Genomic DNA, 63,363 nt, shown 5'->3' with positions numbered 1-63,363 from the left:
ATCAAAGAAGGAATGAAGAACACAGCATGGGGTATAGGGGAAAGAAGAACACGGAGCACGGGGGGGGGGGGGGAGAGAAGCACACAAGAAAGCAAGAAGCTCCCAAAAATGATAGCATCAAAAACAGGGGCAGAGATGCATACAAGGTTAAGAACAACACTGAGTGTGAGCTGGGTGAGAGAAACACAGCATTGGGGTAGGAATTTGGGGCGAGCCCATAGAGGTGAGCAGGAAAGCTAAAAACACACATGCACCCTCATGGAGTGCTTAACCCAAAAGGAAAAAAAGTTTGCTAAAAGTGATCAGTGGAAGGATAGCAGCCAGCCAAAAGAGAGATGGTAATCAGGCTACGCTCCAAGGGAGGGACGGATACAAGATGGACAAGCTGGGACAATGAAAGGCATTAAAATAGAAGCAAGCAAATGGAACTGACAATAAAGGCAACCAAAGGTAAGCAATGGCTGGCTGTAAGCCCATATAAGTTCTTGAACTGTCTGCCAAGCTTGTCCTACAAGTATCCTTCACACAGTATAAGACAGGTCAACCAGCAACGTTTAAACTTGCTGATTAACAAATTACATACACATTTTTGCCAGGTAACAGGCACCCTGGAGAGAAGGCTTGTTTCCTCTGTAGCTGTCCGTCCCTCCTCTCACTTCACACCTTTGGAGACCCCCTCTTTCCTTTGCCGCCTGAGGCTACTAAAGGTCAGGGACAACTGTTCAGGCTGTTTTTAACAAAGAAATATGGGATCAGTTTTGGTAAAATTAAGAAAGCGTGGGAATTGGGGGGCCATATTATCAAGAAAGGGCGATACATTATCGCCGCTTTTATCGGCAGGAAACTGCTGCTAAAGCGGCGAAAATGGGCTTGATAATATGCCCTTGTGAATTCCCATAGCAGCCCAGGTTAACACCAGAACCTGCTGGACTTAGGAAAAGTATGATTTACTATTCCAACACCAGTCTACGTAGAGTAGGGAAGGTGTTAGAACAGTAAATCATACTATTCCTTAGGTTAGAGCGCCATCCAGCACAAGCCATTGTAACCACTTGCGTTGTAAAAACTGCATTGTAAAGGCATTGCAATGTAATGCCCGCGTAGTAATGGATGCTTCCCCCCTAGTGCATGTCCATCTCTGCATTAATTTTAAGGTGGCCATCTCTCTGCTGATTACATGGATATCACTGGTAATTACAGAACGTCTGAACTGGTTGACAGCCAATTGCCTCGCTGGACATATCCTGGGACTTGTTTGGGAGCAGGATTAAGTTTTTATGTGTGAAGTGACCTAAGAGTGGCGTATTGGCAGAACCACAGCCAATCCTAGCACACTGAACATCATTTCGAAGTGCTGATTGGCTTTGGCATCAGCAGGTGCATCTATGGTGTATAAACACTGCCCTTGCTCCAACTGGACTCCGTTTGTGAATGACACAAGGTGCGCCAAGCGTGGACCAGGCACTAAACTTAGGGTGACCAGATCTTGAGAACCAAAAACTGGGACATTTTGCAAAAATAGAAGGACTGCAATTTTACATCAACAGTGCTGCACCGAATGAAAACTCTTTGGGCCATATGTATCAAGCACTAATTCGTTCGCAAACACCGAAATTCGCAGAATTAGTGCAAAATGGTATGTATCAAGGAAATCTGCGTGCAAAATAAGGAATCACAAAATTTGCGATTCCTTATTTTGCGATTGCATTTAAGGAATCGCAAATTTTGCGATTCCTTAAATGCAATGTATGAAGCATAAAAAAATGCAACTTGGCCTTAAGGAATCGCAAATTACCACCAACTTCAGAAGAAGCACTGAGAAAATAAATAAAATGACATTTCTAAAACCAGCTGAATACCTGTTAATTAAATTGCTTCCTTTTAACAGCGGCTAACTAGCACAGCTTTAGACCACCCAATAAGTGCTTCTTCTTGGTTTCAGTCGACCCCCTCTGAAAACCGGGACATGAGCCAAACTTGCCAAAATCTGCCAGGACAGCTGGTGAAAATCTGGGACTGTCCACCCTAACTAAACTGGAGAAGAGCCATGTAGCCAGTTGAGTCCTGTGGGGCCGCCCCTCGGCTACACACATTCTACACGCAGGAGGGAGGCACATTGTGGCAGCAGCATGGAGAAGAGCTGGTCTTGGGTGATGAGTGGGATTAATGGTTGGACTCATCATGGCGTCCTTGTAGCGCCTGGACTGGCGATGCAGGCTCTTCTAGCTGCTGCATGGGATGCTGCCAACGGTTGTGGGGCTCATGCCCGTGGGTGATGGACTTATTACCTTATGAGGCAGTAACCCACCGAGGCAGTGCTTCTCAGCCCATGGCATGTGGATCCCTTTGAGTCGAACACACCTTATCAGTGGGTCTGTGGGTGCTAAGAAAATCAAATGTTAGCAGATTAATGAAGCAAAAATCCATAAAAAGTAACATACAAAATGTAAAGTTTTAAAACACTCTGTAAATGTGAAGGAATTTGAAACTGGAAGCTAAAAAATCAGTTATTATCTTATATTGATTTGTGGGAGCAGCACACGTACAGCAAACCAAATGTACAATAGACGATTGGAGTTCTCAATTGAAGCATCGCTGGAATGTGTCAACAAAAAAGAGCATTCATCAGGAGAAAAAAAAAAGAGACAAAATGATGTTCTAAAGTGTAGCATATTGCTTCCTCTTTTAGAAATAAAACTACATTTTGAAATGTTTCAAACTGCATGTTAACATTTGTTTTCGTATTTTTTGTTAGTGAATTAAATGAAAGATTTAATAATTTGTGTATTTGCTTGGTGTATAATTTTGTCTGTATTTTTCTGTATTGGTTTTAGGTTTAAATAATAGAAATTGCTTAGTTGGCTGTCGGCTTCCAGTAGTAATGAGAAAGGTTAGGCACCTCTGTTCTAAGGCATATACAAGAGCAGTGTTAACCTGGAACTCCTATTCCCGCTGACCTCCCTGCTTGATCCAATGGTCTCAGAATGCTGTAGGGAAAGGGAGCAGCACCATATGTCCAGGGCCGGACTGGCCATAGCTGGCACTGGGCATTTCCCTGGTGGGCTGTCAGGGTGGGGGCTGTTTTGGGGCCCCTGGGTGGCTGTTTTTGTTACCGGGGCAGGTTTTTCAGCATAGCTACAATATCCCCCCTGTAACAAAAGCGGCCAAAACTGGCCCTATGCAAGCAGCTCGGAAGCCCACCCCCAGGGGGCCGGCCGAGCAATTTGCCAGGGCCTGTTTGGGTTCCCAGTCCGGCCGTACATATGTCTACGCTTGTAATGGCTCGAATAGCTGTATCCCTTCTCTCTAGGGCAGGGGGGTTGAATGAAAGAGCTAAGAATGGAAGCCCTCTGTGCATCCAGTACAGAGGAGACACTGACAGTGCCTTGAACTGAAGCCACAATGACATCTCCAGGGCAGGAGAGGAACTTCAGAAGACCGCAATTATAAAAGGGGCAGCTAACTCCTTTGGATAATCACACTAAAAGACTGATTTTGTTCTTACTAAATATGTACAGTTTTATTAAATAAAGTTCAAAATAGGAAACACCAGTCATCCTGCCATGGGCCAGAGTCTGTCTGCTACCAGTTGGGGGGACAGTCCTGAGGTTGGGCCCGCAAAGCTTCTTGGGATGGCTCTATGACGTCATCGAAGAGTGGGGCAAGCTTCTCAAAATCCAAACAGCCCCCTGGACTTGGAGTACCCCAGCTCGGCCTTGCTGCTGATGAAGGAGAGGAGTCCCACGTAGGTGTCCATTGGAATCGGCTTCTCCAGCAGCAGCGGGCCATTGGCCCGGCCCGGCAGCGGGTCCACGACATGTTCCGCCTGCACCCGCTCCACCAGCTGCGCCTTGAACTTCTCCAGCTGTGGGCGAGAAGGACACACTTTCAGAGGGCTGTCTCTTCTGGCATACTAGAAATCACTAGATACTGTCATAAGGGATAGGTACAGAGGAGCTGTCTATTACCATAAGAGCTAGGTCAACTGACATAAACCAAAACTGAGTCTAAGGGAATAAATATACAACATTTGTGATTCTAATAGAAGGATAATTGTTACTAACCCGGACTTCTTCATATCCACAGTCAAAATATTTGCATCAATTATTTTTAAATAAACACCATTTATTGGCTGATCTTAAAATACAATAAAAAGATTCAGTTGGATTCAAGTATACAGCTGTACTGTATTTGCATCTGAAGAATAACAACACAGCACCATATTTTCTTATACAATATTTTCCCCAGGGGAAATGGCCTCAAACCCAAAAGAGCATAGTAAAATAGCAAGACTAGGAGGAACAACTTATGAGATATTTTGCCAATAAATATTTGTCTATATTTTCCCGCTATGTGTTTTTTTCAGTCCATGTTTTCACATTCTACCAGGGTGTGATGGCTTGTGTTTTATGCTGAAAGAGAGGACAGCCCGCTGGTTTTCATGTAGAGGGGACATGGATGTCTCTTGGGGTAGGGGTTGTCACCAGGGCAGTGCTTAACTTGAGCCAGAGGTTTCCAGTGCTCGGCACTTATTTGTCAACACCTGCACTTATGACAGTCTGCCACATGGTGGTGCTGTTTGTCTAAATTAGAGATGCCCACAACAATAGCAGTTTATTAATTCAATATATATTAAAAATGACTAATAACTGCTATCCAAGCCATTCTTATAGCTTTGGAGGCCTGGAATTTTCTGACTTCCCACACCTATAAGGTGTGATAGTTAGTTACTGCCTTTGTATAGTCATTGGCTGTGCTGGCAAGGGTAATGTGTGGTGCAAGCTGCAGTGGCCTCCTAATGTTAGCAGTTAGCAGTTTGTGTAAGCACGACAGCTGCCCCAGCAAAGAGGCGTCCCTAATGAGGGCCCTAGCCAGGGCCCTAATGAGGGCCCAGGACTTATTTTCATGCAAATTAAGCACTGCACAAGGCCGGAAACCAAAAGAAGTCCTAGCAAAAATGCGCAAACCGGCATAGTTGCTTTTGTCAACTTGGTCTAACTCGCTCTTTCCATTCATCTATTCTACTCCGATCTCACTGTATTTCCCTCTCTCTTTTATGAAGCTCCGCTGCACTTACTGCACTCAACCTTGGGGAGCTGGGGAAATGGCAGAGGTGCCAGCAGGAGTACAGAAACTCCAAAAATGGTCCTCCAGTGGTTTTATCCCCATGGAATAAAGCGAATCCAGTCCTAGGTGTTACAGACCTGCCAACTCACACGGTGCCACCGTTGGACACCTGATATCAGCTCCCATCACCCGGTGAGGAGCCGATATCACACGGTGGCCGGGAAAACCAGCTGAAAACTACTGTAAATAGTGGATTCAAGCTCATTTTCGAGGTTTTGAAATGCCAACATCCATTAACGGGTGTGAAAACACTCCAGGACATCGGCACCAGCCTCAGCAAGCTTTTTGTTTTTGGGAGGAGGAGGAGGAGGAAGAGGAGGAGGGGGGTCGGGGTGGAGGCATAAGTGCTATTTAGGTACTTCTCACATGAGGCCCCGTCCCCTCCTAAACCCCGCCTGCACCTCACCTGACGAGATTTTTGTTCATGTTGGCAGGTATGGTCTTACTAATTATAGCTCTAAAGGTGCAGGGGCCACTTGTCTTTTACGGTGTAGGAGATATCAAAGTGGTACAAAAGGGGGTGGTGATGGACGGAGCATCTGGACCAATCAAACACTCACACCCAGTCAACAGATCTGGGTTTAATCCATCACCGTTCTTTAGCCCACTCTTCCACCCCAGTTCAGACAGGAGATATCAAACTCATCCCAATTCACCTGTCATTACCTGGCACATGTGGGCCACCGTTTCGTCTCTCGCGGCTGCCGGGTGATCTGCAAGCGTGACGTATGGGAGGTCCCTCGCCCACGGGTTCCAGCGTGAGAGGAAGGATGGCTGGCGTAGTTTGTCCCACTGGATACGCATTGCCTGTCCCTCGCGCCTACAGTGGGTAGAAAGCAAGATAGACCAGACAGATAGACCAGACATTGTAAGCCGGAGCGAGGGATGGTGAAAGAGAGGGAGCAGTGGTGTAGGGAGGAGAGATGGAAAGACTGCATTAACCAATCAGAAGAAATCTGCTCCTATAATTTCTATCACACAATGAAATACCTTTTCCCATTCAACAGACACATGCGAAGGGAGCAAAACAAAATGCCTCTCCTCATTGCACAAACAAGAATTAAAACCCTTCTATTGGATACAAGTCGTTGACGGGCCGCTCCAAAAACAGGATCCAGTTTGGGATCAAGAACTGCCAGGTGGATCAAACTGCCGTGTCCACCAACCCAGAAAATCCCTATCTTGGTAGATGGTACACAGATAGGTTTGATAGCTCAAGAGAATAATCGGTCAACTATGCTTAACAAGCATTTGCAATGCAATAGGTCTCGCATTTGTGAGACTTTAAGCTATTGCCATTGTAAATGACAATGCCTTTTATTTATCTGTTTTGATATTTTTTATTTTTTTTTAACGTTTTCAATATATTTACTGAACCAACGTTATTCTTATACAGAATACATCTATTGCGATAATCAATAGGCAGAAGAAGATGAAAGTGATTACAAGTAGATATAGTTCTACCATGGTGCTAGAAACAGTGTGTATATATATATATATATATATATATATATTTTTTTTTAATTTTATTTCAAAAACCTTTATTGAGTCATGAAGCACGGTACATCAATGCAATAAAGTCAAGTTGGTATACATAGTATTGTGGAGCAAAATAGTGGCATCTTCCCATGCATAGCAATGTGGAGCAATAATCGTTTTCTGTTTTGATAATTAACACATAAATAAAAGGCATTGTCATTCACAATGCCAATTGCTGCAACTCTTGTAAATGAGGGACCTATTTCATTTCAAAGAGGCGGCCGCCATTGTCCCGGGCTGCTTTGAGAGTTAAAGTATGCATGGTGCGCTGGAAGTTGCAGGAAAGCATGTCGTGCCTGCAGTAGAAGAAACTCATTAAAGAAAATAGTGCTTACAGACTAAATAAGACATACTATGTAACAACAGAAGTAAAAGGGCCAGTCCTCATGGGAGGTTACAAATGGGTCACCAAGGTAATCCCTCGGTGGTGGAATCTTTGACTAATGTTTGACTACAAGACGGCACCTCCCACCTGAACCGCATGCCCCTAGAAAAATAATACCAGTGAAAATCCACTGAAGACAGAATCAAGACAGGTGAGCGCATTAGGCCTCATGTTTGTACATGCTGTGTGTGCACAATAAAGAAGCAGGGACAAAACAATAAAATATAGCCCGGACGAAGGCCCCAGACCTACGTAGGCTCCTTGTGAGGGCCAAAACATGTTGGCACGGTAACAGGGGTAAACTGAACGATTGAATTCAGTAAAACCCAAAATTCATATTTTATCCATACCCCACGTACCCTCCAAATAAAGCACTGTTTGGGTATACCTTGAGGTATTTTTAACAAATCACTCATCTGGATCTCTGCCTATCCAGTTCTACTTTATCTAAGAACTCCCATTCCATCTATGGTTGAGTCCGCCCGGGTAGTATCATCTTAACAGGGTGTGGATAGGTGCCAATGATGAAGCATGTCACAATAAGTGAGTGAGGCGTCTACTCCTATATCTTTTGATACCCCCATCCTAGAGGCTAGGGCAGAGGGAGAATACAACATCCTGACCCAGTAAGAAGCCCTGAGTTCCTCAGGAGAATTTTTGAGGCAGCAGTTGCTTATATGAGATAGCAGAGGTTACAAATGAAGTCAAGGTGGTACTAAGGAGGGATTAACAAGCCTACTAACGAATCAGAAGCCAGCATTTACAAAGGACAATGACACAAGCCAATGAAAAATTTGGGCAGAGAGTGGGCGGAGCTTCAACTCCATACTCAAATACAGCATGCCTCGCAGAGTAGCGCATACGCTGCCCAGGCTCGACATAAAAAGGAGAAAAGCAAACCTCACAGGTATATCTTTATCATACATGTATGAATACGCATGTGCATTTGAAAAGGACATTTTACGTGACAGAGACTCACAGGTTTTTATGCTAAGAATGTTGCACACTGAATTCTCTTAAAAGGTGCACACCAATATTGGTTGTATATACATTGTGTTCCTTAGCCATTGCCTCGTGGAGGTTCTAGATAATATCGGTGACATCGTATGATATATCATTAAAGCAAGAGACAGGACAACAATTTGAACCATTCTTCAACAAAATACTATTGGGAATAAAAATGGACATTATATTTGTCATTAATTGGATTCACAAAACAGTTCAATGGTTGGTTTTATCTCCATGCACTATAGCCCTTATCTAAATAGACTGTGTCCTAGTTCTTAGCCGTGTCTTATTAACCCAAAGCAACAAGGATTAACTGATCAATACACTCACACCTACACATAGCTTGGAAATTGCAGGTGTGTAGGTCTAACCGTCTGAGGTCAGTCCTTCCATTCCTTTCACATCTCATGAGAGAGGCAGGACCTCCCTTGAGAGGTTCTTCTAAGTTTTAGGCTTGGGGTGTCGCACTCATTGAGCTAAAAAGATGCACCGCAGATGAATGCGGACCTGCTCGCCGCCTTCTGGCGTAGTCCGTGCGCACCCACAGCATCCCAGGAAACCCCAAGACCTTTCGCCTCTGGTCCAAAAACAAGAGCTTATGAAGCAAATCAAAACCACCCCTCCTACCTGAGATAAACCACTACTCCCATGTGATTGGCTGACATGTAACTGCAATGATCTCACCTTCAGATTCTAACCTATCAGATCAGCAGTATCAGAGTAAACCCTATGGGGAGCCCCTAGGCAGTTGAAATTTTGGGGCTTCCCAGGCAAATTATCTCCTAATACCCAATGCCCCGGCATTTTTTACAAACTGACAGCTGCAAGAAGATGAACTTTTAAGAGACAAACTGTTATGAGAATCTCATGTCTCTGGTTTATTTACTTTAAGTTGTTAATAGGTAAACTACATTAATACGGTATTTTCTCTATAGAGTCTTTAATGTAAAGGTTTTTGTTCCTTGCAATGGATTCATTTTTTTCTATTTTTTGGAAACAATATTTAAGAAAGCTTAATTAAAATTTTCTTTCAAGATCAAATCAATATTATTTTGATCAGTTGTCGCAGGGACCGTAAAAGGAGTGGGGCCCATAAGCCGGTGCCTACTTTAGCTATTTGGTAATCTGCAACTGCAGAGCAGCGTGCTAATTGCAGTTGGCTGTGAATGCATTTTAAACCAGAGGGATTGACCCATCACTACATCCCGTTTTCAGGTGCTCGCACTAAAGTTGCATCTCGTGCCTTCGCGACAAACACTCGGAACAACTCCAGGATCACACAATGATCTTTGCACTGACCCTCTTAATTTTGTGCATGCTTCTTAAAAGGTACTCCCAAAAGACTGACTAAAGACTGAGTTTTCATAGCTTCGGTGACAGTGCAGGACAATCACAGCTTCTTAACCCAGAAAATAAAAGCTCTCAGCTACTTTCTGTTCCAACACAGAAAACAAATATTCCAGTCACACCCTGGCATGTTCGCATGGTGGGTTACTGCACTCATTTGGGTTAATGCACAAGGATTAAATGTTAATTCTGAGGTTAATGCACAAGGATTAAATGTTAATTCTGAATGCATAAAATTAAATGTTAATTCTTAGGAGCTTCTTCGTGCTATTAGGAAGAGTTCACAGTATGACGATAAAACACCCTAACCGGTGATATATACCATGTAGTCTAAGTGTGGATCACCTCAGAGCAGATCACCTCAGAGCAGATCACCTCAGAGCAGATTGCTACAGAGTGGATCACCCCAGAGCAGATCACCCCAGAGCAGATCACCCCAGAGCAGATCATCTCAGGGTGGATCATCTCAGGGTGGATCATCTCAGGGTGGATCATCTCAGAGCAGATTGCCACAGAGTAGATCACCATAGAGGGTATCATCTCGGAGTAGATCAGGTGAAGCCTGATGCCAGGAGCCTCAAATCTGGAGGAACAGAGTTTCCTAGGCATTGGGACACAGGCCTTTCATTATGGGAGGGACCGCAGCCCCCACTCATTCAGGAAGGACAGCCAGTGACAGTGATCCCAGAGACTAGGCTGATCTTTTTGCAATTATTGATTCTGTCTGGAGGTCCCTGACACTGTCTTTGTCCTCACAACAGAGACACAGCACCCTGGCTTGCAGGCCATTATGTGTAATTCATCTTTTCTGGATCCGCGTACCCTATGGTGGCCTCCAAGTGGCTTCATCCCATAGAACTTGTGTGGTCGTCAGCATGCCCAAAACACCATCCCTGCTCACCAGCTCCCTTGTTGTGGCTACTGCAGAGCAAAACCCTCCACACCGAGCACTGTAGCATCTTCTGTGTCCACCATGATGATCCACCAATAGGCTGCCTGCAGTAATAGTGGCCAAGGGATTGTTCTTAATGCCGGGGGGTACTGCAGCATTGTGCCTAGATCACTGTGCATTGTTCAGTGTGTAACACAAGTATTAGATTGTGTATGTCCCAAACTGTCAGGACCCAGCCACAGTTCTACATACATTTATATATTTATACCTATTGTTGTCTCTCAACCCTTAGACACCTGGACAAACTTCAAAAGAGTCACTTTAAAGGATATACCTTCAGCTCAGCTTAAGCCCAGTGATCTAGGCCTCGCTGGGCCAGCAGACCCCAGAGACAGCGGTGATAAACAATACTCCTGTTTACTACCTACTCATCCGGATGGTGCCAGCACCAGCTAGCAACTCATATAAAGTCATCACAAATCATTACACCCGGCACAACTGAGCTGTTGTTTCCGCTTACTTAAACACCCCCATTCCACTAACGTGCTGACAGATGCTTATGTCTCATTTAAGGTCAGAGGAATACTTTATGAGCTTCGATCACGCCCTTGTACTCTTGACATGAATGGTGGCAACTCTCTGTACACGCCTGCCCAGACTCATGCTGGCCTGGAGGTATGACGGTACAACGCTTACCATTACAACGCGTACCTTTACGACGCAGGTTTAACAACGCAAGTCGTTACAACGACTTGCGTTGGGGGGCGCTGGATAGTGAATAGTTTAATTTACTATTCCAACTCCAGGCCCCATGGATAGTAGGGAAGGTGTTGGATAATAAATTAAACTATCCCCTATCCAAGAGCGCCCTCGAGCGAAAGTCGTTTTAACGACTTTCGTTGTAAATCCTGCGTTGTAACGGCACCGTGTTGTAACGGTTCCGTTGTAAAGGATGTTTCCCTGCTGGCCTCTATAAGGGCATCCACCACTCCACATCACTCCTCTCAAAATGCTGAAGAAATATGACCACATCACCCCCACTCTAATGGAACTGCACCGCCTTCTCTTGTCGGCCTCCGCCATCTTGAAAACCAGCTGCTTTATTTACAAAGCCATCACAGCCATCACCTCTGATTGTCGGGCTAACACGCTCACCATCTCTGGTGGCTCTGGGCACACCCGCAGCAAGGACACCAGCAGACTGGAGATGAAGACGTGCACAAGAGAAAACAAACAGCAGCAGGTCTTCTCCATCTATGCACCTAGGATCTGGAACAAACTCCGGCTCCAATTTAGTATGGTCTGGAGAAATGTGGAAGATTGTGCCTTTGTGAATTACGTGTGTTTATGTGAGTACATTTCGAGCATCCTTCGGTATTCAAGTACTGACTCAACCGTCAGAGGTTGAGTCAGTACTTGAACTTTTGGCGTCCTTCGGTCATTCCTACTGTACCCGGGACGCAGAGACCTTTTGATTTGACTGCAGAGATCATCATACCTCGTATTAAAGCCTTGAAAAAGCCCTCGGCCAATGGGCTACTAGGGTGAAACACGTGTCGGCTGTTTCTTCACTACCCTTGTTACTGTTCCATGTATGTAAACATAAAAAAAAGACTACGCACTTGAAAAATACCGAAGGATGCTTGAAATTTATTCAACATAAACACACGTAATTCAAGAAGGCACAATCTTCCACATTTCTCCAGACTTATCCAGTTATGGCTCTTGGGCGTAGCCATTTCTGAGGACTGTGCCCCCACAGATAATTGGGCCCTGACAACTGTAGCACAAAAGCCCAGATCTCTCCACCCATTCTATTTGCCCCCAATTTAGGATGGAGCTGCAGGCCCCTCACTTGAAAGAGCAGTGCATCACAAGGAACCAAGAGCCCAGAAACTTGGTTAACGGGTCGTTGCCTTCGACCCTGTACAGCACTCCCGCCTTTCGGCTATAAACAGGATAGACAAACGCCCAATAGGAAGATACACACTTACTTGTTCAGAGAGGTGGAGGGATATGTAAAGGGGCCCCAGGTGATGGTGTCGATGAAGTTGAGGGGCACCCGGAAGAGCTGAGAGCTGCTGAGACCCACAAAGTCATACTGGCAGAGCAGCAGCGAGTGCTGCGTCAGCAACACCAGGCGCTCCTGGTCCTGGTTCCAGTGGTCGACCCTAGAGTGGAGGCAAAATCATGAAGAAAGGGCCTTAAACACAATTCACATATTCTCATTGTAGTTCTGTCCTAGCTATGGAAATACGTAAGTCTACTGACGCGGACACATGGCCTTGGCGTAAAAAGACTGGTAATGTGCATCACATATATTTACATGCCTCCTTATGTGGTTACTTGAGCACTCCTATGCCAAACAAGGCCCCATGAGCTGCACAGGTTACAAAAGGACAGTGGTCCAAAGCAGTTTCAGAGATATACAATAATGAAAATAAGCCAAGTCGTGATGAGCTGCTTATACATTTATCCAAGTCCAGCCGGACATGGAATTTATTTACATAATAATAATAATTGAATTGTATAATGTATAAAAAACATTTAGAGAGCACAATCCTGTGCTTCTACCGCAAGACAGAGAAAGTGAAAGATAAAGAATAGTTGTGAGTAGGAGAAGATATCGCAGGCAAGAGAGTAATGAGCAATCTGGGCACTTTTTGATTGATGTTACAAGTGTTTTGCCAGAGTAGTGCATACAGGAATTTGATACACATTGGTTTTACTGTATAACTACTACACAAGGTCGACGTTTCGATCCCGCGCTCAAGGGTACAAGGGGATCATCATCAGGACAGTACAAAATTATTATGCCTGGAAGAAATATATACGCCTTGCTAGGATTAGATTATCCGTGCGCAAGGGAGACGAGGCTCCCTGGATTTGAATCCACAGTTGGTGATATCGCCGTTCGGAAACAAGGGGGATTTTGAACCGCATTCAGTTCAATCGCCTTTCGGGCACAGATATAGTCTGATGAGCGACCAGGAAGTTAGGGCCAACGGTACTAAGATAGATGTAGGATCCGCGGCATGAGGGAGCAATGTCCTCGTCTAGACGGCTGGATGGCAGAGTGTCCACGACCGGGACACTCTGCCATCCAGACTATATCTGTGCCCGAAAGGCGATTGAACTGAATGCGGTTCAAAATCCCCCTTGTTTCCGAACGGCGATATCACCAACTGTGGATTCAAATCCAGGGAGCCTCGTCTCCCTTGCGCACGGATAATCTAATCCTAGCAAGGCGTATATATTTCTTCCAGGCATAATAATTTTGTACTGTCCTGATGATGTTCCCCTTGTACCCTTGAGCGTGGGATCGAAACGTCGACCTTGTGTAGTAGTTATACAGTAAAACCAATGTGTATCAAATTCCTGTATGCACTACTCTGGCAAAACACTTGTAACATCAATCAAAAAGTGCCCAGATTGCTCATTACTCTCTTGCCTGCGATATCTTCTCCTACTCACAACTATTCTTTATCTTTCACTTTCTCTGTCTTGCGGTAGAAGCACAGGATTGTGCTCTCTAAATGTTTTTTATACATTATACAATTCAATTATTATTATGTAAATAAATTCCATGTCCGGCTGGACTTGGATAAATGTATAAGCAGCTCATCACGGCTTGGCTTATTTTCATTATTGTATATCTCTGAAACTGCTTTGGACCACTGTCCTTTTGTAACTAACTCAAACCCTTGGTCCACAGCCATTAATAGGGTCCCCCTTGTTCTGCTTAGAAACCCATGAGCTGCACATGCATGGGGTTTCACTGAACAGACCCTATGGAAGACCCCATGCTTGACTTGGTCCCAGTAACACCCTTTAATGCCTCTTCTCTCAACCAACCCTGTTATGTTCCACTCTGCTGTCTGTCTTTCCGCCAACCTCTACCCTGTCCCTGTCCATCTTGCTTGGCTGCTTCACTGTCTAGCTCTTTGCCACCTCCCACCCTGGTCTAACAGCTGGCCTGCCAACTCACTTGTAATTCTCCCCTTTTTAGGTTTTGACTAGCGATGCATGCGTACGAAGTACGCATGCGCTAGGAAAAAATCTTATGAGCTGTGTTTGGAGTCGGGTCTACGCCCCCTCCTCTCATTGGCTAGCTCCATAAATGGAGCATAGCCATTGGACGAGGGGCCTGTCCGTCAATGCCGGACCAGATTCGGGGGCGTTCCCGAGATTCTTTGGCTTTTGCCGACGTCACGCGACGTCAGCCGAAAGCCCTCGGGAACGCCCCCGAATCTGTTCTAGCATTGACGGCACTCGGCGCCCCTTCCACGAGTCCTAGGCCACCTCTTCCTGCGTCCCGCCGCCTCCGTCCATCCCGCCGCAGTGGGGCCCTGCAGCAGCCTCGCACACCAGCACTACCATGGCGGACGCTCTGCCGGGCTCCCGTGAGCTGAGGGAGCCCGGCGGCATCAGAGGCGGGAGAGCCTTGCAGCACCACCACGCCGCCCGCAGTGAGTAGTGCCTCGGAGTGGACGCGGAGAAGCCTGTGAGCTCACTGGCAGAGGTACACGTCTTACAGTCACTGCAACCTGGCGCTTGTGGTGAGGTGTGCTCCGATGTTTATGTTTCCAGCTCAAGTCACAAACCATAACACGTTTAAATCCTGGTTTCTCCAGTTGGTACCGACCGTGTGATCTTGCGCAAACCACTTTAACTCGCGGTACAAAGCTGCGGATTCCCCAGAACGGTCTAAGCTCCAGTATTAAGCCTTATCTTGGAAGGCTGCATCCTCCTGCACTGAAGCAGCACTGTGGGGGTCCCCCGTACCCAGGGATATCCTCGGTGCTGGCAGAGCTGAAGAAGCGAGGTCCCAGGGTCGGTCCCTCCCGCGCCTCTCCTTGTGCGCCCCTTGCCTCCTCTGTGCACCGCAGCGGCAGCGGGTGGCGAACGAAGGCTCCTCTGAAGGGTGGGCGCGGTGCCCTGGCACCCCTGGGGGAACTGCCGCTGTTCACGGGTCCAGCTGGGAGGGCGATGTGAGTGTGTGGGGTGCCACAGGTGCACCCTTCTCCCCCTGCATGCAGTCTTGCGGAGCTCTCAGCTATGGTACAGGACCGGTGCTTGACACGGATCCTCCCCCTACCTTTAAGTAGGGTGCATCCGCCCTATTCAATTACAGCGCCATTTCCACCCCCCCCCCCCCCCTGCGGCCCCTCCCGGCCCCTTGTGCGCTCTATTGTTTGCTAACAAGCGTCTGATGCAATGTAAGAGCCGCCAGACTCTGCCAAGCTGGGAGGACGTGCCTTATTCATGAGGCGCTAAGGTGGCCAACCTGCAAGTCTTGGCACCTCCCCCAGTGCCCTTGTGTGATGGGCAAGGGGCAACCCTGCTAAAGACAGCTCAGTGTGTTGGGACCCTACTGCAAAGAGTACCGTTAAACTCCATATGTGAAACTCAACCTGTTACCCTTCGGAGGTCGATATAATCAGGCCCACTTGAATTGTGCGGTTCTGCAGCGTTTTCCGCATGATTATAGATTTGCGGCATATGTCACTTAATCCATCATCTTCTGTATCTGCGCATTTTAACCAAAAAATGTGTCTAGCTAAATCGGTTAAAAAGTTATTAAATATGTGGCCACACCTGTTTCCGCGCAATGGAATGCAATCCGCAAAGGTTGACTGGTCATCCTTCAGTTGTTTATGACCATATTTGGTTCTTAAAATGGCACCAATGAGTTAAAATCTTTGCTCGGAAAGTGTTGGCAAGTGTAAAAACACAAAATAACGAGCCAATAACATTAGAAAAATGGTGCCTCATCACACTGCATTATTTGCCTTCTTTTGCCGCATAGTTTGGTCCTCCCTTTCCGCGTCATTCGAGTGGCCTAGGAGATAATACATATCATAATTCAAATCTGGCATGTCATCTTTCCGAGGTCGATAAAAATAGTACTGCAGGTGACACTTGGCATTTAATCCTTCTGAGGCTGATCACGTGAACACCATTCTACTAACTCCCGCCATTGATCACCAGCAATCTATATGACCAATTAAAGGGGTCGGGATCAATAAATGCTCTGTAATAGTATTATGCTTGACTTGTATTTGTCTCGAGGCCTGTATTGACAAGGTTAGCCTCGAGACTTGTATTCACAAAGTTAGCTAGACTTTTCCTGATAGTCACCCAAATTCCAAACTCTGCCCATAAGAAAATCCATTGCGATCTATGCATCTATCTGAAATGAAAAGACTCCCATCTCACCATGAAAAATCCTTTTTCGATACGTCACTAGTTGCCCAGATATATTCTGGAATTTCATTGTAGTGCCATTTGGATGCCCAGTTAATGCCAATGAGCCAGCGACTTCCTGTACACGTGGTTCAATCGATGTATTTTGGGTTCAAGTTTGCGCACAAAAAAAAAATCGTAATAAACATAACGAATTGGATATTATTTACAAAGCGCACTTTCTCTGGACTTCGAAGCGCTACTGCGTAATACTGAAGAAAAATGGCCAAAATTCTGCCCTGAAATGCTTTGGAAAAGGCGGTACCGTGGTGAATATTGTGACAGTGAGGGGAGTGAGCTGGGAGGGGTCGGTGGGTCTGGTGAAGAGCCTGGGTTCAGATGTGGATTGGGTTCAGACGACCCACGAAAGCCCTTCCTTCGCGTCCCTTCTCAATTCACACCATGCAGACGCCGCCCGAGGGCCAGGCCAACCGGATGCCGCCTGCCCCCAAGCACCACGACCTCAAATACACACACCTCAGCGTCGTTTTGTTGTTCTAATGTACTGGACAAGTGCCCCATCCAGACTTCCTGCCGAAGCGCACTCTGACCCCCAGCCGCGCGCTCATCTCCAATAGATCCTTTGCTCACTCAGGCACGCGCAGTCGTCTTTAGCTCTGGTGGCACCAGGTGCGAAAATCTTTTTTGGTGCCCCCATCAATGACTTTCGTCCCCAAGGATTCCCTCACTACCACCCTCCACCAGCGCCCCTCATCTCCCCAAAGCCACCTCTCACACGCATTTTATTGCTTTATAGCACTGCACGTAGCAATGTAGGGTGTCAGAGCACTTTACATCACACACGTTACACAAACATAACGAATAATTCCTGTATAATACATCAGTCTATATGAAATGTTACTTCAGGCAATGAGAATTACAAGGTGTAGGAATCACGTCATCCATATGAGTAGGTGATATATTTTAAGAGTGGCCTGGAGAGCACAAAGTCCCAGCCTGTCCTCTCCCAGCCTGTCCTCTCCCAGCCTGTCCTCTCCCAGCCTGTCCTCTCCCGGCCTGCCCACTCCCAGCCTGCCCTCTCCCAGCCTGTCCCCTCCCTGCCCTTTCCCAGCCTGTCCTCTTCCAGCCTGTCCACTTCCAGCCTGCCCTCTCCCAGCCTGTCCCCTCCATGACCTTTCCCAGCCTGTCCTCTCCCTGCCTGTTGTCGTGCCCCGGTGGCAGTATGCAGCAGGCAAGAGCGTGCACTGCGTCCCCGAAGTAACAGCCCTAAAGCAAGCAAGAAGTACGCCCCCCTCCCACCAATCCCTGTTAGGTAGTGGAAACTGTCCAAACTGGGGTGCAGACAGCCCCTCTCACCTTTCGGCCTGGTACCACTGCACCAGCCGCACTACTTCCCTACTGACCGTTCTCCACTTCAGCCCCGTCTAAATTACAATTCCTGCTTGTGACCCTTTTGCCTGCTTGTGCTTGTTTTCGTGACCCTGTTGCCTGCTTGTGCCTCCGTGTGCCCCTGTTGCCTGCTTGTGCCTCCGTGTGCCCCTGTTGCCTGCTTGTGCCTCCGTTTTCGTGCCCCTGTCGCCTGCTTGTGCCTCAGTTTTCATGCCCCTGTTGCCTGCTTGTGCCTCAGTTTTCGTGCCCCTGTTGCCTGCTTGTACCTCTGTGTGCCCCTGTTGCCTGCTTGTGCCTCCGTGTGCCCCTGTTGCCTGCTTGTGCCTCCGGGTGCCCCTGTTGCCTGCTTGTACCTCTGTGTGCCCCTGTTGCCTGCTTGTGCCTCCGTGTGCCCCTGTTGCCTGCTTGTGCCTCCGTTTTCGTGCCCCTGTTGCCTGCTTGTGCCTCCGTGTGCCCCTGTTGCCTGCTTGTGCCTCCGTGTGCCCCTGTTGCCTGCTTGTGCCTCCGTGTGCCCCTGTTGCCTGCTTGTGCCTCCGTGTGCCCCTGTTGCCTGCTTGTGCTGTGTGGGTGTGTGTGGAAGGCTCTGTGTGGGTGTGTGGAGGGCGCTGTGTGTGTGTGGGGAGCTTTGTGTGGCTGAGTGTGTGGGGGGCTTTGTGTGGCTGTGTGTGTGGGGGGCTCTGTGTGGCTGTGTGTGTGGGGGGCTCTGTGTGGGTGGGTGTGTGGGGGGGCTCTGTGTGTTTGTGTGTGTCATTTGCGAGAGATAAAGCTAGTGGCATTGTAAATGACAATGCCATTTATTTATGTTAAAAAAAACATAAATAAAAATAATGTCAAGAGCAATGCCAATAGCTCTAACTTTAACAAAGGCAAAACCATTGCATTGTAAATGCTTGTTCTAGTTAGTGCCCCGACGCCCTACACACTTTTTCCCACAATCCTCTTTCCTCACCAGTTAACCTCTTCGATGCTCATGACGGCTCCCGGCCGTCATGAGTCACGGTCGGGAGGCGTCATGAGCCACGGTGGGCATGTGCTGATGACGGCCGGGAGCCGCCATGACCACGCCTGCGATTGGAATGCACAACACTGCGGCGGAATTCGCGCCGCAGTGATGAGGCTAAGGGCTACTGTCCAGCCGATCATATGAAAATAAATGAAATACAGTAAAATTGTAGATGCGCATGAATGCCCAAAAGCACCAAGGTGCTAAAGACAGTGCCAGACTAGATAATAGAGCAGACTCTTGTTCCGTAACCTCCAAGGGCTGCATTTCATAAAGAGAAAAGCCCAGTTTTAAGGGCTTTCTTACCCCGTTGGCCGCTGCCGCGATTTCGCGGCAGTGCGGCCGTTTTTAAAAATGGGCGGGTCTGCGTCGGCCATTGAACGTGCGCAGCACCAGCCAGGTAGTGCTCCGAACGTTCAACGGCCAACGGCAGCACTTAACGGGTTAAAAGCCATGTGGTTTCTTCGGCTCATGCAATCAATAAAAACGTTCCTAGGCAATGTGCAATATATCACAATAAAACAAATTGATTTAAAAAAATAGAGATAAAGCAAGAAGAAAAGAGCTCAGTGTGACCAAAAACATTACGATATTAATGAAAATATTTTAATTACAACAAATCAGTATAAAATTCATCTCGAAACAATTTCTATTTAAAAAGATATCAAGTTGATGGCATTGCATAGTATGTTCGTTGTACTAACAATATTTTATTTCTTCATACACAAATGTCCTAAAATTACAATTAAAATCAAGGGTAGCAGAAAATAAAACTTCGACGCGCGTTTCGGCGCCAGTATCTCCTTCGTCAGGAAATGCCACAGGTAAACTTTTTACAGTATTTGACTGTGTTCTGTTGGATAGCGGTGCCGACACTCTGGTAACTTTCACTTTTTCTATATTACCGATTGTATAAATGTTGCTCATATGGCTGTAGATGTTACATAGGATACCTTTATGGGTTAACTTAAATAGCAAGAAGATAAACTCTGAATAGGAATTGAAAGTTGCATGTATGGCGAACCTTCGTAATTTTAAAAACACGTTCCGATAAACGGGTTAAATAAGATGCGTACTGAAGATTGCATGGATGGCAAACCTTCGTAATTTTAAAATGTGTTCCTATTATTACATGAGTAAATGAGGGCGAAATGGTGGTCTGGTGTCGTCCCGAGCGTTGATATCGCTTCTAAATCAATTTGTTTAATTGTGATATATTGCACATTACCGAGGAACGTTATTATCGATTGCATATTTGCCCTGTCCTAGGAATTGTATTTTCAATTTCACAGGGTCCCTTGATACTCACATTAGGTTTCTTTGACTCATAACATGATGGGGGATGGAACTCCATAATTTGGTAGAAGAAGTCTGGTTGTAAATACCAGTGAAACAACGCTCCGATTACTCTAGGACCGGAGTTATGCAAGCCCTTGTATGCAATGCACATGACATTAAATATGATACTTTTTTCACTGGGATCCAGTAAAGCTTAAATAATTCCGCCAATATTGATTGAACTTTGGGGACAGCCAGTATCAATCTCGCTGCTGCATTCTGATCAGTTTTCAGCTTGGTCACAGATGACTCACTGATTTTCAGATAAAGCCCGTTGCAATTGTCGTCATGAGGAAATCAAGGCCGGAACCACTAAATTGTGTGTTGATACAGAGATAGAAGGGAAAAGTATGCAGTGGATCCTGAGGATATTAAAAAATGGAAACTGTATGGTTAACCTGATGATGATCAAAAGCTAGATGTTGGTCCACAATAACACCCAGATTTGTTGCTGAATTGGTAGGTACAGGCAGCAATCCAGCATTTTCTACCACTGTAGGAAGCTGGCTCGGTCTATACTATACCAAAATGAGGTATAGTGTGCACAGAGTCTTAAATAGGTCTTTGGAGATGGGACAGGTTCCAACGTCCTTCAAAGAGGCCCGGTTGATCCCGCTTCTTAAGAAGCCAGGGGCCGATGTTAAAAATTTAAAGAACTATAGGCCCATCTCCCAATTACCCTTTCTAGCTAAAATGATTGAGCAGCATGTTTTGATGCATCTTTCGAAACATCTGGAGACCAACGACCTGTTAGAGCGAAATCAGGCTGGCTTTCGAAAACATCATAGCACGGAGCTGGTGATGGTATCCATTTTGGATGAATTAAGATGCAGAGCTGACAAGAAGATCCCCGGGGCCCTGGTGCTCTTAGATCTCTCTGCCGCGTTTGACACGGTGTGTCATAATTTACTGTTGAAACGTCTGAGAGATCTGGGCATCGGGGGGACCGCTCTAGGCTGGCTAACTTCATTCCTGCAGGGAAGATCGCAGAGGGTCCAGTTGTCAGACCTGGTATGCACATCAGCAGCCATAACCTGTGGAGTTCCGCAGGGGTCTGCCCTTTCACCGCTCCTTTTTAATATATACTTGCAGCCACTGATTTCTGCTCTTAATCAGATGGAGTGTCAGATTTACAACTATGCTGATGACACACATATTATCTTACAAATTGAGGATTCATCTGGAGCCCAAGCCAGGCTGCATAACATCTTAAAGTTCACGAGTAACTGGATGTCCACCAACTCCTTGAAGATCAATCCAGAGAAGACCGAAGTGTTGCCCATTACCATCTCGGGCAACCCGTGTAACTATCGCTTCTGGCCTAAGGAGCTGGGCAGGACCCCAGCACCAGCTAGGGTGGTGAAAAGCCTGGGCATCCACATTGATGGTAATCTATCTATGAAGAATCAATTGCCGTCTGTGGTGGGCACATGCGTTGGCCTCCTTAGGCAACTGTGTAAAATTTCTCAATTGCTGTCCTTTTCTACTTTGAGGACTGTGGTGTCCGCAATGATCTTAGGACGTTTGGACTACGGGAATGCCCTCTATGTTGGGCTCCCTCAGCAACAACTATCAAGACTGCAAATAGTGATGAACGATGCAGCTAGACTGATTTTTGGAAAATCCAGAAGTACGCATGCCTCTCCTCTCCTATGCCAATTACATTGGCTCCCCATTAGGCAGAGGATTTTATTCAAAGGTCTGTGCATTGCGCATAAGGCAGTCTATGGCAATGCTCCTAGTTACATTAAAGCTAGGCTGGTGCAGTACATTCCTAGAAGGACTCTGCGCTCATCTGAGGACACTCTTCTGGTCAGCCCTCGCTACCACATGGCTGCCTTAGGTGGACATGCTTTTTCGACTACCCTACCGGCAGCTTGGAACAAACTACCACTCTGCCTACGGAAGGAACCGAATCTACTGCCTTTTAGGCGAATGTTGAAAACGGTACTCTTCCGAGATGCGTGGGGTATGATATAATTTGGTTGCCTGCTCTCTGTAATGTTCAGTCTTTCCAAGTACAAGCGCTTAGAGACCAATCGGTGATAATGCGCTATATAAATTGAATAAATAAAAAAAAAAAAAAAAAAATAATAGTCCAGTAGAACCCCAAAGGTAGGCAGATGATACGGACTAGCTACCTAGTCCTCTCGCTCTCCTTTGATAGTGATATATATATAGGCAGCGCACAGCTGCGAGAGATAACAAGCACCTACAATGGCCGAAAACCACGGCCTCACTTTCAGTGAGGACGACAGCAGTGAGATCCTTGCTGACCCATCTTTTCTGGCAGACTTTAACATCTCTAATACCATAGCTCAAACAACAGACTGGGACACACTAACGGAGAAAAAGCAGAATCGAATAAGAACCATCTTACATGGTGTCATATTGACCCAATATCTACGCCCCAATGCAGCACCAAGGGGACTCCTTGTTACCAACGACCCCAGAATATTCCTGGATGACGTCACCTTTAGGAAAGACTTGGCCCAGATAGCCTGGCACTGCACCAGGGACTGGTTAGTGCTCATCATTAAAACAGCAAAACGTCTCTCCGACGCTATAATTATTGATATCCAAACAACAGAGAGACACTTCAAAACCACACTAACATCATACAAAAAGAAACTTGACGGTCAGAACAAAGATGGCTGAATACAAAGAATATATCTGACCCAAAGCAAAATTAACAAATTTCAAAAAGACCTTAAGAAATCCAGCTATTCCAAAACATACCCATACGTGGAGAATGACTATGTACCCTCGAACAAAACAGATGGCACCTATGACAGCTCAGGAGAAAACACATCCATATCAAGTGACTCGAGAGCAGGCTCCAACAAACAACACAGCAGAGGATGCCGAGGCCAACGCTGGCCACAAAACTGGCAGGGACCACCACAAACTCACACCTTCGGCCCACCGCCATTTGGACAAATGCAACACACCTACCATGGATACCCACACCTATACCCACCTGGCCCAATGCCCTTCTACCAAGGGAACCAAAGACCCCCTTTTTTAGGACAGGGCCGCAGATCACGCGGCAGGAGACGGAATTATCAGCAAGTCCAGTGGGAAGAAGAAGACCCAGTCAGCGCCAACACCCGCAACAAATCCCGGGAACAACCAGGAACGAGCAAGCAGTGACCCCTGACACACCCACATCCCTGGTGTTCAATTTATCGAGTACACCTGTGACAGAATGTGAGACAGCGGTCCTCAGTAAAGGCCTCTCGTTCGTCCCTACCACACGAATGGACACATTTAAACTCCATGTCGAACTTGCTGAGTTTTTTAGAAAGCTCAAACTGAAGGCCTTCTTTGAAAAAGTGACACCAGAAGAAACTACCACCGATACCAATCCCAATGAAACAGGCCTTAGATTAAAATTCACCTTCGTGCCACCTACTACCAGTGTACCCACAGAAATCGCTACCTTTGAGCAAGCAGTTTACACTGACAGAGAAACTGAACCCCTAAGGAACCTTCAACAATCTATCGAAAAAAGACCGTGACATCATACAACGCCTACAAAATAACCCCACCATTGTCATCAAACCAGCTGACAAGGGGGGAGGGATCGTCCTTATGAATAAAACCGACTAAGATCGAGAATGCTACAGACTCCTCAGCGACACACGTAATTACAAACGCCTGGATAAAGACCCCACCGCGGAACTGCAAATCACCATACACACCCTGGTAAAGAGAGCCAGTGACGCTGAACAAATCTCGACCCAAGAGGCAGAATACCTGTGCACCAAAAATGCGAAAGTACCTTACTTTTATACTGTACCCAAAGTACACAAGGGCACCATACCACCCCCAGGACCCATAGTCTCAGGGATCAACTCACTATTGGAACCACTTTCTAGGAACTGTGACCACTACCTGAACCCACTGTTAAAAGAAATCCCTACCTACATCAAAGATACCAAACACCTCCTGAACATCATCAACGAAATGAACTTCGATCAAACCACCCAACTCCTGGTGGGACTGGACATAGAAAGCCTTTACACCAGTCTCCCACAAGACGCCACCCTGCAAGTCCTACAAGATGTACTGATGCAAAACCCCTGGATGTACCATACACCATGGCAATTCATCCTTGACTGCGCAGTCCTAGCACTCAAGGAAAACTATTTTGAGTATGAAGGCACTTACTACCTGCAAACTAACGGAACCTCTATGGGTAGTGTTTTTAATCCAAGCGTGGCAGGACTGTACGTTCACCATTTCGAGCAGGAACACGTCATGCCACTGACCAACCCATACTCACAAAAAATAAAGACCTGGCGCAGGTACATAGATGACATCTTCGTGATTTGGAGAGGGAACACAGGATGCACTAAACATTTTCTCACTTGGCTCAATGAGCGTGACCCTTACCTACGATTCACGTGCAACTCCAGTGCCACCGAACTGGCCTTTCTGGATCTCAGCATTACAGCAGAACAAGGGACTCTGCGCACTACCACCTACTACAAACCCACAGCCAGGAACTGGCTGTTGCGGTTTGATAGCTTCCACCCCAGACCCTTAAGAGAAAACCTACCCTTTGGGCAATTCCTGCGGATCCCCAGAAACTGCAGCCACCTAGCGGACTACAAAAGACAATCCCGCAACTTATCACACAAACTACAGGAGCGTGGATACCCCAATGCCATTATTGCCAAAACCAGCAAAAGGGCCCGCAATATAAACAGAGAATCGCTACTGGAAACAGTGACAAAAGACCAGGAACCACCACCCATGACCTGTGTCACCACCTTTAATACAGCGTCAAATCAAGTTTCTAGTATCATCCGCAAACATTGGAAGATAATCAATTCAGGCACCAGAGAATGGGAGACCCCGCGCTTTGCATTTAAACGTGCTATCAACCTTAAAGACAAACTCGTGTCAAAACGGCCACGTGCCAGTCCTAAATCAATGGACAATACAGTCCTCAACTGTTGGGGCCTCCAAAGTCACTGGCCATTCATTACCCATGTAACAACTGCAGTGTGTGCCATCTCACTAAACCAACGAAAACTCTCAACCTTGAACCTGGCAAAATCTGGACACAATGCCAACACACCAACTGCAACTCCAGCAACCTTGTGTACCTCATAACATGCCCCTAGGGGCTCCGTTATGTGGGTAGGACGACCCGCAAAATCAGGACTAGAGTGGTCGAACACAGAAGCACAATCAGGTGTGGCAAAAACATCAGCAGACTGACAGAGCACTACCTCACGGCACACCACACCCCCAATGACATGTCCTGGACTGTCATTGAACAATTTGACATTAACCAAACAGACAATGACCAGATCCTTCATACAAAAGAACAGAGATGGATCTATCGCCTCTCCACCCAGCAACTGGGTTTGGGCCTGAATGACTCCATACCCTGAAGCTCACTGAAAACATGATTTTTTTTCTCCCCACATGAAACACTACTCTTGATTCCTCTCCGTATGAAATGTCCCTCTGTTGTATTGGCCAGTTATAATACACCTGGCCCCACAACTTAACCCCGCAGCGCTTTTTAAGTCCTTTTCTCAACGTTAGCACTCTTTATTTCTCAACCGTTCATGTTACTACACCTGTACACTAATCTGTGTACGCTGGGTACAGCTAACAGAGCCACACCCAATGCGCAGGCGCCGACAATCGGTACCATGCATGCTCATAGCAGAGTACACTACTCTCCCGCACATGGGCATGCTCACAGCAGGATACACTACTCTCCCGCACATGTGCAGCATAGCCATGACTCAGCATGTCCTCGCACAGTCTGTTTTCTCTGTCCTTCCCAGCACAGGTGTTCTGAATGATGCAGACTGCATTTAAGGCACAAACACAGCCCAGGACAGTCTTACCGAGGCCGCAGAGACAACAAGAGGTTCAACGCAGACACTGACCGAAAGTTTCGTGAGTAAACCGAGCGCTTCAGCTACTAGCCGGGGAAGCTCTCTCTCCGCAGGTCCCTAACCCCCTGAGGCCCCTTTATCTTCCCAGGGTCCACTTCTCTGCCGGACTACTCCATGGGGCTAATTTGGCAACAAGCCAACGTGAGGATAATCTTCCTTTCATGCACCTACCACAGTTTTTTGTGTTGATATGCTTACGATGTTTAGCCCACCACAAAACTTCATGTATATATGATAACTTTCACCTTAGTCATACCACCAATATGGCTACACCATTTGCCTCTTATTTATCGTTTACACAGCACAATAGATATCGGCAATCAAACTGTTTTGTGAATATGTTACCATACTAATACTCTCCCCTGTATGTGTGTTTTGTCATACTTGTTGTATGTCCAGGAATGCTCTAAGAGGGAATCCCCCTCACACATGTAAAGCACCTTAGCGAGTGCTACACATTTTCAAAATTACACAATCACTTAAAATTAAGTAACTTGCACCTACACTCTTTGGTCCTGAGGAAAGCCAGTTTTTATCATAAAGGCCCGGCTGAAATATGTAGACCACACCTGGATGTAGGAGACCCTAATTAACACTCCTATAACATCCAACAGCCTTTTTAGGTCTCGCTAGACGTACGCAAAAGCGAAGCTTTTGCGTCTAGCGAGACAACTAATGTAATCACTTTCAGGGGAATGTAGACAGCAGACTGTCACGAGCGTCTCCTGCCGGAGATTCTACCTCGTGAGCGCGCACGTCGCCGTCCCTCATATTCCCATGCAAAGAAAGGCACACTGAACACACACATGCAGGCAAGAAGGCACACACACACAGGAGCGCACCTACACACATACAAAGCCCCCCCACACACCCCCCCGCCGACGCCGCATACATAGAAGTCCCCCCCCCACATGCCGCCGCCGCATACATAGAAGGGCCCCCCACCCACCTCCCTGCCGCCGTCGCATACATAGAAGGGCCCCCCCTCCCCCTGGCCACCGCCGCATACATATAAGCCCCCCCCTCCCCCGCCGCATACATAGAAGTTCCCCCCCCCACCGCCGTATACATAAAAGTGCCCCCCAGGTGCCGCATACATGCAAGCGCCCCTCCCCCCCCCACACCATACATGCAAGCGCCCCCCCCCTTACCGTGATTCTAAGGTCTTGCAGCCTCCGCGGGGCTCTCCCTCGGGCATGAGCCCCGCGTCACCAGCACTGCTTTCCCGTGGGCGCGTGCGCGGGCTTCCGAAGACGGAAGTCCCGCCCCAAGGAAGGTTTCGCTTTCGGAGCTGGTTTTGCTGGGAGGAGGGGGAAGGAGCCAGGTGCTGGTCCCGCGTTGACACTTGTTTTTGTATGGTTTCGGGTGCTCAGTCGCACACCAAGGTAATTTGGAGAAAGTTTCTCTTCACTTCCAGCCTGTCAGTATGTTTGAAGTATAGAATGCGTGTGATGGCGCATTTACTTTTACAAACCGCGGAGCAACGTTCTTCGTAATAACGTTTTCCCTCTTTACGATGCTTGTTTCACCCATACTCGCGTCTGTTACGTGCTCTGCAGGTCACAGTTTCGAATCGAAACTCTCTCGACGTTTCACTCTTCGTTTTTTTCGACTCCCACCTCCCTCCGCTTTTTATGTTTTTCGTTTATACACTGATAAATGTAATGTAGGATCCCTGCTTATCTTGTAGCATTTCTTCATTTCTTATCATGAAGATGAATTAAGGGCTTTTCACATTCGTTCGCACACCGCCCTTCTCCACATCCCTTCCCGCCAGGTATCTTTCCTTCCTCTCTTGAAAATAAAAGGGTTTTTAAGCAGTGGCTAAAAATCCTTCGACGGCTCAGCTTTTCATCTTTTCTGCCGAGTTTAAAAGTTTGCGCTTTTGAGTTGGTTGGACTTCGTTTTCCATCTCAAACTTTCATTCTCCTCTTTTAATTTAATCTGAGGAACATTTTTAAATGAGTTCGGATCCCATTGCCCTCCGCCTTTCACCTTGATAAAAATGTGTGCCTTTGCACTGTGAATGGTAGCCACTATTTACCAACGCACACATGGAATGCCAGCGTAGCCTGTGGCAGTGACGGCTCTGCTGCTAGAAGCAACGAGGAGAGGGGTGCACTGACACCAGAACCGAAGGGGGCTCTACTTCCAGTGCGTCTACGTAAGAGGATGTTGAAAATAATGAGTTGGGAAAAGAGGCGCTGTTTAAACAATATCTCCTTTCATAGTGTGCTTGTGAACCGGCGGCGAGTTCAAACCCGGCCTCCCCACCTCCAAGGTCGACAGGTCATGCCGTTACGACACATCCTCTGTCCTGTCGCTTCACTGTATTTTTTTTTACCATTTAATCTGTAGCACTCTGAACAAGTGCATGTTTTTACAGACTGATCCCCCAACATTGCTGCACCCGCCATCCTCTGCCCTGGTCATTACTTTCACCTGCCACCCCACCCTGTCATTGCTTGTTTCGGAAGTTGTCATCTTTTGTATGTACTGTTCGTGAATTTCTCTCATAAACCTTTACAGTAGTTGACTTTGACTAGAGAATTGCTCGAACAGTTGTGCACAGGTCAGCCACCGTTCCAGATGAGAACAGCTCACGTTTTACGTGTTCTGATCACCATGCTTGTTTTTCTCTGCTATTTCCTGGAAGCATTCACCGTCCCTCTCAATCGCCTCACTTTACTCAGTTTTAGGATGTTGTCTCTTTTGGATTTTCTTTAGTGAGTGCCAAATGAGGTGAGCATTTTCTTTTTCAAAACAGATGGATTAGTAAATAAAAAGTTGCGTGAAATGCGTTTTTTTTAATATAGCGCTAATGCGCTTTATTATAGCAAGCATTTGCAATGCAATAGGTCTCGCATTTGCGAGAGTTAAACATATTAGCATTGTAAATGACAATGCCTTTTATTTATGTTTTGAAAACCAACACATAAATAAAAGACATTGTCATTTACAATGCCAATAGCTCAAACTCTAACAACTGCGAGACCTATTGCATTGCAAATGCTTGTTTTTAATGCTAACAGTGACCCAGTTATTAAAATATAATTTACCCTTGGGTACTGGGATCCCTGTATAGCTTTTAAACTTTCACCTTCACGTCACTACACTGCACACTCAGAAACATACCTGCTCCGCTGTATTCAGGCGTCGAAGCACACCTGGGACACGCTCGGTGTCACTGGGTGGGCCCGATGATGAAGCATGCCACCAACCAGGTTGGTGGATGAGGGCTTCATGAACAAACAAAAGGTTTTGTACCCTGTCTTACAGTCTTGAGTCTTTGTAAATTTAAAAATAGGCTAGTCCTTATTGATTTCACATATAAAATCCTGGGGATACGGACTAGCTACCTAGTCCTCTCTCTCTCCTTTGATAGGATACGGACTAGCTACCTAGTTCTCTCTCTCTCTCTCCTTTGATAGTGATATGATAAGCATTTGTTTTACACACTCAGGGATCAAATGATGTCACACACTCAAAGAATGAACTCAAACCAATTTGTTTGATTCAAAAGTATAATTTAGTTACTTTATTTCTACGACCAAGCCAAGCCTGGTGCAGGTAAGTGAAAAATACTTTGCAAAATGTTGTGCAGTGATTTACAGATGAATGCAGGCTCAAATGCAGTTTGTTGAGTTGCAGGTAAGTCGGAAATCAGAATTACTTTTCAGTTACTTTGTAGAGTACAATACTCGTTACTTCTTGGATTACTTTTTAAGTTACTTTTGCTAATCAGTGTGACATGCCTAGATATCACGGAGACATTTCCTAAACCAAAGGTAAGTAATTCACTTTTGGTACATTTCCAGTTTTTCAAGTTTTCATACAAACCAACTTCACACTTCGTAGAATTTATAAAGAAAAGTAGTCAATGCAATCCTATTGGAGGAAATGAAGTTATCGGTTTACAGGTAAGTACTGGTTTGTGGGAGTTGGAATTCTGGGGTTAGAACCAGGGCTTCCCCAGTGTCGAGGATGCACTCTCAGAACACCCTCAGCTGCACTAGGGTGGCCGGGTGCAGAGTACTGAGGCCCAATGTTATCCAATGGGGGATAGGGGGCCTCCAGTTGGTGGCTGCTCATCAGCAGGCAACATGGTTGTGGGAGCAAAGCTCCTGGTTTTAGGCTCAGGGCAAAGGGGGATCCGAATTTGAACATTTAGGTGTATGCGCCACAGCACAGGGCGGCTGGGTGCAAGGTGCTGTTGTGGCGTCGGGTGGCCTGTTGTTTTCAATGGGGATTGCCGGTTTTGGCTTTTACTGCAGGCTCGTTCCAGGAAGTCTTCCAGGAGGAACCAACAGCTGAACAGGTACGTTGGAGGGCTCAGGACGTTGGTGCACCTCAGGTTCTCTTCTCCAGGGCGCATGGCGGCTGGATTGCAAGGGTGTCTTTTGAGGTCGGATTTCACCTTACCTGGCCACTCACTGTTGGGGGGGGGGGGGGGGGGATCTCCATGCAGAGGCTGCAGGCGACATCTGGGAGTCCTGGAGGGTCAACCCATGGTGGACTCGGACTCTGAAGTGCTGGGGGACTTCACTGGTACCGGTGGGCCACTCAAACTCTGGCAGTAGGCGACGGGTGCAGTGGTAGTTTCAGGCATTGGGTTTCTTAGTCCTCAGCAGACTCAGAGTCTGTCTTGGATGTTTCTTTTGAACAGGAGATCCGGTCTTTGTTGAAGGCTGTCAGTCCTCCCAGGGGTACTGGAGGTCCCTGGCTGCAGGGCAAGGAAGACTTTTGGTGTAGGATCTCTGAAAACTGCAGTGGGTCTGTAGGGTTGGGACCAAGTCCGTTTTTTCTCTGTAGTCTACTCTGCTGGGCATCTTATTTTATCCTTCTTCTTCGTAGGCTGTGGGAATCTGTCTTCTTGGTTCAGGGCTGACCCCTAAATACTGTATTTAGGGGGTGTTTTCTGGGTATCGTGGTCAGTAGCTAATGGGCTACTGACCTTAGGGTGACCACACCCTTGTTGTGCTCACCCCATGTGGGGCAGTGGGCACAATTCCTAATCCGGATTGGAGAGTACCTGCCATCTGCAAGATGGCGGGCACTGAAGAGTGGGCTTCACCTCACCTCCCCCACCTGAGGGGTGGAGTTGGCCGAGGTGGGCACCCTTTCTGGGCTGTGTTAATTTTTGCCACCTGTCTCCCTGCCAAAAAGCAGAGGAGACAGGAAGGGGGCCTGCTCCTAATAGCAGAAGAGGCTGGGGGGTCGCATTACAAAGGCTGCCAGGCCTTTGAAGCTCAGCTGCCACAGATGGCTCGTCCTGACCTGGGGGAGTTGTGGACACCTCCGCCCAGGAAAGGCTTTGTTTCTGGGCTCAGGGAGCGATGGCTCCCACCCCAGGGGTCCAGAAACATGTCTTGTGGTGGCAAGCTGGTGTGTACCAGTCTAGGAACCCACCAGAAGCTGGTTGTTCTTCAGGGGGCATCTCTAAGATGCCCTCTGAGTGCAATTTTCCTTAAATCCATCACTGGCATCAGTGCGGGTTTAATGTGCTGATAAGTTTGATACCAAACTTTCCAGTTTTTAGTAAACCCATTATGGTGCTGTGGAGTTTGCAATGACAAACTCCCAGCCCAATATATTCTTAATGGCATTTACTGCACTTACAATGCCTAAGACGTGGGCTAGACACTGTAGGGATACAGGGCTCATGCGCCTGTGCTCTCACCACTGGTATAGTGCACTGAGCTAGAGGGGTAGCTGAAATATGCCAGGGCAGTGGGTTGTAGGCATGGTACACAGGGATGTGTACCATGTCGACTCTTCACTTTGTTCTGCATCAAAACAAGCAGCCTGGAATGGCAGTGTGTGTGTAAAGGTACAGGGCCTCTAAGTGTGGCACAAAAAGTGCTGCAGCCCTTAGAGGCCCTTCCTGGCCACAGTGCCCTGGGTACCTTTTACAAGGGACTGATATGTGGCCAGAGAGTTGCCAATTGAGGGTACAAGGTACAGTTTTGGGAAACAACACAGGCTCTGGGAACCTGATTGGCAGGGACCCAGGGCACAGCAAGTCAAAGTGCATAAGGGCATAAAGTGGGGGGTTACTGCAACAGAAACCCAGCTTCCTACACAAGCCCCCCCCCCATATCCCCAGCCCAAAGGCCATGAGACTGAGCCAAACCTGGGAGAGTCTTCCGAGTCTTTCTGGTAAGGAAGAGTAGAGGAAGTGGTTTGAAAGTTGCAGGGCCTATCTGCCTTACATCCTTCTATCCAGGTCAATCCCTTTGGGGAACTGGCCTACCTCAACAGTAATTCCCAATGCTCCTTTTCTAGCTTTTTGGTGTCTTTACCCCATCTTTTTAGTTTGGGTTCAGAGGTGCCTACCTCTGAAAATTCTAACTTAGCTAGGGCAAAACCCAACTTACACACAGAGGTTACCCAAAGCTTGAGTAACCCCACCATCACTAATAGGGTCAGGGGGCCAGTTAATGTTAATGTTATAGGGCATTTGTACAAGCGCACGGCTACTCCAAGGAGTGTCCCGGCGCTAAAAAAGGTTAAACAAAAGATCCAGAAGAGAGAGACCAACATTTACTTCTACTCATTCTAAACTCGAATTATTGATGGGACAGCCCGGTTTTCAGCTGGCGTCGGAGGCTCAGGAGTTCTGCTTCTTGTCTTAAATACAACGGGAGCCTATTCCACATTCTGCTCACTACCACCTGAAAGGAGTGTCCGACCTTCCTGGCCAAGCAGAATTTAGGTACCCGCAGCAGATGTTGGGTAGATGACCTCAAAGCCCTGGCTGGATTATAGGGCAAGATTCTTTTCCTGATATACTGAGCCCCACTGTTATGCAGAGCCTTAAAGGCCAACACAAGTGACTTAAAGGCGACTCTGTTCCTTACCGATAGCCAGTGGAGTGTTTTCAGATGATTCGTCATGTGGGTTCTAGGCCCCACCATGGAAATACTGCTCTGGCGGCTGAGTTCTGAACAACCTGAAGACGGTTCAGTAAGTACTCAGGGATGCCCAAATAGAGTACATTGGCATAGTCCAGCCTAGACATTATCAAGGCCTGGACCACTGTCTTTCTATGGGCCAATGGCTGTAATGGTAAGAAATTCCTCATCATTTTTAGCATCATGAAACACATACCAGCCACTGACTGCACCTGTGTCTTCATGGAGAGATCTGAGTCCATCATCACTCCCAGGTTCTTAACCGTAGTGACCGGACTAGCAGGAGCCGGTTGATCCGATGGCCACCATTTCCGCCATTCATCCCCTGGGGTATGACCGAAGAAAATAATTTCCGTTTTAGCGGAATTACAGGATAATTGGTTCCCACGGAACCAGTCAAACACGGCACTCAAACACAAATATATTTGGTTTTCCTCAAAAGGCTCACCTTTTTCATAGGTAAACTGAAGTTGTGAGTCGTCGGCATAGGTAAGAACCTTAGCCTAACTTGCTCTTTGGCAGGCGACTTTGTCCACCATGCCAACAACAGTGCTGCCATGAAGGCTAACACCCAGCAGAGGCTATTGACAGCTGGCAGTGCCCAGAACCACACCATTAGCCCCTCATTGGTAGGTGACGTAGCTCCCTTACAGGCTTCTTTGGGTTCTGGTGGCCTGTCTGTTGTTTTAGGGTAGGGGTGCACCACACTTTGTAGTACACATCCTTCTTCCACCCTCCTGTCTGTCAACTGAGGAACACCAACTCCGACTGGACAGTTGCCTGACTAGTCAGGTCTTTTGTTGGCTAGGGGGGACTTCACCAGTGCAACACTGTTTCTTCTCTTTCTTTTGGGGCTTAGCTGCGGTGAGAAGTTGGCCTGGTATATGATGCTCACTAGTTCTAGTGATCACCTTGTACCATGCCAAGCAACCCTTATGGTGCAGGTTGTAAAGTCAACCTTATAGACAAGCTATCCTAGGGGTAGCATGGACTAAGCAGTCTTAGGCTAAACTCTGTAAAGGCATGTGAAGCAAGCTGTTTTACCATACACAATCCCTTGAATACCAAATGAAAGGACACCACACAGATATATATTGAAAATATATATAGATTTATTACTACAAATATCCCTGATACTCTTTATGAGCACAGAAGCAAATGCGTTAAAACAAAACACAGTTTAAATACACAAAAGTTGCACAATATGGATGAGCCCTAGGGGCCACCTAAACCATATACTAAAATAGTGGTATAAGAACCACTATGGGGAAAGTGAAGAGGCCTAGGGCCTGGGGAATCGCTGGAGCTGTTCGGGAATAGCAGTGAAGAAGTCGGGAAAGGCCCGCGGGACTCGGGAGCAGTGCGGAAAGTGCACGCTTTACCAATGAAATGTCAATGGTGCGTAAAAAGTACAAAGTTAGTTAGAAAGGAACCTACCGAGTGACCTAGAAAGCTGAAACTTGAGACACAGACACTAGCGGTGTGTACCAGTGTGGGAACACCGGCGGAGCTGAGTTACCTCACCCACAGGAAGCGGGTGCATAGGGTCGAAGTAGTGTCGGGTTTCGTCACGCAGGTCGATGGTGCTTGGAGCTGGAGATGCTGCAGGCGGCTCGATGTGAAGAGTTCCGGTGGATCCAAGGGTGGATCTGAAGAGGTGAAGACCTGAAAGCAGAGGGGACAATGTTCAAAGTCACTAGCCAGTGACTACCGTGGAACAAGAGTGGAACCAGGCGATGTCGGGTGAAAACAGGCGTCGAGGTGTAGCTTCTCTCTGCAGCCACGTGGACACGAGGGGTCGAAGACGTCCAGGAGTCGGTCACGAGCTGTCCCACGCAGGCTTCTCGCTGTTGGCGGTGTCGGCGACTTGATAGAAGCAAACAGGCCTTGGCTACTGCAAGCCACGCAGGAATCGAGAAAGGCTTGTTACTCGGACCAGCAAGGTCAGAGCAGGGGCTCCTTTTTACAGGAGCAAGGGCAAGTCTGGAGCAACCAGACCCGCAGTGAAAGTTGTAGGTTTCGTCGCCAAGATGGCCACTAGCCACGTGGCAAGTGGACGGTTAGGCGCGTCAAGTGGCACGATGCAAAAGGGCCCCACGCAGATCGTGGAGATGCTGGGGGGCTGATCTTCGGTGCAAGGGCTGCTCGAGGTTGGGGCTTCTCAAACCCCAAAGCACAGCGTCGAGGGTGCCTCTGATGCTGCGCAGTCAGCGTTTCGGGGGTCTTCCAAGATGTCCGGTCCCACGTCTCTCGGTGCCTCCACGGGTCCCTTCTTTGCAGGGACTGTGGATCGGGCTGTGAGAAGTCTGGGAGTCTGGGTCTTGTCAGGCTCTGGGCTCGGGCTCCGGCGGGAGGCGGCGGCAAAGCAGACGTCGAGTTGCTGGTTGGTGCCTGTGTTCACAGGGTGGTCACTCCTTGGCCACAAGGGAGATTCTCTTCCGTCTTCTGTGAAGCAGAATGTCGAAGTCCAGTCTTCTTCTGTATTTCAAGTTGATTCAGGATGATCTGAAGTCTCAGGACACAGCTCCCACTCTTATTCGAATCTGGGGGGCCGGATCACCTACTAGGTCCCTCCTCTGGGTGGAACCAGGAAGGGGGGTGGTTACACCCCCTTTCCTTTGTCCAGTTTCGCGCCAGGACTGGGGCTGGAAAGCCCCAGCACCGGTTTGAACTGGCCTATGCACAGGGACACCTTGTGTGCCCCAGGCATGTCTGATTCTATTCAGCCCTGTCCTACCCAATACACAAAATCCTGTCTGGAGTGGTGCTAGCACCTCCCCAGGCAGGAAACCCTTTGTCCAAGCTGCCCTCGCTGGAAGGACTCCCAGCAGCAGGAGGTCAGACTTGTGTCTGTGGTGGCAGCATCCATTTTGTGATGCTAAGGCTCTGTTTAACTTTAACCGGGGTTCAGGCTAGGTACATGTCGTGTCCCTCTAGAAGGGTGGAATGCTACCCCGTCGCCAGAACTGGCGAGGGGGTAGTATTCCAATTCGTATGACACCTTACTCGACATGTTTTGATAAAGCCAAACCTAAGATAGCATTTAACCGCGAGGTTCATAATGCACTTAAGAGTATATGGTATGGCAATATCATGAAACAGCTAAAGGACATGGTTCCGAAAGCTGCAGACAGGCTCAGCTCATGCCAGAGCACCATCTCACATATTTCCAAGCACTCTGCCTCCAGGATTGATGAGGCCTTCCATAGGAGTGACTGATAGGAACATATGTGTCCATTTTAGGTTAGGTATAGGCATACTACACCTAAGTAAGGGGTGGTTACACCGACTTACCCCAGCTGAGTGATCAGCCAGTTGTGTCAAAATTATGGAGGCCAGGCCAGGGGTGGCAGAATACATGCTGCAGCCCCTGGTAGGCCTTGGAAGCACCTATGATCTGGGTACCCGGGTACACTGTTACAGGGGCCAATAAGGTGAGCCAATTCCAATTGGGTATGTACCTAAGGTACATGAAGTCCATTTTAAGGAGAGAGCAATTAGCCTGGGGCCCTGAATAGCAGGATCCCAGGCCAACTATGTCAAAAACCAGCTAAACACCAGGCAAAAAGTTTGGGGGTAACCATAGTCAGATATCCACCTTCCTACAGCTGCACTGCAGGTTGAGCCCCCCACCCCCTCAGGTTTATTGGGTGAGGTCGTGCAGGGAGGAGAGGACACATCGTCGAGATCGTCGGCACACCATGAAATATTACTAGGAGCCAGCATTGTCTGAGCCAAACGTCATTGAAAAGAATCCATTAACCCTCGCCAACAGCCATATCATTACCAGGAGCGCCCTCGTGCGTTTCCTGTGCTGTGCCTCTCCTCCGATACATCAACATTAATTATTAACGGATCTACGGACCTACATTCCATTGGGTTTGCCTGCCTACTACACACCCTCAGCAGGGGTCCCGGACGGGATCCCTGTAAGTTTTTAACTTCACCTTTACTTCACGGTGTCACACCCCACAAGCAAGGCAAACCGTCATCAGGTGCCCCATATTGAACAGTCCTGAAGAGACCGGATACCATATTCAGGTCGAAACGTCATCGACAGAGATAAAGAGACAGACCTTTTTCAACAGCTGTCTATACACTTCAACTGCTGTACTTCAATTATGTATACTTATAACTGTGTCGTCTCGTTCTAACTGAAATGTACACTTGAAACCTTTTGTTATTCACACATTATTATGTTTCACCTTAGCAGTTTAGGTTCTTTTTTGGTAAAATTCACTTGGGACACACCATCACTTCGTTGATTGCATATGTGTTTATATTGCTACAAAAACATTCTTTGTAAACTGTTGATATATAATTTCATAAACGACTTAGACATTCGCATTGTGTATATACAGCTTCCTTTTTTTGACATCTACACCAATCACCCTTATTGCCATTGTGCAATATCGCTATCAGAATTATTTCTTATTTTCCCACAGGAGCCATTGTTTCTTGTAAAAAAACAGGTATCTTTCAGGGCAGTGGCTGGGATTCCATTCACCGGTAGGTGGTGGAAGTGTCTACTCCCCTCTGGAATCTACAACTCGTCTTTTGGACCCCTCTTCAAGTTGAAGGCTAAGAGTACTTCCTCATCTGAGAAAACCACCCTCCAAAGCTACACTGGCAACCCCTGGAGCTACACTAGGGCCTTGGTTTTTACGACAGACAGTGTCCTTGGTGTGGTGTCTTGTCTTTTGACAGTTGCGACACCATACCCTGTTGGGATCCTAACTCTTACCTTGGTACCCAGTTTTAGTTTGTGAGGTGTCTTTGGGCCCACCCTCCTGGACAGGTTTTTTTGGGGCTACCTGGGACTCTTTACTTTTATCTTTAAGGGGCTCACTGTCTTTCTTCTGGGGAGGTTTTGTAACCCCTTTCTTTTGGTCATCCCTAGTGGACGTCCTGGTCCCAGTGGTTCACCTTCTTTCCCAATTCTTTGGGAGAAATTGGACCTAGGTCTACCAGATACTTATGCAACTTTTCATCAATGCAATTACTTAATATGTGTAAACTGTCACAGTGTGGTCAAGCGACCTCTGAAGAACACCACAGGAGTCCAGGCACCATTGGTTATCCTTGAAGGGGTCTCAAATAGAGGCGAGAGGTAAAAAGCACTTACTCGGTGAGGATCCAGGCACTTTGTACATCTCCATCGACATCCGGCGAGAGGAGGCCCGTCACGTCTTTGATTGCCTGCTCCAGCACTCCAGACTGGGGGGATTCAGAGAAAGGAAAATGAGAGAGACACAGACAAGCAAGGAGAATGGGGGTAAAGCAGACAATGATTTAGAGAAGACGCGGTTTAGATCCACTTCGGAGACCTCAGGAACATACAGATTTTTCTGATCTTTTGTATTGCTCTTTTTATTTTCTCTGCTTTTCTCGTCTACTTTACCAGCATACAATATTTTTGATTTACTTTCTCATTTAATATTGCCTTGAAACTACAACCAACACCTTATTTTTCGTGTAAATTCACTAGGATAGGCATTCATTCTTTTTTTTAAAACCATCATTTGAAATTTGGAATTGGGGAGATATACCCCATTTACAACATTTGTAAAAGCACTAATTACACAGTTAATGAAGTTGCGGCTATTCTCCCAGAATCCCTCCTTGGCCAGATTTCAAACTATCTGGGGGGTCACAAAAGTCCCCATAAATCTCCTGGAAACCTTGGACAGCTCTAGATTCTTAGGAGTGCGCCTACTGGGCAACATTTGCTCGCGCAGATTTTCCACGTGGCAGAAAAACCATGAAATGTAATCTTGCAGAAACATACATTTAACTTTTTTATTCTCTGTATGGAAAATATTTTTCCCGGTGAAAAAACCTCTTCCTCTTAGCACCCCCATGAATTATTGGGGTGATGCCGTCCCTCTTCCCTACTGAAAGATGCTTGATATTAACTGAAAAATTTAGTATTTCTAACTATTATAGTTTGTACTTCGAATACGTTACTTATCAGGATTCTGTGAATTGGCGTTTGGAATTCTGAATTTTAGACTGTCCTTTGTCCCATCCAAATCAAACTTGGGCGCTCAAAACTTTTTGTGAATCAGGCGCCAATATTTCATTCATAAATGTACAAACAACTTTTTGTAGACGCTGTGCTGCCACATCACCCTTTGACAAAGAACAACAAGTTAATTATAATGGAAGGAAGGGTGGAAAGAAAAAACATTAAAGAAAGTCTCCAAGGAGGGAAGGAAATATAATAGGATGGACATATCAGTGGGAGGAAAGATGACAGGAAGGATTTAAACCAAATAAAACGCATATTTTGGTGTTTTCCTTTTCAAAATGTGGCTGTGTTTACTCACTCACTCCACTCGCTCACTTAGCGCCATTCAGCATGTAGCTCAAAGTGGGGGCACCATATTGCTCCGTTGCTTCACTTTTCCACTCCATCACAGCTTCACTCACTCCTCCAAAGCCCTAGTCACGCATCCCCGTTGGTTTAGTCACGCATGCCCTCGCAGCTTCACTCTCACTCCTTGCACTTTCACAAGTGCACTCTTTTGCAGGTTCACTCGTGCACTCACTCCTCTGCTGGTTCCATGCCCCAGTTCTTCGCTGGATCACTCATGCGTGTCCTTCTTGTTTCAGTTATTCGTCCACCCTCACGCACTCACTCACATGACACACTCCTTCACATACTGGCACACTGGATCCCTCACGCACTACCCCAGTAACTGACTCTCCCTACAAGAGAGGCGTGAGTCATCAGTCCGTCGCCGGTCCCCCTTACCCTCAGGATGAAGTAATCGCCGCCGCTGCGCCTCGGAGCCGGCTCCAAGGCGCTAGGGGCGTACCCCGTGCGGGGCTCTTTGGGGTACAGGCGCGCGTGGGGCTCCTGGTGGTCCACGTGGGGGCCGGGGTCCGCGGGGGTGTCCTGGAGCCCCCCACACACCGTCGTCACCGGCTCCATGGCGCTCTCTCGCCGTCTCTCTCCTGGGGCCGTCTCTCTCGCTGCTATTTCTGTATTTCCTGCCCCACCTGCTCTCCACCCTCTCTCTCCTCCCCTTAGACACCCGGAAGATGGACACAACAGAGACTTTCAAAGGCGCCTCCCCCCTTCCCGCCGGCCCTCCCGCTTTCGAAATGCAACAACATATACATTTTTATTAAGCGCTTCGGGCTGGACCTCCGCTGCTTCTGGGCGCCTTTATGATAGTTGGTGGCACTGCCCATGGCAGGGAGGCGCGAGAACCCATCCGGGGAAGACGTGAAACGAAACGAGTCTATTCTGCACGGTTTAAAGATGCTTCGCACAGATCGGTGGATCTCTGCTGCAGGCGCACTACCCAACTGAGCTGCTTTCTGCGTGACGCTATCATCTCCGGGTTGCGCACAGATTCCAGCAGGGGGCGCATCTTTTCTACCATGTTATCTGCCAAATGTTTACAATTTTATTATTTGTTTGGATCTGATTACCAACTGCATGCACCAGAGACAGCTTTTTTTCTGGTACTCTGTGCATTATGGGAGTTGTAGTCTTAGTTCAGCTGAATGCAATCAGTTGGGCTAACGCACCTGAAACCATGTTTTGTGAAATGACAGCCCAGAACTGGACAAGCAGAATCGGGTAGTCATGCAGTCATCTGGTTAGCCTAGTTCTAGAACTGAAGAAAATGTCTCTAACTAGCTGCTGGCCTCATAGTACATACTCTCTGCTGTTTCTGCGACCGGATACTAAGCAAATTAACTTCACTGTTTACCAGGCTATCCATCTCACTCTAAAATAACTGACTAACCTATCCACCACTCAAATGACTTTCATATTTCACAATACGAATTCAACACTAATCCTATATGGGTCCCGGAGTAGCGTGCTACTCGCCGAAAAAGCACTTTAACGCCTCGTCAGGGGTAGTAAGCGCTATATAAATTCGATTACAATACCAATACAACACAATACACTAACAGCCAGATTCATCAAGCCAAAATCGGCTCGCAAAGGGCCAGATTCTCAGAATCTGGCCCTTTGCGAGCGCTATTTTTGCATTTGGGATTCATCATTCCAAATGCAAAAATCGCAAATCTAGAAATCGCTAAATTGCGAATAATTGCATTTAAGGAATCTCAATTTGAGATTCCTTAAATGCAATTCATGAACCATTTTAAAATTGCGAATTCGCAATCTGGGGCCGGTATTTACCGCGAAGGCTAACTACGTGGTAAATAGCAAAAAGTTAGAAAAATGCTCTTTAGTGCATTTTTCTAAGTTGTATGTTACACACACACATGTCCTTTGGAAATGTGTGTGCGCAACACCGTGTGCGCAACACCAGTGTACATTACCATTTCAGGGGTGCTACAGCCTTGAAATCGCTTCTTTATTTGCGATTCGCTAATTGCAAATCGCAAATAAGGAATGACTCCCCATTCATTCCTATGGGCCTCTAGGCCCATAGGAATGAATGGGAAAGCCATTCCTTATTTGCGATTAGCAATTAGCAAATCGCAAATAAGGAAGCAGTAGAAATCGCAAAAAATATTGCGATTTCTACATGCATCCCGTTTTGCGAGTCTTTAATAGCGAATCCTTAAAAATCGCTATTAAGGACTCGCAAAAGAGGACAATGATGAATCTGGGGGTAAGTCGCTTGGTGAACCGGGCCCACAGTTTGCTATTGCATTGCTAATCGGAACACGGGCTGCAGTTCACCAGAGATCAAAATGCTCCATAAAGGGGTGAAACCGGATTCTATGTCTCAGGAAGTCCAAAATCCACTCCCTGTGTGCATCTAAAGAACCATAAGTCTTCCCAAACTGCTGCCTGTTTACATTCTGCTCAAGTATTGTTTGAGATGTCTTCTATTGAGGAAGGGATCAGGGTGTAACACAGGCCCCCGCAGCCCCCGCGGTGCGGGGGGGCCCCTAGCTCCAAGGGGCCCCCTCGGTACTGCACTGTGGCAGGAGAGCTCCTGATTGAGCCCAGAGGGGCCCCTCTAAGTACCATGCAGGGAGGCCCCCTCACTTTTCATTACGCCAGTGGGCGTTCCACAGTACACCCTTGAATCATTGAAACTGTAGGCAAAAAGGCAAATCCTGCACTTTATGCTCTCATGTTATTGAAACTTCCACTGCTGCCACACTTGGGGTCATATGTACGACCATAGCAATTTGCGACTTGCAAATGCTATGTACAACACATTCCCAAAGGGGTCCCAAATTGCATGCCTCTTCAATATTCATGAGGCATTGCGACCCCACTGAGAATGGCTGGCCCTTCCAAGTATGGTGGCCTGCTGGGCTCAGCAGACCTCCATGTCTGGGACTGGTTTTAAATAAAGCAGTTTTAAAAAAAATGCAGCCCGTTTTCCTCAAAAGAAAACGGCATGCATTTAAACAAAGAAAAATGAAAAATGTTCGTTTCATTTTTTAAAGGCAGCTAGTGGTCCCTGGGACCAATGCCTGCACCTAAAAAATATTTTTCCCTGCATTCACAAAGGGGAAGCGGTCCCCAGGGAATCCCTTCCCATTTTCGAATGGGTTACCACCCTCTTTTAGAGGGCGGTAAATTGCAAATGTTTTGCAACTGCAATTGCAAAACATTCTTACATAGGGTAGCGAGTCCCTATTAGGAAGGGACTCCCTTGGAACGCCCCTTCCTAATAGCGAGTCGCAAATCCTATTTAGTGAGTCGCAAAAAAATTGCGACTCGCGAAATAGAGTTTGTACATGGCCCTATTGTATTTTGCATGCGCAAACGGGTCGCAAACCCGTTTGCGCATGCAAAATAGGGTAGTACATCTGACCCTTGCCCCTTCTCTTGTCCTCAGGCTTTGAAGCTTCTTTTGCACCCTAAGTAATCACAGCTGAAATCAGAGTTAAGAATAAGTTACAAGGGAATATGGGAGTTGATATTCAGAATTAGGATTCCGCCGTGAAATCTGAGTTTCTGATAAATTACTCATAACATTGTAATTTAAATTAGACCAATAAAGCACTTACTACCCCATACAAAGTGTTGAAGTGCTTTACGGTGAGTAGCAGGCAACTCTGGAACCCAAAGTTAGAGGTTAATCTAGTGACTATTGTGATTAGACATGTGCACTCCAGAAAATTACATGCATTTATCCAGTTTCTTTGTGATATATTATATTGATAGCAGTTAGGTGTCATCATTAGTGGGGGCTGTGTGGTTTCAGGTGAATGGTTGGTGAGATGGACAGGCTGGTGGAGATTAAGTGATGTTGGTTTACAGGGATAGGGCTTTAAAGAGGAGAGGTTGTGACCGATGAAATGAGGTGTCAGCCAATTTCAGAACAACGATAAGGTTTAAGGCAGACAGACATGAGGCTGAGAGGAGGCTATACTTAGGAATAGAACACATGGAGGCAGGGCTGTTTCTACCATAAGGCAAGACTAGGCGGTCACCTAGGGCGGCAAAAGGGCTAGGGCAGCAAAAGGGGGAATTACATTTTTTTTAATCCTACGAACCAAATCTAGGCGGCCGCCTAGTCGGGTAACATCCTTTACAACGGAACCGTTACAACGCGATATTTTTACAACGCAGGATTTACAACGAAAGTCGTTACAACGACTTTCGCTGGAGGGCGCTCTAGGATAGGGAATAGTTTAATTTACTATCCAACACCTTCCCTACTATCCACGGGGACTGGAGTTGGAATAGTAAATTAAACTATTTACTATCCAGCGCCCCCAGCGCAAGTCGTTGTAACGACTTGCGTTGTAAAACCTGCGTCGTAACGGTAAGCGTTGTACCCTCATACATCCGCCTAGTCTTGCCTAATGGTAGAAACAGCCCTGCTTCTGAGGACCTTTCAGGGGGCGCAGACTGTCTCTCGCCGGATCCAGCCAGAGAGGGCGACGTGCGCCAAATCCCCACCCCGGGCCCTTTGTCTCTTTCCAATGCGTGCGAAAAGTGCTGGATTCCCAAACAAGCAGCGCCTCGGCCGCTACAAGAGAAGCGGCTGGCAGTGCAGGGAATGTAGACTGTTTTAAACCGCTCGCCACAGCTTTCCTAAACACCGGGAGCTCATAGAGAGGGGTGTAGTGAGAAATGATTTCAGTGCTTTGAAGCGCCCATATAAGGTCACAGGCGCTGTACAAACAATATGCAACAATATGCAACGTAATGCAGGATGTCGTAATACCATATAGGCGACAGCAATATTAAAAATTAATATGACGCCTATAATGGATTTTTAAACTCACTTTATTTCTTTCTTTGGGCCCCCACTTAGCTTAGAAGTGCATCCCTGTCGTCAGGTGTATGCCCGCCCTCCATCAAACCGAGTTTTTGGAGGGCGAAGACTGGTCAATGATGAAGCATGACACCAGGTGGTGTGTGGGACCAGTCTTATACTTTTTGTAAGATGCCAACACTTAGAAACACTTACACTTAGCCCCCTTTTTTGCCGCTGAGAGCAGCTCTTTTGTGGTTCAACATCTTCAGCACCTGCCGCAGACCACCTGCGCGCAGTCGGCACACCGTGCACAGAGCTGCACAGACCCTGCAGACCGTATTTGCTCATTTCTCATCACATAATCAAATACGCTTCATGTGATTCCTGTTGGCATAGTGCACAACCGAAGACACGAAATTACCCCAGGCTGCAATAGCAGTGTCGGTGCTCACTCCCTGGCAATTGTCAACACAGCACATGCGACGCACAACGAAAATGGGTGTCAACAGACTTACAAATGGAGATCTAGACCCCAATGTCGCTCATGTTTTTCAATAAAAAAGTACATTTTGTCTCCATTGACCATCATTAAAAAAACATATTTTTTGAACGCTCTCTACTTTTTTGAAGACATTGTAGGAAGGTTGAGCAGAGTAACTGCGTGGCGATTGCCTCTTATCCTGTAAGTATCACATATAACCTTTACGCATTTCATTACTGGTAACTGGTTAATGTCTTAACAACTGAATGATTAGAAATTTGCACTTAAGTTGGCTTCACCTTCAACATGCCTTTAACTATTAAAAATGGCATTGTTGTCTTTCGGAATTCTGGGCTGAAATATTGGCAGCTCAGTGAACTTTGGGCCTGTTGTCATAATAATAGGCTGTTCGTGCCTAACAAAAATGAATGTGTCCTCATGATGTAACACAACTTGTGCTTGTGTAAAGCGCTCTGATACCCGATACTTTCGGGTCAAGATCGCTCTATATAAAACTCTGTAAAAAAAAGAACTGACCACCAGCTTAGTGTCACGTCCGATACCGTCATCCGTTCGTGACTGATTAGGCCAACGTCAATGTCCGCGCTGGGATTTTTGAGCCAGTGCTTACCCTGTTAAAAGTAAGACCACAAATCCCCGAATGCAACGCACAGGTGCCTGCAAACCCAGGATTGGTTGAAGGTGTTCCACAACATGGAACCACTTGTCAACTATGGTGAAGTGTGCATTCTGCCTTGCACCGGCTCAAATTCTGGTCAGGATTACTATCATAGCCGTAACATACACGAACTTGTCAATAACTTCTATTCACAGTGCCAAGAAGCAGTTCATTCTGTGTTTTACGCCAAACTTTATTAACGTCTTGTCATAGTCTCTGATTTGCCCAGATTTGACCATCATGATCTATAATCACCCTGACGTTGAAATCTTTTAATTGTTGTAATCAGCCTTTATTAAATGGATATAATGGAGATGATAATTATTTCAGGTGCCTCAGTGGAAAAAAAAAGCGTTGGCAAAACCAGTAGGAATTGCCTTGGAAGATGGTGCAAGTTACTATTTTTGTTGTTTCTGGTTTTGAAAACGAGGTGCACTGACGCCTTGGCGGTATTTAAACACAAGGCTCTATTGGGCATCTGCGTACATATTTCTGTAAGTGTATGGCGACCGTAACAGGGGAGAGGAGTTGGCCTAACGGCTAGGGCGCTCGACCTCGGACCTGGGTATCTGGGTTCGAGTCTCGGTAACGACGCCAAAACCTCCTGTGATTCTGGGCAAATCACTTAATCTCCCCGTGCCTAAAATGAAAGTAACTGGAAACATAAAAAAATGTAACGTAACTGGAAAAATATGTAAAGCGCTCTGATACCTGATTCGGTTCGGGTCTAGTTCGCGCTATATAAAAACTCTGCAAAAAAAAAAAAGGTCTGGCCTGGCCCTTTCGTTGAGTTTCTTTGCAGGACTGACAGTTTTGATCGTGTTTCCTGCTAGTAAATGAGAGTAACGTAGAAGGGTTCAGCAGTAGAGGGTGTGCCTCTCTAGCCTGGATGACAGGGGGAGAGAGTGCTGGTAGAACAAGCATTTACAATGCAACGGTCTCGCCTTTGCAAAAGTTAGCGCTTTTGGCATTGTAAATGACAAATGTTTTATTTATGTGTTGGTTTTGGAAACAGATAAATAAATGGCATTGTCATGAGCAGTAGAGAGTGAGTAGTAGAGAGTGAGTAGTAGAGAGAGTAGTAGAGAGAGTAATAGTGAATAGTAGAGAGAGTAGTAGTGAGTAGTAGAGAGTGAGTAGAGAGTAGTAAGTGAGTAGTAGAGTGTGTAGTAGAGAGTAGTGAGTGTGTAGTAGAGAGTAGTGAGTGTGTAGTAGAGACTAGTGAGTGTGTAGTAGTGAGTGTGTAGTAGAGAGTGTGTAGTAGAGAGTGTGTAGTAGAGAGTGTGTAGTAGAGAGTGAGCAGTAGAGACTAGTGAGTGTGTAGTAGAGTGGTGAGTGTGTAGTAGAGTGGTGAGTGTGTAGTAGAGTGTGTAGGAGAATGTGTAGTAGGGAGTGTAGTAGAGTGTGTAGTAGAGAGTGTGTAGGAGAGAGTAGTGAGTGTGTAGTAGAGAGTGTGTAATACAGAATGTGAAGTAGAGAGATTGAAGTAGAGAGATTGAAGTAGAGAGATTGAGGTAGAGAGATTGAATTAGAGAGATTGAGGTAGAGAGATTGAAGTAGAGAGTGTGGAGTAGAGAGTGTGGAGTAGAGAGTGGAGAGTCTGTAGTAGAGTGTAGTAGAAAGTAGTGAGTGTGTAGTAGAGTAGTAGAGAATGTGTAGTAGAGTAGTAGAGAGTAGTAGAGGGTGTGTAGTAGAGTGTGTAGTAGAGCGTGTGTGTAGCAGAGTGTGTAGTAGAGTGTAGTAGAGTGTGTAGTGTAGAGTGTGTAGTAGAGAGTGTGTAGTAGAGAGTGTGTAATGTAGAGTGTGTAATGTAGAGTGTGTAATGTAGAGTGTGTAATGTAGAGTGTGTAGTAGAGTGTGTAGTAGAGTGTGTAGTAGAGTGTGTAGTAGAGTGTGTAGAAGAGTGTGTAGTAGAGTGTGTAGTAGAGTGTGTAGTAGAGAGTGTAGTAAGTAGTGACTGTAGTAGATAGTGTGTAGTAGAGAGTGTCTAGTATAGAGTGTGTCGAAGAGAGTAGTGGCTGTAGTAGTGAGTGTGTAGTGAGTGTGTAGTAGAGTGTGTAGTAGAGAGTAGTGACTGTAGTAGAGAGTGTGTAGTAGTGTGTAGTAGAGAGTAGTGACTGTAGTAGAGTGTGTAGTACAGTGTGTAGTAGAGAGTAGTGACTGTAGTAGATAGTGTGTAGTAGAGAGTGTCTAGTATAGAGTGTGTCGAAGAGAGTAGTGGCTGTAGTAGTGAGTGTGTAGTGAGTGTGTAGTAGAGAGTAGTGACTGTAGTAGAGAGTGGGTAGTAGTGTGTAGTAGAGAGTAGTGACTGTAGTAGAGTGTGTAGTACAGTGTGTAGTAGAGAGTAGCGACTGTAGTAGAGAGTGTGTAGTAGAGTGTGTAGTAGAGAGTGTGTAGTAGAGTGTGTAGTAGAGAGTAGAGTGCGTAGCAGAGAGTAGTGACTGTAGAAGAGAGTGTGTAGTAGAGTGTGTAGTAGAGAGTGTGTAGTAGAGTGTAGTAGAGAGTAGAGTGCGTAGCAGAGAGTAGTGACTGTAGTAGAGAGTGTGTAGCAGAATGTGTAGTAGAGAGTAGTGACTGTAGTAGGGAGTGTGTAGTAGAGAGTAGTGACTGTAGTAGAGAGTGTGTAGTAGAGAGTGTGTAGTAGAGAGTGTGCAGTGATTTGAGTTTTACATCAAATTAAAAACGGGAACGGAACAAACTCATCCTATACATTATTGTGGTAGGTGCCCACGCATATAGGGTTAAATGATGCGTTAGATGCCACAGGTCCCACCAACACGCTTCCTTTATGATAGGAGAATGCCCAACATCGCGGAGATTTGCTCTCTGCTCTTCCCGGATATTTGTATTTTCAAATGTATAATGTTATCCTGCTAAACGAAGACGATGCTCAAACTATAAAAGAAGAGGGTTTCACAGATATGTTAGTCCTTCCGGGCAAACGAAATGACCCAAAGAAAGATCAAGTGACAGTTTAGAGCTCCAAGTGAGTCTTAATAAAATCAGTGTCTGGAACGCATAGCATCAAAAAACGAGCGGGGCATCAAACTGCAGTGTCATTCAATCAAAGCTTCAAGGCTTCTGAGCGCTAGCCGAGAATTATTTTTTGTGAAGCACTAATCACTGTGGAAGGTGCCCCTGCTATCCCAGATGTGAGAAGTCAGTCTGATATGAAAATAAGCAGTATTTGGAATGAATGTATTTGGCAGGGGGAAGGTGGGGCGGCGCAAGACCGTACTGACGAGTGAACAGGAGCCATTTTGTACCGAGTGATTCTGCCTGTGTGCATGTAGACAAACCAGGCAGCAGCATGAGCATGTGATTCGGTAAAATAACAAGCATTTACAATGCAATGGTTTTGCCTTTGTTAAAGTTAGAGCTATTGGCATTGCTCTTGACACTCTGAAGCTCCACTCTGCATTCTGAAGCTCCACTCTGCATTCTGAAGCTCCACTCTGCACTCTGAAGCTCCACTCTGCACTCTGAAGCTCCACTCTGAAGCTCCACTCTGAAGCTCCACTCTGAAGCTGCACTCTGAAGCTCCACTCTGCACTCTGAAGCTCCACTCTGAAGCTCCACTCTGAAGCTCCACTCTGAAGCTCCACTCTGAAGCTCCACTCTGAAGCTCCACTCTGAAGCTCCACTCTGAAGCTCCACTCTGCACTCTGAAGCTCCACTCTGAAGCTCCACTCTGCACTCTGAAGCTCCACTCTGAAGCTCCACTCTGCACTCTGAAGCTCCACTCTGAAGCTCCACTCCGAAGCTCCACTCTGAATCTGCACTCTGAATCTGCACTCCGAAGCTCCACTCCGAATCTGCACTCTGAAGCTCCACTCTGAAGCTCCACTCTGAAGCTCCACTCTGAAGCTCCACTCTGAAGCTCCACTCTGAAGCTCCACTCTGAAGCTCCACTCTGCACTCTGAAGCTCCACTCTGAAGCTCCACTCTGCACTCTGAAGCTCCACTCTGAAGCTCCACTCTGCACTCTGAAGCTCCACTCTGAAGCTCCACTCTGCACTCTGAAGCTCCACTTTGCACTCTGAAGCTCCACTCTGAAGCTCCACTCTGAAGCTCCACTCTGAAGCTCCACTCTGAAGCTCCACTCTGAAGCTCCACTCTGAAGCTCCACTCTGCACTCTGAAGCTCCACTCTGAAGCTCCACTCTGCACTCTGAAGCTCCACTTTGCACTCTGAAGCTCCACTCTGAAGCTCCACTCTGAAGCTCCACTCTGAAGCTCCACTCTGAAGCTCCACTCTGAAGCTCCACTCTGCACTCTGAAGCTCCACTCTGCACTCTGAAGCTCCACTCTGCACTCTGAAGCTCCACTCTGAAGCTCCACTCTGAAGCTCCACTCTGAAGCTCCACTCTGAAGCTCCACTCTGAAGCTCCACTCTGAAGCTCCACTCTGCACTCTGAAGCTCCACTCTGAAGCTCCACTCTGCACTCTGAAGCTCCACTCTGAAGCTCCACTCTGCACTCTGAAGCTCCACTCTGAAGCTCCACTCTGCACTCTGAAGCTCCACTCTGAAGCTCCACTCTGAAGCTCCACTCTGAAGCTCCACTCTGAAGCTCTACTCTGAAGCTCCACTCTGCACTCTGAAGCTCCACTCTGAAGCTCCACTCTGCACTCTGAAGCTCCACTCTGAAGCTCCACTCTGAAGCTCCACTCTGAAGCTCCACTCTGAAGCTCCACTCTGAAGCTCCACTCTGAAGCTCCACTCTGCACTCTGAAGCTCCACTCTGAAGCTCCACTCTGAAGCTCCACTCTGCACTCTGAAGCTCCACTCGGAAGCTCCACTCTGAAGCTCCACTCTGAAGCTCCACTCTGAAGCTCCACTCTGAAGCTCCACTCGGAAGCTCCACTCGGAAGCTCCACTCGGAAGCTCCACTCGGAAGCTCCACTCGGAAGGGGCAAAGATCGGAGCATCACGGAACTAAAACAAATATAAACAAGGCAGTGAGTGCAGCACCGCCTTAGCAGTGGGATAGCAGCCTTGATAACATCGGAGCAGCCCCTGCGCCCGGCCTCAAAACAATAAAGGCAACTCTAGAATGCAGATTTACCTGTATCCCGCAAGTGATGTACGCAGATGGGAAAGAAACAAATAGCAACCTTGGAGAGCTGGCGGGGCAGGCAAACACAGCATCGGGAGACGCAATATAAATAAAATAACAGCTAGTATCAAATTATACAAAAGCCCAACGTAACGAATTGCTCAAAAAAGTCAAACATCATGTGTACATGAAGACGCAATATAAATAAAAAAAAAAAAAACAGCCACCAACAGATTAAAGAAAAGCCCCTCCATAGCGGATCGGTAAATAAACTCCAAACGCATCTGTTTATGCAGCATCACACAACCCACATGCCCGTAATATTAAACAAAAAAGTCCAGAGGCAATAATTATCAAGAAATAAAGATTATTTCAAAGTTACCTTGGCGGGGCTTGCTGGGCTTGCTTGTGTGCTTCCCAGAGAGACAGGAGATTGGGAAACGCGCGCGCGCGGCCGGCGCCGATCGCTTTCCAGAGCGTGCGCGTGACATCTCCTGTCTCCTGGGAAGCATAGCCGATGACTATAGTATCGCGCCTGCGCGATGCGCATATGGCTTCGCCATATGCATCGCAGGCGCGAGACCTAAAAAGGGAGTGGGCGGCATTTTTCAATTCTCGCCTAGGGCGGCAGAACACCTAGAAACGGCACTGCATGGAGGGAAGGTAAGAAGAGAGCCACTCTGAAGAAAGGAAGGGAAGGAATCAAGCGAGAGTAAGTCAATGTCAGTTTTTCAGGCAGGATCTCAGGAGGATAGTGTGAGAAGGCTTTCTGAGATTGCAAGCAATCAGGGAATTCTAAGCAGAAGAAAGAATCGACATGATATATAGAGCTCCATACCCCCGGCTGACAGCTTAATCATGCAATTCCAATGTACGCATTATTTATTTTTTGTTGCAATTTTATATAGCACAAACTTGACCCTGTACACCTGGCTCTTCGACTGATCCGGAGCCGCTCCCCCTCCCCCCCCAGCACCTTAAGACCCTCATGGGTGAGTAGTGCACTTTACAAAACCCCCAATTGATTGATTGACCCGAAGGTATTGGAGCGCTTTAATGAGCACCAGTTACATTACAAAAGGACACATTCATTTTTTGGTCAACATGGGGATATTAAGTGATTTGCGCAGAATCACAGGATGTTGAGCCGATGCCGAGACCTGCTCCTTGTTCCTCTGTCCAAAGTCGGCAGCTCTGGCCGTTACACCCACGCTGGCCTATGTGTGTGAAGCCTAGGGCAACTCTTTTAATTACAGTGGGCCTGATTATGAGCGAAGGCATTATTTTTCGCCCGTGATAAATAACAATAGCACAGGGTAGGTTATTTATCGAGTGCAGTAAATAACACCTATCACTTTGTGTAAAAGTGCCCCATACGCACTTTAACTTTAATGTTGGCCGCGCCCCTTTCTTTAGGCGCTGCTCACTGTAAGCTAAAAACGTCGAGCAGCGTCTAAAGAAAGGGGCGCGGCCAACATTAAAGTAGTCACGAATTTGTGAGAGTTTGATCTATTAGCATTAGAATTAGCATTAGAAATGACAATGCCTTTTATTGATGTCTTTGAAAAACACATAAATAAAAGGCATTATCATTTACATTTACAATGCCAATAGCATAAAACTACTCGCAATTGCGAGACCTATTGCATTGAAAATGCTTGCTTGTAATTAAGGCTCCTGGTTTTCTGTTTTTACGGATTTTTGAAGATAAATACAGACAGAAAACAATGTGTATTCTGTCTGCATTTATTTTTGAAAGTGAATAAATACATAAAATTGTGTTTCTTTTAAGTGACTCTTCATGCTTTGCTTCATGAATTATAGCCCAAAAGGTGAGCAGACGAACAGCATGGAAAATTAAAAAACAGGACAAAATTTGTTTAAATAACTGCATGTGTTAACATACATATGTGGTACAATGCTATTATTTATTATGTACTGTTATGTAATATTTGGCAGCTTATATAGCTAAAACCCGACAGACCTCAAAGCATACATCTATCGGTTAAATAAATATGGAAATTTATAGTTCTACAACTTCACAAATATGCAAAACACAAAATAAATATGGATAAAATGGCCAAAAAATAAATATGGAGAAATACAGACGGAAATGGCCCAAAAATAAATACCATAAAACCAGGAGCCCTACTTGTAATACAAAGCGGAAAGAGAAATATAGTAATTACTTACCGAATGTAAAATATTTATGACACCGGCACTGCTCCCATAATGTGAAGTTATTGAAATCATTTCTGACATTTCTTACTTAACTGCTTGCGTGCTGGTGACGGACCCACTCCGTCACCAGCCACGGACGCGCTGTGCTGGTGAATGAGTGGTTCCGTCACGGCCCGGCCGCCGCGCCTGCGCGGCATCAATTTCGCGCCTGCGCAGCGCGTTCTATTGAGCGTGCGGGGCCGTGACGGAACCACTCAGTCACAAGCACAGCACACCTGTGGCTCGTGACGGAGTGGTTCCGTCACGAGCATGGCGGCGCAGCACGGCCCCCGCCCCCCCCCAGCACCGCGGCGGAATTACCATCTCGGCCAAGGGGTTAAAAATAATAAAGACACATTTTGCTAGGAAGGTTCATCAGGACATGAGTTGCAGAGTCTGTGAATAAACTTGCTGTGGTGAACATTTATGGAGCTTTCACTCACTACATACATTTCAGCTGTACCAAGAAATACTCACCGGCAGAAAGTCTGTCTTGAAGAAACACTGAGGATGGACTGCTGTTAAACGGCGTCGTTTCGGTGACGTCAGAGGCCTGACATCATCACGAAGGGCTTAAACATGCAGCACCCTGTAAGACCGATACTCATCTGTGGCTTTCACATCACTGGTCTGGTGTCTGGCTTATGAAATTCAAGAGCTGTAAACAGGTAAGCCCTACGTAAAACAGATTCTAGTAGACGCACATTGGCCCTCCCATCATTACTTGACCTAGGGGCGGCCTTAGGCATGTGCAAGCTGTGCACCTGCACAGGGCCACCAAACCCCAGGGGCCACCACTTCAATATATATCCTTAATATAATAATCCTCTGAGGATGGATACATATTTGCGTGGTGGCCCCTGGCAGGGATTTGGCGGCCTCCGGCTCTGTTCCACTTCCAAACACCCTGACACCCCCCTCTTCACTGGCCTCCGCGCTCCGCCCCGCCCGGACCCCCTCTTCCGGGGCCCCCTACCTACGCTCCCTGCCCAGGGCCGCCATGAGCCTAGAGCCGCCCCTGACCTCCTCCTTATGCTCGGGGATACTGGTAAGCAGCAAGGCCGCTCAATAAAAAAATGTAAAACCTCATAAACAAGGTGGGAAGATCCCTAAAGCCCCAGAAAAGAAGCCACTGCTTTACCCTAATAAAGACCGGCCTCCGGAGTTCTAAATTTCGAGTATGCTAGGGCTTTTGTTTAGTGAAGTCTGGGCCAGGATGTCATATTGTCTCTCAGTAGTCCATTGGTGTGCTGTTGGGATTCAGTGACTGTTGACTAGTTGCCATAAAGTGGCAGACTCTTTTCAAAATGTGGTTAAGGGGCTCTGAGATTTGCACTGCCCGTGATAAAGCGCCCAAGTGCCAGCTCAGAGGAATTACCTACCTGCCAACTTACAAAATATTTTCACTGTGTGAGGTGGGGCGGGGCCTGGTGCAGAGAGCTAACTAGGAGGCACTTTATTCCTCACCAAACCCTCTCCCAAAAAACACAAAGGGCCATTGAAGCTGTTTCCAACGTCCTGGGGTGTTTTTACACCTTTTATGGCCGTTCTCTGCTCACAGCCTCCGAAAAGGAGCTGGACATCTACTATTTACAGTAGTGTCAGGCTGTTTTCCCTGCCACCCTGTGATAGCAGGAACTTTCCTAGGAGTTCACAGCTTTTTTTTTTTAAATTTTAACAATGATTGTCAAAGCCTTGCAATACAATTTCAATAACAAACATATTTCATATAATTTGTATAGAACAGTATGAGTGCTTGCAACTGGGCAAGTATACTAAGAATGGGTATATAAATCAATTTTAGGTTCAATACACATCAAAGGAAAATGTGATTCTTCTTGGTGCAAGGAAAGATTACGACTGTAACCTGAAGACATAGATTAAACACACAAGGATGATACAAAACAAAAAAGATAACAGATTTAAATAAATACATTAGTATTCAATTCAATAAGTTTATTTGTTACGGAACTCCAACGGAGGTCCACAAAAATACACCAATACAGTAAAAGAAACATGCTTTATAACAAATACAAAATCTACCTTAAGCAATCAGCAAAACATTACACATACCAACTAAACTAAAAACAAAAATTCTAATAAATAGCCAGGAATGTTTTAAAAAATTTAAATATTCTATGGCAGATCATTTCATTTGGAGGGGACAACACAAAAGATAAATGCATTAGTAGCTTATTGGCCCTCCTACTCTGGCACTCAAGTGCATTTCTTTTTAGGTATGTGTACAGAAGTGATGAGGAAAATGCCATCACTCACAGCACAAGAAAAGCAAGGGAGGAAGTGGACCGACCCATTGCTCCATGGTGTGGAAGGTGGAACCAAAATGGGAATGACAGCTGACTAAATGGCTGAAGAGGACTGATCAAATTCCGTCTATTTATTTACATGTGCACTTATTTTTTGATTTACGTTTTTTATTACAAGAACTAGGGGGTGACAGCTAAAACTATTTGTAGCCTAGACCTAACAATATATTTAGTGCAAAGTATTACCCAATATATAGAATACACGCAATTCTATGAACCGTTTCCGCCTGTGTTTGCGGATGTTACTTCATTCCCTAGTGTTAGTTACTTCAAACAACAAATTGCACCTCTCGAGTTACTAAATGGATGTTTTAAAGGGGCCTTTGGGTGTCAAATGATATGGAAGCATTTGTTGTCGTCTTGTCTCAAGGACTCCAGTCACTGTGACGGCCACCGGGGGAAGTGAAGGTCACAGAACAGTCTTACCCCGGGGCTATTCGTGCGATGGCCGGAAGGACAAGGTGTGGGAGGGTTTAGATGATTGGGGAAGGGGCGGGAGTTAGGAACACATATAAGGTGTCAGGAGAGGAGGATCCGGCCTCTTCCTGACACCTTAGCACCACCGGGGGGATTAGAGGGAAAAAGTTTGTCCACCCACCCACCCTACAGGTTACGTGGAGGGCTTGGAATTGGATCGGTCTTAGCATGCCAGTTTAGGGCAGGTTGCAGAGTAGAGACGTTACGGTACTTTGGAGGGGTGGTGAGTCACATACGGGCGGATCAACCCCTCGGAGGGGGGGGGAGAACGGTACACGGGTGACTGATAGCGGGGCGTGGGAAGCAATGAAGGAAAGTCAACAGAGGATGCTTGGAGTGCAAGTGAAGGTGAGAATGGGGAGAGGAAGGAGGTCACTGAGTGAATGGGGAAGAGTCACACGGGTGAGATGGTTTTGAGAAGGCTGAACGGAGAATGTGTCGGTATGGGATGGGAAAAGTATTTTCTTGTAGTTATGTACTGTTAATAAAGTTAAATGATTGCAACCTTGTCCTAATAAAATGGCCTTTTACGCTTCAAGTAACAGCGTGGAGTGTAGTTATTGCGCGATTGTATTTTACTTGACCACTAGATGTCAGCAGAGCACCGCGGTTTGCAGTTACTTTCGGACGGGGGCTCTGAAGCTCGTGCAGACACACGACACAGGGTGCGACCTGTTTTTCCGGCGATTTGGCAGGGCCAGAAGGCCGGGGGTTTCCTGTTTGTGGGCCTGTGTTGTGGTTTGATGTGTAGTTTTTATTTTTACTGTTGATTTCCCTGATAGTACCACAACCACTGCAGGCGCAAGCTCAAATGCATGCAGTTACTAATGCCTAACTAAATAAGTTAAGACAGCCCCGATTTGGAAATGGTTCCACTTTTAGGTGTGGCTTGATAGTGCAACAGCCATTTGAACTAATGTGATCAACATAAACAAGCATTGGAAATGCAATAGGTCTCGCATTTAATTGAGTTATAGCTATTGGTGTTGTAAATGACAATGTCTTTTACCCATGTGTTTTGCAGTGTATGTATGTGGTTTGTCAGGGCACAAGTCCTAAAAAAAGAAGTGGGGGGATGCTGATTGCATCAGAGAAGCCGGCGCGTGAGCAGCGTTCTGAATGGGCTCTGATCTCGCCCCAGAGAGGCCAAAGAGTGAATGTGTGGCTCCATTTGCTCCAGTTATCGAGCTCCCTGTAAAATAAGTGGGGGGAAGCCGTCCACACGTGTGGTACCCCGACTCGAGCCCTGTAGTGTGTAGTGGAGTTATGTGGGTTGGGTTGTAATTGTTAGTTGTTGAATTGTGTGATGTGGAGTGAGGTGTGCACTGAAATTATGTGGATAGTAATTATGTGGTATTGAGTGTAGTGGAATTATTTGAAGTGGGATTGTGTGCCATGGAGTGTAATTATGTAGAATGGTATTTTGTGTTGTGGCGTGGTAAGTAGTGGAGTTTAATTATTTGGTGTGCTGTCAAGTTTTGCAGCATGATATGGAATTCTGTGGGGTGGTGTGGATGTATGTGGTGTGTTGTGTAATTGTGTTGTTGAGTTGAATTATGTGGCATGCTTCCCCTGTTGGGTGAGTTGCTGGAAGGCAAGATAGATAGACAACTTATGGCCTATTTGGAAGCAAAACACCTCTTAGATCCTTCTCAATCAGGGTTCGGACCATTTTCTAGCACCGAAACTACTTTAGTGGCGGTCACTGATCACATTAGACATTAACAAACCCATTATGTTGGTGTTGCTCAATTTATCTACAGCTTTCGACACAGTGTCGCACTCTCGCCTGGTGTGGAGGCTTAGGGAGTGTGGCATTTGTGGTCTAGCACTGGAATGGTTCGAGGACTTCCTTACTAATGGAACACAGACTATCACTTTGAGATTGTGTAGTCCCCATACTTTACTATTGGACAAGGGTGTTCCTCAAAGCTTGTGTTTGAGCCCTACGTTATTAAATATCTACGTGATAACGGTATCATATGGACTGGAATTGTACTCTTATGTGGACAGCACGCAGCTTTTGATTTCCTTTAACTATGAGTCTAGTATAGTAAAAGAACATTTTGTAACTGGTCTGAGAGCCTTAGCGGTCGGGATGACAGAGAACCTTCTTCAGTTTAATGCGGGTAAAACCGAAATGATGCTATTCGGAAAGGCCCCTAACATATGAGCTTCCGATTGGTGGCCAGAGGAACTTGGTATAGCTTTGACCCTTAAAAAGGTTGTTAAGAATCTTGGCGTGTACCCGGACCAAACTCTTTCTATGAAAGATCAGTCCGTAACACTGCTGGGCTCTGTTTCCATCTGTTACACCTGTTAAGATGTGCTTTTCGCTTCTTCCTCCATCAACAAGGAAAATACTAGTTCAAGCCTTAGTGGTGAGTTGCTTGGATTATGGCAAGGCCTTGTTTGCCTCCATAAATGAGTCCTTGTTGACGAGACTAAAAGTGGTGCAAAATACGGCAGCTCTGCTTATTTGCAATGCTCCTGCGAGGTCTCCATCTGCTCCTCTTCTATGCTCCTTACACTCGCTACCAGGTCGCGAGAGGATTGTCTTTTAAAATTTCATGCAAGACTCACAAAGCCCTAACGGGACAAGGTCCTTAATATTTAGCCACAAAGTTCTCCCTTTACAGTCCTGGAAAAGCTTTATCATCAGGAGTCAAAATGTTGCTTACTATCCCTCGGATTAATAAGTCTCGTTCAGGGGGTAGAGCGTTCTCCTATCTGGCCCCCTTTTACTGAAATGCCCTCCCACTTCACATACATTTGTGCCTGGATCATCTTATAATTAGGAAGTTACTAAAAATTGAACTGTTTTCGGGAATGCTTCTGTGACTGCTGCCTGTTGTCGAAACGCTTCTGCGCCAAGATACCCCTTTGGGTATCAAATCACATGCTGCGGAGCACCCCAAGCCATGATTTGTTTGCAGGGCTGGACTGGGCACCAAAACCGGCCCTGGCAAAGTGCTCGGCCGCCCCCCCGGGAGGTTGGGGGTGTGCGGGGCTGTTTGCAAGGGCCAATTTCAGCCGAATTTGTTACAGGGGGCGATATTGCAGCTATGTTGCAAAAACTGCCCTGCAACAAAAATGGCCCCACAGGAGCCTAAAAACTGACCCCACCCTCGCGACCCACCAGGGAAACGCCCGGTGGCCACTACGGCCAGTCCGGCGCTGTTTGTTGGAAGAGGCGACCTGGAGCCAGAGTGTCGGAGGACGCCCGCGTCTACAGGCAGGCGTTTCCCGGCAAATAATTCTAGGAAGTTGGGTGAGGGGCCTGCAGCACCTGAGCTGGGTAGACAAAATCCGCAATTTCAAACTAGTGTCAAGGCGACATGGCTGCCGGATGGTTGCGAGAAGGAGAGTATTCCGCTGTAATCCTGGTTTTGACAAGGGAGATGTTCCCAATAGAGCTGACGAAAGGAATGCGAAGCGCAGCAAACAGTATGTGCTTGTCACACTGGGAGTATTCTGTACTTTAATTGCACCTATGCGGTAAGATTTATTTTATGTATTTATTTTATGAGTTTTATATAGCGCTAGCCTGACCCGAAGGTATTGGAGCGCTTTACAGCATGAATCACTCATAGGATACATTAAGCCAATTAGTATATGACTAAAGACGCATCACATAATATCGACGTGGAGTGCAAAATGTTACTTGCAAAGTAAGTTATCGCAGTAGAATGTACAGGGAGCATATGACGCCTCGCTTAGGCGGTCGTAGAGAATCCAGTGACTCATGGAGGGGTTCGACCGGTGAGGGGGACAGGAGGTAGTCATGTGGGGGTGAGGTAGAGGTCATTACGCACACTTGAGCCACTGCATGATTGACTCCTGTCATCAGCACCATTATGGGTGGTAATTGTGACTAGTGACTGAGGTGACTCGAATCCTGACACCAGAACTATTAGGCCTATTAGGATGGCGGACCGACCTGCGTTTGTCCGCCACCCCGAGGTGGCGGGACCGTCCGCAGGGGCAGTGGCGGTCCCTCCATACCAATTAGGATGTGACCGCCACCCTGGCGATCACATCCCGTATCTTTAACCTTGCGGCGGGTGCTGCTTTAATGCATGCTTTGCATTTCCATGCACAAAGCGGCAGGCACCGCGCGGTGCCTGCCGCTTTGTGCATGGAAATGCAGGGGGGTACCATAGGTACCCCCCATGTGCATCCCCCACCCCCAACACCCTGGGGGCCCGCAACGGGCCCCCAAACAAAAAAGACCACATGATTTTCCGCGGCAGAAAAGCCGCCTTGGAAAAGCATGTTTCAGCCTGCATCCTAATATGACTGGCGGTGTCTTGCAGACACCGCCACCATATTTGCCTGCATACACCGCGGATCAGTGGCGGACGGACTTGCCGTCCGCCGCTGATCCCACCGCCATCCTAATGTGGCGGTGGGTGTTTCCAATGTCCGCGGCGGTGAATTCGCATCCTCCAGGCCGGCGGTGGCTTCCACCGGCCTGGAGGATGCGGATTCACCGCCATCCTAATCGGCCCCTATATTTGCATTTTCAATCTTCTCTCCTATTTCTTTGAACTGTCGAGTAAAAATCAATCTGAGCGCCACAAGAATTATGATTAGTTTTATTGACTGATTTAATTGCATTAAGGTCCAGTTCATATCCAGTGTACAAGGAGCAAGGCACCAAAGCTTGGGACAATGGTTTATGATCTACAGAAATGTCAATTTGGCAATAGCCAATTTTGGACCTAATTCCCTCATAATTTATTTGTTGACTGTATTTAATGCTTCAATCACGATGTGGAATAGATCATGGATTTGATAATTTTGCACTTTATGTAATACTGTATTTTAGACAGCAAGATTTTATAATTTATGCCATTTGATCTGTTATATATTTTGTGATTTAGTATTTTTGTGTATTGCCTAGTCATTTTGTATTTGTTGAAGTTTAACTTTGGCAATGCAACACTTTTTGTATTTGTTGAAGTTTAACTTTGGCAATGCAACACTAGTATTCTACTAAAGGTCTTCAGTATTTTAAACATCGACTTGCAATTATGGACTGATCGCCCTGTTACAAATGCAATGGTCGTCAAAAAGGTATTAATCGAGTTTTACAGACAAATTTGCAGAGGGTAGTGGCACAGGTAGTGTTTCTACTGTGTTTATGCACCATACGTCATTATATAAATAGCGATTGTGCATGGCTCTTTATTTCTGAAAAAGCCGGGTCACAAGGCCGAAACACGGCCATGGCAAGTCATGATTGAATAAAGGCTCGAGCGAAAAAAAGGAATTCATGCTGTGTCAGGCTGTTCATTTATATGTAGGGCAGGCAGTGGAGGAATATGTATATATAGCTATATATATATACATACAAGTTTCCCCAAAAAAGTGGAGCACTCATTGGGCACAACTCAATTCTTTATTTGCCAAAGACGCGTTTCGGCGTAAGCCTTTTTCAATTCTTGCCTAAATAGCAGAGATGCAAATGTAGTTTATATCCAAACAACATGTACCACAATTGTTTGATTCAAAGCAGCCAATCAGAAGAAGGTTTCCACTGTCATAGTTCCAAACGTAAGTTCGTAGCCATCTTAATATGATTTAATACTCGGATAATGATTCCCTTTGTTTGTCCATTTACTTTGATGTTGAGCCTTCTTGTAAATTCTTAGATAACTCCTCTGAGTGGGCACACAAACGTTTGGGTATACATTGTCCGTATGGCCTGCTGACGGCCCAATTCATTTTAGTACGTCCTCCTTGCTGTTAAACGAGAGGCACGCATTTCACTGACGGTACAACAAATTTATGAGCTGCCCCTCGCCATTGCCACAATATATCTACATCGTAAGGCGCCTCCGTGGGGGTCGGTCAAATGGTCGTATCGCCCGCAATTGGTATAATAGCCGAAACCAGTCGACGGGTGCACTCCTCCCAGTAAATAGCGGCGGTTCTGGCATAGGCAGAATCAATTCACGCTCCAAGTCCACCAAATGCCTGCTGAACTCTGGGCGGGTGCCACTGTTAGGTGAAGATGGACTTACGGTAAATATACAGGTTTCCGAAGAAATATTTTATGGTTGCCCCCGCCCAGAGTTCAGCAGGCATATGGTGGACTTGGGGCGTGAATATATATCCATCCATCCATCCATCCATCCATCCATCCATCCATCCATCCATCTATTACATATGTTTGGACAATCATTATGGTTTCCAGTTCTCGATGGCCCCACCAGTTTACCAGTGGCTACATATGTATCTCCCCTAAAAATCACTTCTAGAGACGCAGCTGCATTCATCTGCTCCGTCCCCTGGTTTGTAGTCGATGTACTACTCGGAAGGGGTGCCACAGATCACGTCTGGTCCTATTTGTAGTGTTGTGCTGGACACGTTCTAGTGTCTCAGCAGGCCCTTAGTTGGCCAGTCACTTCCTCGAGGGCAGGACACACTGGCACCCTACACCCATCCACCACAGGCATCATGAGTGACGTAACCCTGCCAATAAAAGGGAGCACATGCTCGTGGCCAGTTACTGAACCATATACTCCCTGTGTCCGTGACACTCATTTAGTAGCATGTGGCCCGGGGCCCACAACACCACAGTATTCTGTCCCGATGCCACCTCCATTGAGTCTCGCTCAGTTAAATTGTGAAGGAATTAATGAGCCCTCAGTCACATTCAGGTTCCCCGGGTGGAGCCTGGGGCGGGCGCAACTTGGGCACACCTAGCGAAACAAGACGCTTGGAGTTGGCCGTAAGACCAGCTCGACCAGTGGCGTAGCTAGCCCTAAGGGCACCTCCGGCAAACGCTTTGAGGAACGGGGCGGCGGGTTGCTCTTCCCTTGCGCCCAAGACGTCAGGTGAGGTGGTAGCTGGGAGAGGTCGCCGGTGCTAGGGTGACCAGAATTTTAAAGCCAAAAACCGGGACATTTCGCAAAAATAGAAGAAGGACTACAATTTTACTTCAAGCGATGAGAGCGCTCCTCAGCAGAGAATTACAGAACAGGCAGTAAGAACATACATAAAATGGAATTTATAAACACAATAGCTTGCCTGTTAATAAAATTGCTTTCTTGAAACAACTGCTTTGTAAAACATAAAAAACACCTCCCACCGTTTTCAGTCGACCCTCTTTAAAAACCGGGACATGAGCTACATTTTTTTTTAATTTGCTGGGACAGCGGGTTTAAAAACAGGACCGCCCTGGCAAAACGGGGACGCTTGGTCCCCCTACTGCCACCCCAAAAACTTGTGCCGCTCAGGGCGGACCGCCCCCTAGCTACGCCACTGATCTCCACAGGCAGGTGCGTACAGCTACACAATACTCTACGCCTTGGGTCTAGATCTCTGAGAAATAAGACATTCAAAAGGTAATTCCTGACAACGGAGTCAACAATGACACCTCTATAGGAGAGGATTCACTCTTTATCCAGAACCCATCATTCACAGGAGGCGATGTTTCATCATTTGGGTCTGTACATTACTACATGACTGCCCTGGGGTAACGACGGATAGAGCGGGGCCCCCTTCCCTGAGTAGTGACCAGGTAGAGGTGAGGGCGACCCCCAATTGTTATGGGTACCCGGTAACTATTTCCATATTTGACAAACTGGACATTACAGGTGAAGTATATCTAAGAATTTGTTTGTTTTTGTTTCACTTCATAATTTTTCACTTATGTGACACTTAGCAGTAGCCTTGTTTATTTCCTACCTTGGTCCTGATGAATGCCCCGATACTAGTGATCCGTGTGAGGGCAGAAACATGTCGACCTAATCACTTTGTCTAACGATTGGAATTTCCACTTGTTAGCATACTGCTTTTTAACCATGACAACGACACTCTGTGAATAAAAAAGTTTAGAGTGCCTGCAGTAATTTTTTAGCCACCACCAATT

At 46.7% G+C, this 63,363-nt stretch overlaps 1 protein-coding gene across 1 annotated transcript; it reads right to left on the bottom strand.

Annotated features, from left to right (window-relative positions):
* Positions 1-2,744: 2,744 nt before the first annotated feature.
* Positions 2,745-40,137, bottom strand: LOC144768109 (tumor protein p63-regulated gene 1-like protein). Its single transcript, XM_078651517.1, has 5 exons — positions 39,834-40,137; positions 38,202-38,293; positions 12,293-12,469; positions 5,794-5,947; positions 2,745-3,865 (listed from the first exon to the last, which is right to left on the bottom strand). Exons 1-5 carry the CDS (start codon positions 40,011-40,013, stop codon positions 3,671-3,673), a joined length of 798 nt encoding a protein of 265 aa, XP_078507643.1. The 5' UTR covers positions 40,014-40,137; the 3' UTR covers positions 2,745-3,670.
* Positions 40,138-63,363: the final 23,226 nt, after the last annotated feature.

Source organism: Lissotriton helveticus, chromosome 7 (assembly GCF_964261635.1).
Source record: "Lissotriton helveticus chromosome 7, aLisHel1.1, whole genome shotgun sequence".
Taxonomy (NCBI): domain Eukaryota; kingdom Metazoa; phylum Chordata; class Amphibia; order Caudata; family Salamandridae; genus Lissotriton; species Lissotriton helveticus.
This window is presented reverse-complemented; position numbering and strand designations above follow the sequence as displayed.

Excerpts from the sequence above, each read along its gene's own strand:
- LOC144768109 (XM_078651517.1), bottom strand. The coding sequence starts at position 40,013 with ATGGAGCCGGTGACGACGGTGTGTGGGGGGCTCCAGGACACCCCCGCG. Across the intron at positions 5,948-12,292 it reads CCCTCCACCTCTCTGAACAA|GCGCGAGGGACAGGCAATGC; the intron begins GTAAGTGTGTAT and ends TACCCACTGTAG. Across the intron at positions 3,866-5,793 it reads CGGTGGCCCACATGTGCCAG|CTGGAGAAGTTCAAGGCGCA; the intron begins GTAATGACAGGT and ends TCTCGCCCACAG.